Genomic DNA, 72,089 nt, shown 5'->3' with positions numbered 1-72,089 from the left:
TAACTACAAAGTTGAATTGACTATGCTTTGACAGATTTAAAAATATGGTACATCCATGAAACACAAGCAAGACATAGGAAAAGAAATACAGAACAAAAAATCCCTCAAATAGTTAACTAAAATATCTGCAATAAATGCTTCAACAAATTTGAGGAAATCTAAAACAAAAAGTTAAAAGACACTGCGATTGGAAAATATAAAGGATAAAAAATTTAAAGACATGAAATTATCAATGAAATGATAAAAGAAAATATCTAAGAACTAAAGAAATACATAAGTATTTAGAATGAAAGAGAACTGATTTCCCAACACAATAAAAAAATTCATCCCTTCATTTTAACAAAATTTTTTCTTCTAGTTAGTGACCAGCTAGATATAAAGAACTATAATGTGATACTAAGGCACAACACTCAGTTTTTGTTTCATAAAAGATGGAGTTTTTAAAATCTGGGAATAGACTGTGTTATGCAATGAACCATGAAACTATTTAAGCAAAATCTAGTTACACAAGCTTTTCTCTTTTGTTCATTAAGACATGGAACAGTTTTAATGCTTTTAATAAATCAAACTATACTCTTCATGGGAGATAAAATGATTTATAATTAAGGCCTGGGCACAAATTCAATCTGTTGCTTTTTACTTATTAGTGAAATGGAGCATATTTTCTGGAACGGCATCAGCAGAACAAAGGCAAAGGAAATGGATGTTCTTTACCATGAGAGTCAACTACCAGGAAGAGGGAGCTCAGTTGAGGATGGCATGGATGTTTCATCCCATGCACCAGCTCCAGACTATTAGCTGTGACAGTTTGGAAGGCTTTGCTGAGAAGGATCTTAAAGTCAAGTCTTGGCTCAGTGGGAAAATGTCATTATTAGTTAGCAATTCTTCCTTTGTGGCATAGAATGGGGAATCGCTGCATGTAGTGGCCACCGGTCCCTTAACCATCTTGGTATACTCTGTCCTCATAATTCCTTCCATATTCTATGTTAAGCTTATTGCTAACATCATTAGAAGCAAATATATATTGTCTCTATTTTTTTTTTTCAGAATGGATTAGATCTTTTGAGTGTAGGTTACAGGCAACATGGACCTCATCCGTTAAACAAAATGAAGCAAAAGCATAGTGAGTATGTATCTTGCACTGTGCTATGTAATAGGGACCCCAGTAGGAAAAAATACAATCCTTGTCCTCAAGGAGGTGCGTCTAGTGCGCAAGAGAGATAAATACATAAAAAGTGAGAATGCCAAATGAGAAATATTTCCAATTATGCTTCATGAAATGCTATACGGTCACAATGAAGGGCAACTAACCCTGAGGAGGGAAGGGGAAAAATTTTCCACAAGAGGGAAAACTAGGAAAGAGGCTTGAAGAATAAATCCACATTTGCCAGGTGACCAAAGATGATGGGTGGTGGAAGAAGGCATTCCGTGTAGAAACAAGATAGCACGTGTGAAAGTGCAGAGGTACTAAAGAGCACGGAATGCTCTTGTCTGGCCGTAGTGAGGGTGGTGGCCTGTTCTCTGCTAGGGAGCTGGGGCTTTCTCCGACTTTGAAATCATATGGCCCCTTCCAGTCCTAGGTCATGGGTGTTGGTTTCCATAGCAACCAAGGAGGTGCCTGCCAGTGTGGTCTTGGGTACAGGACACAGGGTGCCATCTGTGCCTTCCACTCATGTCTTACCCTTGTCCTCAGGAACCCATCACTCCAATTCATAAACTGTCCAATCATGTTTCTTTTGATAGGTGACAACATCACTAGGAGACACGTAGGGGGTTTTATTTCACTTGATCTTGAGCACCTACAGGTGACCTATTCCTTCCATAACCTCTCCCCCCAACACACCCTGCCCAAAAGAAGGATAGTTAATATCCGTTATTCCCAGGACATTTGTTCTTCAATTTCATCAAGACTTTAGTCTCTCAACACCTCTGCTACATCTACCCGATCTAGATTACATGTAATCACATCACATCAAGCACTCTTAGCAATATTCATGTCTTTCTTGTCCCTTTTTTCCTTCTGTACCATTCACTGAGCCAAACCACAACTGTGGCCCAACTCAAGAACTCTCCTCCTGTTCCTACCCGATGCTGGAGGAAAACGCACCGCAGATGCTGCGTAATGACAGGGTGGGGTCTGATCATTCTTTTCCTGAGAGTCAATGTTCAATATCCAGGAATGTTTTGAGCTACCATGGGTAGCTTGACTTCAGCCGCATTGGGAGTGTTTGCACCAAGAGAATTGGCAAGCACAACAAATCAGGGCTGTTGGTTTTGTTTTTTCCAAAAGAGCTGATTTTCTAGAAGACCACTGTCATTTTTCTGTTCTCCAAACCCGCATGGGTAACACCATCCTCTTATTCTTAAAACTGATCCAGTTATCCAGTTATCTAAAACCTGAGTCAATCAGTTTTGACCATAACTTGGTCAGACATTGTTTCAGCAATGACCACATGATACATTTTAGGGCCAACGAGACACAAGAGGAGTTTTCCTGGGATTTCAGGAAAATAAACTTTCTTATTTTTCCCACCCCCACAAAAAAATTATTTTCTCTTGTAGTCTGTGTAAGATTAAAGCCTAAACATGTAGCATTTTGCTATCATGGAGACAGCCAGTATTAGGATCAGTCTAACCCATGGAAGGCAGAGAAGAGAGATAAAAAGAACAATTTTCTTTCTTTTTTTTTTTTTTTTTTTGAGACAGTGTCTCACTCTGGCTAGAGTTCAGTGGCCTTAACATATAATAGCTCACTGCAACCTCAAACTCCTGGGCTCAAGTGATCCTCCTGCCTTGGCCTCCTGAGTAGCTGGGACTACAGGTGTGCACCACCACGCCTGGCTAAGTTTTCTATTTTTTGCAGACACAGGGTCTCGCTCTTGCTCAGGCTGGTCTTGAACTCCTGACCTCCAACAATCCTCCCACCTCAACCTCCCAGAGTGCTAGCATTATAGGCGTGAGCCACCGTGCCCAGACAAACGATTTCCTTTATATACAAGAATGAGCTGCCGGATCAAACCGGAAGCTTTGCCTTCCATAGGCTTTCCACTATAATTGAACTGCCCCTTATTCCAGTCCCCATCTGCCCCATTTTCCATTACTTATATCTGAAAGCCATTAATTATAAGTGTGAAAATACGACACACAGTCCAGATCCCAAGATTTCTATTGAATTTATTCCTGCGCATGTTCTGGCTATGAAGCTACTGTTTCTGAGCAGTATTGTAAGTCACTTGTAGTAAATATACTCAGATACTAGATAGAGGTTGTTCAGTGGAATTACCCAAACTTCAGTACTTTTGGCATCAGGTAAAAACTCAACATGGTTTGAACGATCAGGTATTCTTTTATAAGGTAGCTGTAGAAGAAGAAGAAATCAAAGAGGAAAGAAAGTAATACTCCATGCATCTTGAGAAGGAGATTGTAATGGAATAGCCAGCCTTGTGGGCAGAATGTTCCCTTCTATAAAAAAAAATTCTGTGTAATTCGTAGACTCGAGCAGAAAAATTCAAGAATAACTGCAACATCGCTGCACGATGATTAGAAGCCAAATCTTTTTAAGGCAGAATTCAAACATCACTACTTCAGAGTGACCTATCAGCAAGCACATGAGTTTTAGCAAACTCCTCATACAACTTGAGGTCAAAGAAAATACATTTTCAAGTATTCTGAGACGTTTGAGCACATAGGCTCATGCTTTTTTGGAAAATGTAACCCAGCAGCAGCATTCAGAAACAAATCCCAGCACTGCAACCTGCATAAAAAGAAGGGAAAAAACTGAATCTCATTATTTCTGCTCCTTCTTTCTTCCCAAATCCAGGTAAGTGAAAAGAATTAAATTAATTTTAACTCTAACAGATAATTCATTTATTTTAATAAATTTCCAGAACATTCTGTATGTAATTATTTTAGAATATTAGTGTCTGGCAGTTACTCTACCCCTAATCAAGTTGCTAGGAGGAGTGGGCCGAGGGGACTTTCTGGAGAAAGACGTGAGTCGTGTGTTGAAATTGACCAGACTGATGGAGGTCACAGTGGGGTTTGCAGGTGAGGGCAGGGATGAAGAGCTGTCCCTGGAGCGGAGACAGGACTGACAAATGCCGGAAGTTAAAAGACAGACAGCACAGGGCAGGTCAGCATGGCCAGAGAAGGGCCAGGAGAAGAAATGATCACACTTGTGAATGTGTCTTGGAGCAAAATGATGAGCTGGAAACAAGGGAAATTATTTTCCAGGCCCCTCATCAATGTGGGAAAACTCTGCAGCCTCTTTCCAAAAAGTTGGCCATGGTCTACGTTACTCCGGGAAAATCCTGGTCTATGCACATGGGCCAGCAGTGGCATTTGTTTGATGATAGGATTAATGCTGTGTTCTTGGTTAAGGATTTAAAATGGAATAATAATAAAAACACTAGGATGAGATCACCTCAGGCTGTTGAGAATAGGAAATAATAAGTACTCAGTAAGTATTTTACCATTTATTTTATTAATGTTATTACTTATCTGCATATAGCACTGCTTTGTTCAGAATATTCCCACATACACACACAAAAAATCTAATGAAAAATACACAGTTTCATCAAATCATGAGGCTGTCTGAACTGTGTTGCTCATGTTCTTAAACAAGAGGCAGAAGGGTGCTCAGAAGTCTCTCCAGAGCCTGAGGGAATCAGCTCTCCGGGAGCTTCTGTGGCCCCACAGCGGGTGAGTGAGCTGCACCGAGGAGGCAGAGCTTGGTGAAGGTGTGCAGGTGCAGACGCCTCTCCGCTGCCCGCTGCAGAGCACCTGGAAGGCGCTGTATGCATGCTCCACCAGCGGATTTTGTATACTATATTTAAAATTATTTCCTTCAGATGAGGGCAAGAAAAGACATTTAAAGGAGTCTCAAGATATAAATGAGCCAGACCTTCTCTGTGGTGTTTTCTTCTCTGTCTTCAATTTGTACTTTCAAGCCCTGAATTTTATGATGATACTTAGTGGATATAGGAGACGAGGGAGGTGTAGCATGGTTTAAGAAAAATGCACTGACGTGACAGTTAGGAGATGTGGGTCTCTCGACACTTTATAAATAGCATGATTGACATTGTGTTGCCGTAGATAAGTCACGTGAATTGATTGGCAGACATCCCAACAACCTCACCAGGCTGTCCTGGGAATAAAAATAATGAATTCATGTGAAAGTGCTTTAAAAAGTGAGATGAGTAATGAAAATATCTTTGGGTGTGATGTTTGCATTTTATGCTCCCAAATTTTAAGTATCTACATTTTAAAACATCTTAAAGTTTCTGTTTGCTCTTTTGAAAGAAAGAGAAGGACGGCAGGAGCAGGACTGTCCACAGGAAGGTGAAGGAAACTCACCCTCTTTGAGTCCTTCCCCAACCTCCTCCTCAGAAGCCGGCCACCTTGTGTGCCAACGGTGCCCAGCCCCGGCCAGCCTCCCTCCTCTCCACAAGACCAAAGTCTTCATAATTTTAATAACTATATTTTCTCCCGTATTTAAAAAAGAAAAAATAATCCAAAACCCTTCTTTGTTTTCATTTTTCCTTTCAACTACAAACTTGTTATTTTTTTTTCTTGTTTGTAGCCAAATATCATTTCAAAGTTGCTTATACACATGGTCTGTGTTTCTCCTCCCGTCAAGTTGTCAACCCATCCAACCTGCAAAGTCTGTCCCCAGGTCTACTGACACCAAGCCCCAGAACACCGAGGGCATTTCCCAGTCCTCAGCCTCCTGTCCTTGATGCTTCACTCGACAGATTTGCTGACTCTTTCCCCGGGGAGCGTGTGCGTCCCTTGGCCCCCACTGGCTTTGCTCCTACCTCTCAGCTCTTCCCTGTATCACATCCTCTGGTCTTGATCATTAATTTTTGGAATTTTGCAAGGTTCTTTCCTTACCCTGATTCTCTTTTTATTATATAATCTTTCCCACATGGATGGCATTGGTGCCTACAATGCCAGGACCTCTGTGGCAGATTTCTCATGGACCCCCACAGTTGGTTTCTTCTCTCTCAGTAGCCTGTATGTTCCTTCCATAATACTACTTGTTGCAGTTTGCAATTGTATATTGCAGCCATCTGTTGATGAACAACTGTGCTCCCCACCCTATTATTCTAAGATGAGTGTGAGAAGGGACATATCTCTTTTACACACTCTTAAATTCCCAAGACCTAGCACAGTGCCTGGCACCTAATAGGCACTCAGTAAAAATGGATAACTGAGTGACTAAAAGACTGAACACAGCACTGAATGAATGGTAAAACTTTCAAAGGTAATAAGCTAGGGGGAAAGCCAAGCTCTAAATTTTTCTGATTATAAAAACAGTGCATGCTTTCTCAATTTACTTAGGTCTCTATTTCTATGTCACCTTTTGGAGAAGGCTTTGTTGATTGCCTTGCTTAAAAAAAGTACTCCTTCCCATTTTCTGTGGTCTCCTTAGACCCTTCTTTGCTTTTCTGTAGAACTGAGCACTCTCTGACATAGTTGTGTGTATGCATGTGTGCGTGTGTGTGTGTGTGTGTGTGTGTGTTTTCTATATCCCCAGATTAACCAAGGGTAGGGGGTGATTGGAACAGTACCAGGGGAGTACTTTTCCAAGGGGAAAGAGAATTTTATCATTGACATTATTTAGAATTGAGTAACATTAAAAAGATGACTGGCTTTTGGAAGGTTTTATTATTTTTTTAATTCTCTACAGACGAAGTGCCTTTTATTGCCTGCATTCACGGGAGACTGTTCCCGCAGCTGTGGTGTGCCAGTGCAAGCCCGATGGGAACAGGCTTTTTCTGTTTTGTTCATAGCTTGTTCCCATATTAAATAAAGGCCATTATCAGCATTTTAAAAAATATATATGAACATATAAAAAATAGGAAAAAATACACACCCATAATCCCTTCACTCAAAGGTTTTAATATATTTTTCCTAACATTTTAACATGTGTTCTTCCTCCCTTTCAATATATTTTTTGACAAAACTAATGACATGTAAGTGTTCACATATCTGCAGTTCAAGTTTCCCCTTAACGCTTTCCAAGTAGCTGAGAGGACATCATCTGTGAGCAGACTGTCGTAGCTCCGATCCCTGATCAGCCACTTTGCTATCTTGTGAGCTTTTGAGCCAGATACTTAACATCTTTGAGCCCCAGCTTTCTCATTTTGAAAAGAGGATAATCTTGTTAGCTGACTCCCTGGGTTGTTATGAAGATCAAGCGAGATCATCTGTGTGCTGTCTTGTGGTGCATGTTAGTTTTGGGGTGTGCAGCCTCTGAAATGGCCCCCCGTGATCCTTACCTCCCAATAGTCACATCCTTGTGTAATCACTGCCCTTTGAGTGTGGGCTGGACCTAGTGACTCTCTGGCAGGAAACAGAATATGGCAAAAGTAATAGGAATGTCACTTGTGAGACTGGTCAAAAACCAGTGGTGGCTTCTGTCCTGTGTACCGTCTCCTGCACTCTTGACTACTCACTCTGAGGGAAGCTGGCTGCCATGTTGTGAGCCGTCCTGTGAAAAGGCCCACATGGCAAGGAGCTGAGAAAGGTCTTGGGCCAACAGCCAGCAAGAAACTTAATTCTGCCCACAACAACCTGGGTGAGCTTGGAAATAAATTCCCCCCCATCAAGCCTTCGGATGAGACCACAGCCCCAGCCCAAACCTGATTGCAACCTTGTAAGGGACCTTGAGGACGTTGCGCTCAGCTAAGCCATGCCCAGATTCCTGACCAACAGAAACTGAGAGATAATAAATGTGCGTTGATGTAAAATCACTTCTACTTGTTGGGGTAAGTTGTTATGTAGTTTTTATTAAATATTGAAGTGCCTGTGGAGTCCTTTAAAATTTAATGCTTTTCTTTCCCACCAAGTTTTTGAAAAATAGATGTAAAACAAGACAGAGAGATAGGAAATCAATATACCACTGTTACTGACAAAGGCTCAGCTGGAGTGTGTGGCTTAGTGAAATAGCCACATAAGCTTCCTGCCTGAGCCTCAGAAGTAGGCAGCCTTAGCCCTTGTCTCGGGCAGCACCACATGAGTGGAAAGAACATTCTTCTGGAGAAAGATTCTATCACTGCAGAGAAGCAGAGAACAGAAGCTCCCTGCAAGCAGCTAAATTCCTAAAAGAGACAGGATAGAGCAGATCATTTCCAGTAGTACATCCCAAATTTATCAGTCATAATACCAGGGCCTCGTGGATGGTGACAGGTACAGCCAGTGGCCACACCCACGGACTTGCCTGCACCTAGAGGAAACTTAGGCAGTGCTGGTTAAGTAGTCTAACCTCGAGTCAGGTCAAAACTTATCAATACCAATGCTTATCGATAACACTACTTGTCAATATCACTGTAATGTTTGTCCAGTACCCACCATGTGGTTATACTCTCATTTATAGAACTAATCACGTATTGTTAGAGAATTAGATTATTTCAAATTTTAAGTGCTATAAATATTACTGCTACAAATGTCTTTCTTTTTATTTCCTTAGCATAATTCTCTATAAAGAAAGTTACTGACTCAAAGGTCTTGACATGTATGTTTTCTCCATATATTGCTAAATTGCTTTCAAAAGATTTGACTAATTTCCACTCCCATCAACTGTGTATACTAATTTGCTTCTGACCCTTGACACCTTAGGTTTTAGCCTTCATTTTATAATCTTAAGTAATTTGATAGGTGAACCAAGTCTTATCCTTATCTTAATTTGCAATTCCTTGATTATCAGTGAGGTTGAAAACTTTTCATCGTTAATTGGCCTTCTGTGATTCTTTTTCTCTGAATTGTCTGCTGTGTCCAGTGCCCACGAGTCTGCTGGCATTTTCCACCCTCTCCACAGGCCAAGTGCTCAGTTGCCCTCTTGTCTGGAGCAGCGTAATCCCACGGAGAAAAGGCCCTGGAGAAAATGCTACTGATGTCTCAGGTTATTTTTAATATTTCTATGTAATTCCTCATTTTGAATTTAATCTTTCTGGAGCATTTCAGACTATGTAGCTCATAGTAACACCTAACGCAGCACGGTGGATGTTCACCATGTGCCAGGCATCCTTCTAAGGTCTTTGTGTTGTGAACGCATTGGGTCCCCACTACAACCCTATCAGGTAGCTAGTACCTTTTTTTTTTTTTTTTTTTTTTTTTTTTTAATTTTAGAAACAGGATCTTGCTCTGTCATTCAGGCTGGAGCACAGTGGCATGATCGTAATTCACTGTAGCCTTGAATTCCTAGCTTCCAGGGATGGTCCCAGCTCAGCCTCCCTAGTATCTGGGAGGGAGGGACTACAGGCATGCACCAACACACCCGGCTAATGTTTTTTGTTTTTGTTTTTGTTTTTTCATAGAGATGGAGTCTCACTCTGCTGCCCAGGCTTTTCTTGAACTCCTGGCCTCAAGTGATCCTCCCACCTCTGCCTCCCAAAGTACTGGGATTACAGGCGTGAGCCACCACAACCACCAGTATTTTTTATCACCATTTGCAGAAGAGGAAACAGAGGAGGAAAGGCTTGAAGTAATTTGCTCAAGGCAAAACAGATGAGGAGGCTGAGCTGGGATCTGAAGGAAGCACTCCCACACCAGGGGCTACGAGCTCATCCCAACCCGCCCAGGGCAATACCCTGCTTAACCCTGGAGGTTCATGGATGGAGTTTTTCCAAACACATCGTCCTTCAAGAATCATGTGTCTGCCACAGTAAACAGGGTAAGGATCCTCCCTCATTGTGATGAGTTTTTAATAATAAAATGATTGTTTTCAGAATGAGACAGCTTTATTTTTTTCTGTTTATAAATGATACGTATATTTTGATGTTTTAAAAAGTTCAGAGAGTACAAAACACAGAAAACAAAGATGATATCATCTCATCCGCCAAACGTAGGAAAAGCACAGCATAAGGAAATGAAAGTAAGCTGAAATACCATTTTCATTTTGTCACAACTAAATCTGACGGGGTGAAGGGGGGATTCAAAGCATAAAATTCTACTTCCTTGAAAAGACTTTTGTACGACACTTTGACTGTATATATTACATTGTAACATTTAGATGTTACTGAAGAAACATATATATTGGGGGAAATTTAATTATTCAGGCACAACCATTTTAACTTAATTATAGACAGGAGATTTAACTTAATTAAAGAGAAGAAACAAAGCATTTAAAAACAGCCCAGATAATCTGGGATATCTGCGTTCCTTCCTCTACTCTGTTTCTCCTTCTATTTAGAACACTAATTTGTTCCATTTATATTAACAAGAAAGAGCTTACCACGCATTCAAGTTAATCAAATTTATGCGGTAAATCATGGGTGAATACAATTTAGGAGTACACTGCATCTCCAATGCTGTGCTATTAAAAACAGATGATCTCCATTTTACTGAATGCTCTTAAAATTATGGCAAGTATTTGAAATCAATTAAGATTTTTGGTTAATGGAGCCATTCAAAAAATTATACAATCTAAAAACTAAAAAGAAAATCATATTGTTTTGAATATCATATTTATTTAATTTAAAAAATTTAGACAACAGTAATTTTAAAGCATAAAATAGTCTTTATTTGAAAACCTTTTAAACTAAACATTGATTATTCTTCTATAGTCATTAATTATCTCTATGCCATAATTGTCAGTGTTGCAAAGTGAGCATTGATTCCAAATATATATTTTCTATTCTTAAATTAATACTTATTTCACCTGTTTCAAAAAGCTGTGAAAAATTATACTTTACAACGTAGGGACATAATATCAATATAGTCCAGTAAAGGGAGGCTGCATGTCTTTACCCTCACGTGTAACAGGGTACCTGGTTCATAGTAGACATGCAACTGATCATTATGGCAAAAGTAGGGTTTTTTTTGTTTTGTTTAAAGATAAGTAAATTAAAAAGGGAATATTTTCTTTTTCATGCCAGTGTATCACTATACTTCTCTTTCCCTAAGTGTTTAAAGTGCACAGCATTAAGAAAAACAAAAAATATGATCAATAATTTTGATGACAATCAAATGGCTCATTTGTTTTGACCCCTTTTGCCCCATTTGATTAAAAGTCAAAATTAGTTATTTGATTTAATTCAAATTATAGTCTTTTTTTTCTTTTTCTGTTTTCATTCTCCCTCTTCTCCACCCAATGTGGTAAACACTGAGCTATAGAAAATTGCATGATATAGAGAACAGGATAAGGTCTTGGAAAGGGGCAGAACTAAGTGACAACTGAACTTCATCTCTTACTAACATGTAACTTCAGGCAAATTACCCATTTGCAAAATAATAGGACCCAATATTGTTACCTCATAACACTACCTAACAAAATCACCACATTTTCTAACATAATAATGTTAATAACCACCACAGTCCTTGTCTGTCCTTAGGTACTCTGTACTTTCTTTTCAACATTATTTTTATTTCTAATTATTCAAGGTAATCAAAGACGTGCTTTTCAGAAATAGACTTCCACAAAAAAGTAGTGGAGACAATTTTAAAAGTTTTGATTAAAAAAACCTAAAAAAGATAAACATTTTGGCAAAGGCTGAAAAAGAGTTGAAATGTTCCATAATAGATGACACAAGGATGCAATATCACGTGACATTGAGCAAGTCCTATCTTTTCTATTTCTTGTTTTGTTTGGACCCAACCAGGAAATATAAGGGAATCAACAACTAATGTGCTCTCATGTGTCCTAGCTCTGTTCCTGGGTCTAATGGTTCTTTAATACATTCCTTGCTCCTTAGAGAAGCTGTGTCCTAGACAACAGTCTGCCGGCCTGTAACGTGGTGTGGGAGGGGCTGATTCTCGCCCTGGAGTGCTCTGAGTTGTCAGTCTGAGAACTGTCTCCGCTGAAGCCTGAGCCATGGTGCACAGACTGCAGCCCTGCCCAGCCTGTCTTGCGCAGTAATGAGAGACAAGGATGTGTGCACTCGGCTTTGTCTCTGTGCTTTTCACCCATTTCCCTCTGTTATATCTACACCCTATTTTGCTTCCTGGTGCTGTTGAAATCAGGTAGTGCAAGCCCTAAGAATAGTTGATTTTTAAAAAGTGGCTATGTGCATTGAAACAAATCACAATATTTTACTGTATGAAAAATAAAGTCTGCTCAAGATGTATGTTTCACCAATTTTTAAGCTAAATTATTGTTCATTTCTAAAAACATATACTCATAAAATAGTTCAAACAGACGTAAGACTATAGTCTTAATAGTTCTAAAGCTATTAGAGTCAGTATCAAGATAGTCTTCAAAATGCAGCCAAACTAAACCTATATTGCATTTGCTCAAAGCCCCTAGATAATAACCCAGTGATAGTAGACTAGGAAGAGCTTTGTGAAGACGGTGGGCTGCAGTTTTAAGTGAGCAGCTCCAGATTTCCACGTCTCATTTGTTCTCCTCGTGACACTGAGGCTCGCACCTGCAGGGAAGGTTCTGCTCCCGCAAAGGGGAATTGTGCCACCTGCTCTGCTCAGCCCCTCCGAGCTCAGACTGAACCCATCAGTGTCCGGTGGGACCGATCTCTTCTCCATGAAGTCTTCCATGATTTTCCTAATTGGAATTCTCTCTCCTATCTGGGAATTTATCAGACCATCTTATCAACAGCGTTTGTGAAACACTTTATAATAATTATATTAAAACAACATTAAAAACAGTAAATTAACAATCCCTGAATCCCTTCTAAGATCAGAGTTTGGCTAAAAATACCTGAACGTCATACCAGTAGTCAACTTTCTTGAAACAAGAGTTTTCCCACCACAAAACAGTGATTCAGGAAGGAGGCAGTTGCTGGTATTTCTCCTGACGTTGCCTTCTCAACCACCAGATAGATGGAGCATTCGCAAGCATCAGGGTCCCATGCGGTAGCATACAAAGGCATGAAGCAGGAAATGACATGGAATCTTCTTGCCCCTTTTTCTCTTTGTAGGGAGGCAAAACTTTGCAGAAGCCCCTAGAAGACTTCATCTTCTACTCCATTGCCCAGTGAAGGTCATGCCTACCTCTAGAACATACCTGTAGAACAGGTGCTGGGACCGCTTACCTTGAGATTGAAGTACCTGGACCAAATCAGAGTTCCCACAGGAGAGAAGATCATCAGAGGTAAGATCCTTTGGGGTCAGCCGTATACTGTAGCTGTATACTATATGTTGTAACTTTGGTTAACTTCTGTAGCGCTCACAACAAACCCACCAGGTAGGTGGGGATTTTAACCTTTGGACAAAGAAAACACTCAAACACAGTAAGGTTTGAACACAAGTAACTTGCCCGGAACTAGTTAGGAATGGAACAAGATTAAAATCCAAGTTTCTCCCACTCTACATAGTTTCATTCTTAATACTAAGTTCATGTATTATTTTCCATTTTGACTGCTAAATAATTCAGCTGAAGTGGGTATGTTTGTTTCACCTTCGTATGTGTACATATTTATTGTATAAATTAAAAAAAAAAAGCTCCCTCAACTCTATTCAGGGAGATATTATTTTCCATAATGATATTGAAAGGCTTAAGTAGAATTTATAGTAGAAAGAGTAAAAGAACATCAAAAAAATAGTAGAATTGCATATGGAGTGGATAGGGAGCAGTGGGACTTATTATATTTTAAAATACAAGGCTAGGCAGTAGTTATATGGCAAGAAAATTATTACTATTAATAATTCATGACCGTAACACACAACAGCAGTTACTGCAGTTCCCACAAATAGTCTTTTTCTTTAGCTTAATGATGTAGGAAACAAGATACTGTTGATTCTAGCTTTGCTATTGACTACCACACTTTACCAGCAATGTGTCTACGAGGTTTTATGATCACCTGTGATAACAGAAGACACCAAAATATCCCTAAAGCAATAGGCAACTCAGAGACTTTTTACAATTGAATGTTTTTAAGTTAGATTTGCTTATACTAATGTTGAAATGGGTTTGCTTTCTTTGAGCACTCTCCAGCTACTCTAAATATAGAAGAGAGTCCCCAAAGGAAGCCAATATTAATTTTTTTCCCAGAAAAGCCACAGATGTGATCATCTCCTTATGGAAAATTGACTTTCCTTTGCATAGTTTTAAATTTTCACACTGACTGTTTGATTTTGCAGTTTTACTCTCTGTTTGGCCAGGGCAAGTAATTCTGTGCACTAAAATATTATGTTCAAAATTGGGACTGCTATTAATAACGGCAGGCATTTACCCAATAATTATTTGTGCTGTGATTTATATTTTTAAATCAGATCAGTCTGTTGAATGAGCACTTGTGACTTAGACTTCCAACGTTAGAATTAATTAAACATCAAGAGAAACCAGGGTGCATTCACAAAGAATCAGTGTTTTATTTTTGACTTACATCAAGTCTCATGTTCAAAGCCAAGATTTACGTAAAAAATCTCATTTAGCAATATATCTATAATCACTGTTTTTCTATCTTCAAACTGAGCATAAGTCTGCAGACTGTGCTATCTTATATCCACATATCACAGCTGCCGTAGTTCCTCCAACTCTTTTTTCTTCTCTTCTTACCTTTAATTAAAATGCATTAAAGAAAGAAAAAAGAAGCAAATGGTTGTATAAAGTAGCACTTAAATGGAAACGATTGCTCTAAATGTTGCCGTTTAGGAAATCTATGGGGTGGTATGTAGCTTTGCAAGGCGTCAAAGAGTACACACGAGATAACATAAGTATTACTTATTACGACATTGAGCGGAGTGAAAAGGGCCGCTCCTGTGATCCGACTTCCAGATGGAACTTCTCAGACTATGAGCTCAACCGCTCCTGAATTTTTCAGTTTTTGAAGTTTTTTTGTGTTTTCATAAAATTTAAAAACACAAATAGCATTGCATTGGTTTTTTATTGCTGCTGTAAAAAACTACCACAAAATTGGTGGTTTCAACAATATATTATCTTACAGTTCTAGAGTTCAGAGCTCTGAGACGGGTCACACTAGGCTAACATGAAGGTGTCGGCAGGGTTTCAGTCCTTCCTGGGCCAGTGCAGTTTCTTGCCCCCTCCAGCTCCTAGGGGCTGCCCCTACTCCTTGGCTCATGGCCTCCATCCATCTTCAAAGCCAGCGATGACAGTCATACCTTTCTCACATCATGTCATTCTGATGCTGATTCTTCTGCCTTCCTCTCCCTCATTCAAGGAACTTTCAACCACTTTGGGCCCATCTAGATAATCTGGGATAATCTCCCTATTTTAAAATAAGCAGATTAGCAAATTTAACTTCATCTGCTGCCTTAATTCCCATTTGCCTTGCAATTTAACATATTCACAGGTTGCAGGGATTAGGACGTGGACACTTTTAGGAGACTATTGTTCCACCAACCACAAAAATACGTAAATACACCCTACTTCCATGCAACTGTAAAGTGGAAAGCTTCAGTAGCCAAACATTTTCACTCACAGATGAGACGTTTAAAGATCTGTAAATGATACATATTTGAGCACCCATATGACCTATGGTATGCAAATGAACATCCCTTTTTACAACAGATGTACAGGGATACTGAGCCCTAAGGAAACAAGTCACGTGTTCTGTGCACACCTGGGCTGCCTCCCTGCCCCAGCTGTTGCCTTACTTCCTGTGAGGGGTTGACCAGCCACCTCTTTTTCAAAAAGCAGAGACATGCTATCACATTTGCGTACACACAAACCCACTTACAGACACACACACACCCCTAATCAGGTTTCTGAATCAGTTCTGTCTGAGGAGGAGAAAGCTTTTTCATCCTGATCTCTAGAGATTTCCTTTTCAGTTGCTGCTGCTAAATCCACTCCCATGTTGTTTCCCAGGCTGAACCCCTTCTAATCCCAACGATGCCTAATTCTGATAAGGTTATGGCCAGACCTGCATTTCAAGGTCTGAGGACCCTTCCTCCCTGCCACATGTGCATGCACCATGCATCCCCGTTCATGCCCCATTGTTGGCTCTCACCCTAAGAAACTCGTGCTTCCAATAGCCTGTGCATAGCAGGATCTGATGGGCTCTTCTGGGCTGGTCCCCTCTTCTTTCTGGGCACGAGATTAAGCACTCCTGAAACTAAGCTCCAGCAATGGGGGTCCTCCTCCCCATGGATACAATTCCCTATTGTTAATGCCTGGTTGGAACTATGAAATATCACGAACTAAACACCCCGTCACTTTTCCTGTCCTTTCTGCTGAGGACCATCAGTCAGAATTTCTACTTTTGAGGGGCTTGGAAATGACAGAGTGAACAAAAAAGTGTTTAGAGACCTGCTTTGATGCTGCATTGTCTAACAAGCACATTGTAGTTATGTAGATTATTTGGAGTGGCTCAAGAAAGAGGCCAAAGCCCTCAGACAGCACCTGCCACACCATCTCTGGCTCCTTATACCATCATAAACCCCAGGTGCCAACGACTAGCTAAACTCCTTTTTGTCTTTTTGGTCCATCAAAAAGTCATGATGAGCACCTTATCTTAACAGTCAGACTTCAGGGCATTCTAATAATGATGGGAATCATGATTACAACAGCAATAGTGATAGTTTATGATATAATAACAGTTCTATATACATTTGCTAAGAAGTTACCCTAACATTTGATCTATGATATCTTGCCCAATCCTCACAAAATTCTGTGAGATATGTACTCTTTTTGTCTTTATATTACATATGAGTAAAATGAGATTAGAGAAATTAATTTTCCCAAATTGCTCAATGAATTTGCCCAACTAGAAAATGATAAAGTTAGTATTTAAGGACTGATCATCAGATTTCAGAACACAAGTTCTCTTTTTTTTTTTTTTTTTGAGACAGAGTCTCACTCTGTTGCCCAGGCTAGAGTGCTGTGGCGTCAGCCTAGCTCACAGCAACCTCAAACTCCTGGGCCCAAGCAATCCTACTTCCTCAGCCTCCCAAGTAGCTGGGACTACAGGCATGTGCCACCATGCCCGGCTAATTTTTTCTACATATTTTTAGTTGTCCAGCTAATTTCTTTCTATTTTTTTAGTAGAGACAAGGTCTCACTCTTGCTCAGGCTGGTCTCGAACTCCTGAGTTCAAACGATCCACCCGCCTCGGCCTCCCAGAGTGCTAGGATTATAGGCATGAGCCACCACGCCTGGCCCAGAACACAAGTTCTAAAATTGTCACACAGTGTGGCTTTTAGCACCATCTAAATTAGAGTCCCATTGCAAATAATCAGCCAAACTCCCATGAGTCATAGTAGGTGACAGTATCTGGATTATTCAAAGAAACACAATATGTTTGGGAAGGAGCCTTAAAAGAGTGCGTCTCCAGCCCAGGCATGAGCACTTGCTCCTGCTGGTGTGCCTGGGAACCATGATTTCACCTCTCTGGGCACCCCTTTGGGGGAAGGCAGATTGACCATCCTAAAATTCTCTTTAGTATTATGAATAAAAGTTCTCTGAAAAGGAATTTGGAGGAAAGAGACTTTATTTATTCTAGTAAACAGTTTGCAAACCAGCGAGATGCAGCCGTGGGGTAAAACAAAGTCTTGTGTTCCAGAGAACAAAGAGAGGATTCATTTTGTATCACAAAAGCTCCCACCCATGTTCCCAATCAGGTCCATTTATGCAAATGAATGATTGAAACTTAGTTTCTATTGAAACTAAGAAGCTGAGTTCTGATTGATTGGTTCAGGTGAACTCTGAAAATCCCAAAGTTTAACAGAGGTGTGTGGGTTTGGGGGAATTCAGAGTAAATATGTGACCTCTAGTCAGCAAATGACCATTTTGCTCTATTTTAAATGTAGGCCCAGTTAGCCACTCAGGATCCATCTTGAAGGATTGGCTTTTTCAGATTCACATTTGTTCACAGTATTCACATTTTGTAATATAATAAATGCTCTTGATTAACAAATAACGATTTCTTGATTTCTCCCTCTCATCAATTTAGAGTTTATTTTTTGAGAACATAGGCTTTAAGGGAGACTCTCCTGTGCCCCTAAATGGGTTAGCCAATCATGAATTGTTAAGCCTCTGGTCTCCCCAGGATGGTGGTGTGTGTGTTCTCGTAGCTACCACAGACCCTTGGTAGAACTAACCACACTATGGATACCTGTATTTATGTGTGTGTGGGAGATGAGACTGATTTCTTTTCTGGCTCAAGGACATTTGTTTGAAAATCTCACATCCATACTTCATATTTTAACTCTTGGAGGATTCTAGAGGTCTTACTACATTTTTAGTCCATTGGTTTTAGAATGTAAGATCTTGCATACACAAGTGAGTTTCTAGCATGACTATTGAAAAGAAAAATCATATTTATTACCCAGTGAGTTTTGTTCTATTGGTAACAAAAAAGGAGTTGCACTGGCAGAATTCACTGTCTTAAATAACATGCTCACTTAAAACAGCTGAAGAATATCAAACTTCTTAGGCAGCTAAGTGTAAAATTTTTGTTCTTCTGAGAATTTAAGTCACTGCAATAAATATTTACTAAACATAAACTATACACCAGGCTTAGCTCTAGGCACATGAGATCCATGAATGTACAAAAGGGAAAAATGATCCCTGTCTAATAGGTTACATATTTCAGGACAGAGCAAGGCATTTAGGCAGCCTCAGATAAAGGGCTTTGCTGTAAGCATGCATTGTGCAGGAAGGAAGCAGTAGCAGATTGCCTTTAGCATGACCTTGCTCTTCCTGACATGTGCTTCTCCCTTGACTTCCATTATATTTCATAATTTACCCTTTTTGTGTGGTTGTTTATTATCCATCACCCCTCAACTAGAATGTAAGCTCTAGGAAGGCAGGTAATTTTATCTGTGGTGGTCACTGATGCATCATCATGGCCTAGAACAGTAACTGGTGCATAGTAGATGCTCAAGAATTATTTGTCGGAGAAATGAATAAGTGAACTTTGCCTCTTTATCCACTACTGGCTACTCTCCTCCTTGGTTCTTGTGTCCTGCCTCTGCCATCCTCTATGGCCTAAGTCTTCACTGGTAGGTGCTCGATGAAGGGAAACGATTAGCTTTTTGTACTTGAGCTCTCATAGCCTTTATTTCTTCATCTGTAAAATGAGGGTAATCAAAGTTTGTATTAGCTATCTACTACCGTGTAACAAATGGCCCCAAAAGATACTGGATTAAAACAATAAATATGTATTATTTCATACAGTTTCTACGGGTCAAGAGCCTAAGAGTGGCTTAACTGGGTAGTGCTGGTTCAACTAGACCCAGGGTCTATGGTTAGGGTTCCTCTGTGATATTGCAGTGAGGAAATTGGCAAGAGCTGAAGTCACCTAAGGCTTAGCTGGGGCTGGAGGATTTGCTTCCAGGTGGCTCACTCACATGCTTGGCAAGTTAGTGCAGGTTGTTGACAGGAGGCCCTGATTCCTCAACATATGTTCCTCTTCATGGCACTGCTTGAGTGTGCTAATGACATGGCAACTGGCTTCCCTCTGGGAGGGTTATCTAAGGGAAAACAAGGTGAAAGCCATCATGGCTTTTATGACCTAGCCTTGGAAGGAACACTCAATCATTTCTGCAGGACCCTGCAAGTTACACAAGTCAGCACTGTTCACTGTGAACGGAGACTACACAAAGGCACAAATGCCAGCAGGGAGGGGATCACTAGGAGCCACTGTCACCTGCCCACCATAAGATATTAATACTAAGCAGGATGGGTGTCCGAATTTAAATAGTGTATGCAAAGGATCTGGCATGATGCCAGGCACACAACAGGCAATTAGGACATGTCAGCTCGTCTTAGTTACTCAGACTTTGTTGAGTTTTTTTTTTTTTTTAATGGTAAAATAGTATCTCTCAGTACTATCTGTAGATCTACATTTATCTATAGAATGGATATAGCATTCTCATTCATTTATTCATTCAACAAGTCTGTTTTTCTCAGATACTGAGGAACTATGACAACCTTATCCACCTATATAAATTCATGGCACTAAGCGCATGGTGCAATAATGACCTTCAAATTTCTGGCCTACCCTTGTTGTGTCAGAGTGCCCTATTTCTTCACACCTGTGCACTGATCTTATCTTGTCTTCCCAGAGTAAATCTGGGGTGTGTCAATGGTTTTTAAATAAGTTGGCCACCTTCTCCACCCCACACTGACAACTTTGACTCTTTCGCCATTACCTTCTATGCCTCCAACTTTTCTACAAACAGAGAGAAATCTATCATTCCTTTAGCCTGACTGTAGTGAGAGCAATGTGCTGGAGAACACATAGGTGGCAGCTCCGGGTGTGACTAACACAGACCTGTGCAGAAATAAAAGGGATGAAGAGGATGAGAATAGCTTTCTAACAGAGGACTGAAGACCAACTTTGGACAGAGGGGAAAAAAAAAAACCTAAAAGGAATTTTTCACTGAACCTGAAATCAATTAGTAGCAAAAAAAGAAATTTTGTAAACCTCATTCCTCTTGTTTTTTCACATTTTAGGCATGTTAAAAGACTATTTCCTTTAAGCATTATTTTGCATATTTGAAGAAACTAATCATAAGCTTCCCCCAAAGCCAGCACCTGTTCCATTCTGTATTGCCAGCAAGCAGTGCCACGGGAGTAAAGGTCTCACTCCAGGGAGTTAGCAGGAGATTACGCTTCAGCTGCAGTGTTGGGAGAAGCTGGTATGCTGAGTCAATACCGAGTACCAGGTTTAATTTGGTGTTTTCTACGCACGATCAAAATTGTGGTTTTTTTTCCTAACTGTAGAGCTATTGCCTCCTCAGCTTTCTTTTATGGGTTCCCTGTGGAGCGTATGTTATGCTCTGATATTTGAAATTGATCGTGCAGCTTCTATCTCAAGGGTGATAATAAACCTGGTGCAAAAGTTGGAGTTGGCAAGGGGACAATTAACCTTTCTTCTAATATGGTCAATTTACTTTGCCTTGTGGCACTAACTGATTCCCAGTATGATCTGCTGATAACTTTGATTTAAATAGAGCTATAGATGAAAAATATAAACGTGGAAGAGAAATTGTCTGAATTCTTGTGAGGAGATATCCCTCAATATGTCCAAATTATTAATACAATTTTTCCCATTAAATAGTGTATAGGTAGATAAATAAACACCTTTATCATCTGCCATTTAGGGATTAACACATACGCAATATCACACTTCTCATTTACTTATGACAATAAACATCAACATGCTAAGAAATCTGAAGCAATTTTAAGATCGAAATGATTCTTGCCATGGTATTCATATGATAAAAAGAATTTAAGTTTTGGAATTAGATAAACCAGATTTACTGCTCTGTCTTAGGCAAGAAATTTTGCTTCAGCCTTGGTTTCTCTATTGGCAAAGAGATATAAGGGTTCCTGCTGGGTTTTTTTTGTCTAGTTTAAATGAATTAACATCCACAGCACCTAGATGAATGTTGAGTAAAATGAGTTCTCTTCTCTCTTTCCCTGTTCTTAAAACCTACTTATGGTCTTGTTGTTGTTTATTTTTAATTTTTTGAATTCTGGTCTAAAGAAGCCAAGGTTTTATTCTCATTTACCACAACAGATTTCCTTCAAATGATGCATTGGCAAGGTGACAGGTGAATGATCTGGTTGGGAAATATGTCTCTGAACTTCTTATTGTCATCTTCAAATGTGGATGTCACTTGGAATACAACTGGTGTGGCATTGATAAAAATATGTACAACAATTATAACTGTGGTTTATGTCAGTTTTTACTGGGTACCGCATAACCTGTGTACTACCTCAAGTGGAAGTCCACGTAAATTCCATTATTGTAGTAAATGATTCTTTCCTTCCAGAATGGTTGGTTAGCCATCAAAACTACAAATTACTGAGCACAAGATTTTGGAAAGAAGATTTGGTGATTCCTATAAATTCCCCAATGCAATGAAAAAAATGACATTTATGTGATGTAACAATAGCATCTTGATAAGTATTACCCATTCTCAGTCATTATATGCCTGGTTTTAATTCTCCAAAATTAGGATTAGAAGTGTACCCAACAGGGACCAAATGAGAACATGAGGCACCAGAGCAGCTTGTCCTTGGAGTCATGTAGCTGTCACTCTCTGAAGGGGACGTTGGTTTTCCTGGATGCAGAGCACGTGTGCATCTAGACAGTGTGGAACAACACTCCAAAGGTGGACAGATGCTGTCACCAGTCCTTCAGCTCCAAGTGGAAGTCAAACCTTTTATTTCTTCATACTATGCTCCTTGGGAAAGGGGACAAAGCAATTCATTTAAGGATTAAAAAACAAGGTTGGAAACAACGCAAAGCTCCAGGAACCTCAGAGTGTGCTGATAATGCTTCCTCTAGAACGAGGGAGCAAAAGCATTATCTCTTACCCAAAACCACTGAGGCAGATAACAATTGTAAAAAGACCTAAGCTTTGGAATACATAATTAGCTTAAAAATTTGAAAGACAGCCCCAGTGAGGTTTTTATTGAACAATCTTTCCACGTGAAAGACAAAAACACGTATTCCGGGCTATAGCATATGTGTGATGAGTTTGGAAATATCCTGATGTGTTTAACGCAAATTCCTAAAGTAATGGGTTCAAAGCATTATATGTATGTCATGCATGGCACATATTTCGATCAAGCAGTAAAAACAAAGGTCTGAAACAGAAATGAGACATATTTTTAAAAATAAATGGATGAGTAAAAATTGCTGATGAACTCAACTCAGTAAAATGTCCTTTTACACTAATCCTTGCCAGTCGGTCTCCGTGACTGTCATGTGCTTATGTTCGAACGCTCAGAAGGGCCTGGAAAGCCCGACCTTCCTCACCACTGTGTCGGAGGACCACAGCCAGGCATGGGCAGCTGGCACCGCTTTGATTTCTACCCGATCCCCTTGCTCAGCTGAGTCTGATTCTAATATTTCTTTCTCCCTAGATTTTGTCTTGCCTCTGAAACATTTTTTCTCTAAATATATAAAATTTTATGGCTAAAAAACCTGAAAGTACAAAGATAGTGCTTTTGTTAAAGGAATGGCTTAGGGCGCTGCTGGCAGATTTAGCGAAATGTTGATATAAACTGAAAAAAACAGTTTCTTATTAGAAACTAGTTTGACATCTCAAAAGTCCAGGTGTGTTGTAGGCAGGTTTTATAAACATAGAGTTGGAACTTCGAGAGAGGAGAATGTTACTGCCTTGGCTTTGGTTCTAGTAAGAATATCCTTAGGTTTTTTTCAGTGCATGGAAATTTCATAATTCTCTATGAGTTAAGAACTTAGAATCATTGATTTTAGGGAGCCAGACATGACTCTGACTCCTGGTTCTGCCACTTAGTGTGTGGACTTGGACACCTTCCCTCTCTGAGCTTTAGTTTTCTCATCTGGAAAACAAAGTTGTAATATAGTTCCCATTCCTCATGTTGCGAAGACTAGGTTAGGTTTCTTGTACAGTACAAATCACCAGTGATTGGTAAATACTAAGTATGCAAGACTTCTTAGCTCTTTTACTGTTTGTCTTAGTCCATTGTAGTCTAACAAAATACCTTAGACTGGGTCATTTATAAACAACAGAAATTTATTGCTCACAGTTCTGGAGCCTGGGGAGTCCAAGATCAAAGTGCCAGCAGATCTGGTGTGTGGCAGGGCCCAGTCCTCATTGATGGCACCTTATATGTGTCCTTACATGGTAAAGGGCGCAAACAAGCTCCCTCAGCCCTCTTTTATAAGGGCACCAATACCATTTATGAGGGCTCCACCCTCATGACCTAATCACCTCCCAAAGGACCCACCTCTTAATACCATCACATTGGGGGATGAAATTTCAGCATAGAATTTTGAAGTGACACAAACATTCAGACTGTGGCATTATTATTCTCAGTAGATGTTGGTTTTATTCAGTTGTTTCCTGAAGAACTCTGAGAAGTATTCTTGCTTCTCCTCAACATCTTTGCTCTGTGCAAACTGCTCTTCCAGATGCTTCTAGAAATTCAACAAATCAGATCTAGGGCTTCCTAGAGCGCCCTTGCTAGTGGGAGTGGATAGGCACAAAGATAACTTCAAAACAACAACGTGGATGAGAACTGTTGGAGCAGAGTTATAAAATTGTTAACTTTAGGAGTACTGGAGAAGGACTGGCTGTATCATTTGTGGGGTTCAAGTTTCAAGACGGCAATAGCATAGCAGCGAGCCAAGCCTGGGGTGGGCTCTTCTAAGCACGAGGTCCTGTGTGACGGCATCAGTCCCACGCCCACGCAGCTGGTGCTGACTGGTGGGACGGGCATGTTAATTTCATGAGAGAAAATTAGAGAAGAGTTACTGCTGGAAGATGTAGGAACTGAACTAGACCTTGAAGGGTGGAAAGAACTTTGAAAGAATAGGTAGAGCAGCCTAGACAAACGATAAAATTTGTGCCAAGCTCCCATAGAATTTAAAAATAAAATTTAAGTGAGATTGTTGGGAGAAAATGATTTGAAAATCAGGAAGGAAAGGGAGATAGAAAGATTGTAGTACTGAATTGACATTATCTATTAGCGAGAAGCAGTCCAAAAGATTTTAAGAATAGGAACAACACTAAATCAATTTAGGAAGACGTCTGTGGTGGCAGAAAGACAGACAGACTGGACTGATTCTTGCGATGGTGTCACCGGCAGCTGGAGCTATTGTGGATGAAAGCAGTGCGTTCCTTAAGTGGAGAGTAGCAATGATCTTCTTTTGCTATTTCTCTGTAGTCTATGTATGCTTTTTCCCCCATATGTTTCTTTTTCAAAGACATTTTCAATTATACAATGCAGGCCAAAAAAAAAAAAAAAAAGAATGAAAGAAACTCATCATAATGGAATTTTAACCAGATCGCTTTATTCTCTGTAGGTAGCTTTTCAGGAACGTCTCCCCTCTGGATATAGAGGGAGACCTTGAAGGCACCCAAATGTTCATTAAAAACCTATCACCTTTTCTTGGCCTTTCAAATGGAATTGTATTCCAGAAAAACCATGTCATTTTGCATTCCCCAGAAAAACCATGTCATTTTGCATTCCGGGCAATGCTTTGAAGACATCATGGGTGAAACACTGGCCCTGTTCATCCCTGAATAGAAGTGCAAGTCCGCACACGTTCCGTGTGTCTGTCTCTCATCCTGACAAACTGTCTTCAACAATGGGAAATTAAAACCTTTTTTCCTTCCTTTTCTGTTTTTCTTATAATAACTCAGCCTTGAGTCAGAGGTACATGTTCAGCCTCCCAAAAGTGCTGCTGTCATGTAGAGGGAGTTCCTTTTGTTCCCTAATTTATCATGTCTTAAAGAAAGATAAAAAGTTCAGGATGACAAGGATAAAATCAGCCGTCCCCTTACGGTGGAGAGCGCACCCAGAGGACTGGCTTTCAATACCTGTATGACACAGAGACAGAATTTTATCCATGTTACAGATTCTGACAAAACAGGAAAAAAGGGTGAATATATTTTAATGTCAACAGAAAGCATAAAAACTCATTGAAATTTTTAAGTTACTTTCCTTAAGGTGAAAATTCAGAACTTCTTTTCTGCTCCACTATTAAACTTTTATAATCTATGTTAAACTACGTAAATGACCTAAACCTTTCCAAGCCTCAGATTCCTTACCTGTGACAAGAAAAGATGCTCGCTAAGATCCCCTGCACGTTAGGGCATCAGCGTTAGCATTGTGGCTGGGTGAATCTTTGTCTCAGATGTCCATACAGAGGGGAAGATGGGAGCATCCACATTCCTGCCCAATTATGTGCTCACAAAACCCCATACCTTTGAGTGTGGCACTTACTTCTCTAAATGTCTGTATTTCTCAAACCAGCTTAGTTATCCTTGTTATTTTCTCCAGGATACTGAGCAGATTACAGCCGGTAATTAACGTTCCTATAACCATACGTAACCAGCAGAGGACTGAGTCAGCGGCGTCCAGGTCAAGGAAAATCAGAGGGGAGAGGGCATGTTCAGAGACGTCATGAAATGCGTGCATTTCCAGGGCTCCACGCATGGGCCTGAGCAGCCCTTTAGAAATTTCCTCTGTGGGTCTATTTAATAAGTCCAACCAGATTTTAATATTCTTTTCTCATTTTAGTTGCTTTTTTAAAAAAAATATGACCATTCACTTCTTACATTTCTCATGTGCTACACAGACATACACCCCTCCCCCACCAAAACCTATATTTGCACTGAAATGATTTTTCCTTTTGGAATACACATGGCAAAGAAACCAAGTAGGGTGGCCCCTAGGAAACCTCTGTTATCTGGGGTCTGAATTGTGGGAAATCAAAGTCTCATGTTGTGCCAGACAAAGGAGTGAATGAGGAGCAAGCACGCTTAGGTGGTGCAGGAAGCTAAGCCTGCTCAGCGACCACAGGCCGAGCAGGTGCAGGTGTGAGAGTGGTCGGCATGGTGCTGCTTGCTGGCGAAGCGTTATGGGATGAAGATGAGCGTTTTCCTGATAGCACCTCCCACCCGGTGACTTCGGGGGAATTACCTGGGAGAAGGCGCCAAGAATAACCCCCGACTTCTGTCACTGAGCGACCGGAAAGGAGCAGGAACTTGCATTGTTAAGGGGCAAGAATGCTATACCTGGTTGTTTGAAGATGTTAATAACCATGGGCCAGTGATTTATTTTCTGAAGGTTTTCTGGTGACTGCAATATGAGAGTTCAGGCATCTATTGACAAACAATAATACAGAACAGCAGTAAGTGATGTGCCTCGCAGTCTACGTACTTCCCTCGTCTTCAATGCATGTAGAAAACAAGGCTCAAAGAGATCACTGAGATAGAAACAGGTGGATCTAATAGATCCCACCGCTTAGTCTAGAATAGTCCTGCTCTTTCCTTTACTTCTCAGGTAAGTGTGGCTTTCTTAGAGCAGCTGTCCCCAACCTTTTTGGCACCAGGGACTGTTTTCATGGAAGATAATTTTTCCATGGACTGGGAAGGAGGAGATGGTTCGGGGATGATTCAAGCACATTATATTTATCGTGCACTTTATTTCTATTATTATTGCATTGTAATATATAATGAAATAATTATACGACTCACCATAGGTTCAGGACCCCTGAGAAGACACACTTTTCCATTTTCTTCAAGCCACTCATTGTTGTTTCTGTGTTATTCTTCTTTAAATTAGTTTTGGTAGGGCACAGTGGCTCACGCCTGTAATCCTAGCACTTTGGGAGGCTGAGGAGGGAGGATCACTTGAGCCCAGGAGCTTGAGGTTGCCGTGAGCTATGATGACAACACTGCACTCTAGCCTGGGCGACAGAGTGAGACTCTGTCTCAAAAAAAAAAAAAAAAGTAACATTTTAATGTCAGTTTTAATTAGAATACTGCACACAAATACGGAGAGAAATTTCTCTCTTGCCTCTTCTCTTTGGAATTTCCCTTGAAGATAATTATACATTTGGATTTGTAACTATTTTTGTTTCCTTTCGTTTTGCCTCTTATTATTTCTGGTATGGCTATGTAAAGAAAGAAGGAAAGAAAGAGACAGAGAGAGAAAAGAGGGAGGGTTAGAGAGAGAGAAGGGGGAAGGAAGGAAGAAAGGGAAATATAAGAATTTTTCTAACTCAATAATTTGTAGCAGACGGGATAAAAGAGTTGAATCCATAGAGTCACTAATATTTGGTGAACTACACAAATGCACAAAACGCTAATCATGAGTTTTCATTTCAACTCCATGATCAATTCAATATGGCAATCGTATTTTTACTAGAGTGATTGTGTAAATTTAAATTGAAGAACCATCAATTTCTTAAGTTTTATTTGTGTTATGAACTGCCTTAGCATACTTCTCTTCTTTTTATCTTTACTGTCTTGCTTTAGAGGATCATGCTTCCTACAGTGTCTCTCTCTTTCTCAAGATTTGCTTCCCAGTGAGTGGCAGGACTGAGCCAAGCTCCCTGTGTCTGACAAAGCCCTGAGAGTGTGATAGGCTGCAGATACCAGCAGAGGCGAAAAGCACTGGACTCCTCTTTATTGGCATGCGTCAGCTAAGAGATGCTCCTTGGATTTCTTGCTCCTTTTCTGATACGGCACTTTATAATCCTTTCAGTTTCATGACCTGCTTGGGCTCTTTCAGTCTTGATGTGGAGAGAGCATAGAGACAGATAGATACATCTGTGGTCAAGTCCAGGAAGAAAGCTTTAGAAAAACTGTTCTGAGTCACTGTTTCTTTTGTGGTCCCTGTGGCTCTGCTACATCAAAGAGACAATAACTGTTTAAATGATAGATAAATTTCAAACACGCAGAAGAGTTTCAATGATACGGAAAGAGCTCCCTCAGTCCTGGGTCTACTATTTGCTAACACTGTGATGAAGACCAAATACCACAACCTGAGTCACAGTTTTCCCTTATGTAAAATGGAGAGCGACAAGAATTTCCTAGCAAGATTATATAATAATTTTATAAAATGGCACATAAAATTTGCAGTACATATGAAAGCATTGGGATATTACTGAAGTATCAGGATATGAGTATCAGGATTTTTTTAAATATCCACATTAAGACTTTTTAACTTTAAATATGGTAGCTTTGATATCATTTGGACACTTTCAAAATAGCATCATAAGAAAAGGCATGTTATATAAAAATGAAGTTATTGGCAGACTAGTTTTATAAATGCCATTTCTGTTCCTCTTAAATGATTTTTTTCTGTATTGCATAAATAATTTTGTTTAATCTTTTGATGACACATATGAAATCAAGGTTAATTTTTTGTCTAATTAAAATATACAGAACCAAAAATATATAAAAGTGTACAGTGGTGATCATTTTACTATATATATATATATAAAATCATCACGTTGTACACTTTAATATATATAATTTTAATTATACTTAAAGCTTTAAAAAGAATTCAAAAAGGAAAAAATTATTAAATAAAATATACAAAACTAGTGTAGAATAATACCCATTTTCTTGGTCAGTCAGGCGTGTTTAAAAAAACAGTCTGAGGTTTTGTTTGTTTTTCTTTTTAAGTTTTTGTTTTCAGTTATTATGGGTACATAATAGTTGTATATCTTTATTGGGTACATGTGATGTTTTGATATAGGCATACAGTGTGAATTAATCAAATTAGAGTATTGGGGTCTCCATCATCTCAGGCATTTATCATTTCTTTGTGTTAGGAATGTGCCAATTCCTCTCTTTTAGTTATTTCAAAGTTACCTCAACTTATCATTGATTATAGTCGCTTTGTTGTACTATCAAATATTGTTCATTCTATCTACTTATCGAGCTATATTTTTACTTCCATTAACCATCCCCACTTTGTCCCCCCACTCCCCACTCCCTTCCCCAGACCCTAGCAACCATAATTCTACTCTCTTTCTCCATAATATCAATTGTTTTTACTATTTAGCTCCCACATATGGGTGAGAACGTTGGAGATTTGTCTTTCTGTACTTGGCTTATTTCACTTAACATAATAGAACAGTCTTAGTTTTTGATCCCTGTTGTTACCAGAAAACTCCTAACAAAAATACAGCCCCAGGGGTAGGTATTCACAATTTGATCTGTTTGGGAGCTCCCATTAGTGGTCTGAAGTGTATAAAATGTGTATTAAAAGTTGCTCTCTGCCCTGCTTCATGACCGTTACCCAAGCAGTGGACAGCAGCTGGCTGCCCGAGGCCCGAGCCGTGGAGCTGCACGTTTGAGAGGGAGAAGGAGCTTGTGGAACTCGCGCTTCCGTGGTCTGCTCCCTTAGGCCAAGACCGCGGTATTCAGGAGGTAGGAAGAGTACATCCTCCCTTTCTCCTTGAGTCTACAGGCACCAGTGCTGATAATAAGAACCGCTTTTCTATCACCAGAAAAGCTAGCGTGGATCCAGAGACGTCAGAAGTCACCAAGATCAGACTGGGTACCGGGATAGTCCCATGTGCCCCAGGGACCGTCCTCTGCTTTCACCGGGCGTTGTCTTGTGTTTCCTTCTCCATATTGACCGGGTCTGAGTGAGGACAAATAGGACGAAGAGTCAGACGAAGCAGACAAAAGGTTTATTTTACTACTGTGGCCTGTTACTAATTGGTGCAAAAGAGCTATTGAAACCATCGCCCTGATGTGCAAGGAAAAAAACCCCAAACCGAGCAAATAGGCTTATACTGTGTATTAAAGTGATGTTTTCCACCCACACACATGCGAATAGAATTGATTAGTCTTTATTTTCACGCATTTTGAATGTTCAGAATGGCCTTTGTCAACTTAAAAGTTCAATTTATTTTCAAGTGCAACATTTGGAAATTTGTATTCTGTATACAGCCAGGAGAATTTGCTTCCCTCTCCTGTGAATATTAAAATAAAGAAACAGAAAAGGAAGAGAGGGAAAAGGGGAAAGAGGGTGGGAGGGGCAGGTAAGAAGGGAAAAAGAGAGAGGCATTCTCCAAACAGATAAAGTCCTTAATGTCCAGCAGAGTAAATTTACTTTGGGGAAGTCCCAGGTGGGAGGAGGGTAGGGAGTACACCAAAACAAGAGGGAAAATAGGAACCATAGGGATGTTAGACTGTGATTTTTCAATCTAAGTAAAACATAATATTTAAAAGCCAATGTATATTATCATACGATGCCACAGTCAAAATCTTTATAAAGAACTCCATATTTCTGTATCCCCAAACGCACTAAACTTTAGAGTACAGTTGACCCTTGATTAATGTGGGGGCCAGGGGTGCCAACCCCCATTCAGTCAAAAATCCATGTATAATTTTTGACTCCCTGAAATCTTAACTACTTACAGCCTACTGTTGACTGGAAGCCTATAACATAAGCAATCAATGAACACATTTTTTAACGTTATATGTGTAATATGACATACCCTATTCTTGTAATAAAGTAAGCTGGAGAAAGGAAAATGTTACTAGGAAAATTATAAGAAAAAATATATTTACTATTCATTAAGCAGAAGTGGATCATGATAAAGGTCTTCATCATTGTGGTCTTCACATTGAGTCGAATGAGGAGGAGGAGGAGGAAGTGTTGGTTTTGTTGTCTCCGGGTGGCAGAGGCAGAATATAATTAGCGTATAAGTAGACCCATGCAGTTCAAACCCGTGCTGTTCAAGGATCAACTATATAGAGAAAAGTAATATAGAAGTAGGAGGGTGTTGACTAAAAACTATCTTCCTTATCAAAACTTTGGAGAGTTTTACATGACAAAAAAATATACAAACATCTGGAATTGGGTGATTAGATGAATACTAAAATATATTTATTTTAATCCAAATAAACAGCTTCATGTAGTCATCTACAAGTGTCTATCAGTGAAAGCAGCACAGAAAGTATATTTCCTCTTTGGAAGGTATGTCACCCTGTTCTTTATTTTTAGAGGCCCAGGCTGCAGAACTTGTTTATGATCATGACTTGCAAAGGCTCATCAAAATGATAACAGCCTTGTTACTATACCCAGGTCTGGCACAAAGCTCAACATTAAGACTATACCCTGAGAATAGTAAGAGTTGCTCAGCATTGTGGGACTAAAACCTGGAGAGACCACAATATTGGGTATATCCCTGGGGCCTGGCATGATGACAGCTCTTCAGGTTGGATCTAGGGTGACTGGTGAGGACCTGGGGCAGAGCTGAGCAGGACCTGGAAGAGTTTTCTTTGAGCCATGTAAAACACACTAGCACAGAGTGGGCATGGGATTCTCCCAGAAATTTTAAACATGTGTCTTCCTAAGTGCCTAATTTACTACTGAGGAATGATTTGGCTTCTGGAAATAGTTCAATAGCAAGGGGACGATCATCAGGACAAAGACAGTATGTAATTTGGGGTTAGACTCCATGACCCAACATATGAATTTCTCAGTAGTTTATCATTTTTGCTTTCAATCTTGAACTGGACAGAGTGTGAGTGTAAGAAAACAAATAATCTTTTTTTTCCTTCTAACATTCTAAATACTTCAACTGGATTTGGGTAAATTTTTGAATTTTCATTGTGTTAGGAAAGGTAATATCTTAAATTACTTTTCTGTCTCTAGCCCTAGTCATCAGACTGACACAAAAGGTCTCTAAGTTTTCAAATCATTCTAACATGTGCATGTATATATGTATACAAACAAGTTACTCATATTTATTTAGCGGTCATATTGACTATTGTAATATATTGAAAGTTAAAAAATTATATTTGGGCAATATCACATTAAGTATAAAAAATATATATATCCTCAGTGAATAGTGGTTCATTTATTGCTAAAGAGAATGTGGAAACATTCAAGTGAATCTTTAATAGGTATAATAGTGTTTTATTTATGAACACAGAAGGACTTCATAAAATCAACCAGGGTTTAGAGAGCAAAAAGTTGTGTTACTGCTGTTCATATTGTTATCTAACACATTGAAAACTTCGTATCATAATATTAAGTAGCCATACCATTGTAAAGCAGCAAATCTTTAGAAAATGCTAGATTTCAGAATAATCATCATCCAAGAAATTATGTATTGTTTTAGGTTTAGACTTGAAATAAAATGTACAATTTGTAACAGCCACCTGCAAATTTGCCAAGCCACCACACAATCATAAAATGTGATTAACAATCTGAAAAGAAGTATTTCAAAGGGTAAAGAAAAAACTAAACTAGGTATACTCTACTTCAAAAAAACTAAAGACAATTTTATGTATTTTTATTGTAAAATCATATTGACCTCTTATGTTTGATAGAGTATGAGTGGCCTGCAGAGGTTAATAATCCCTATCCTCTAACTCTCAAACACACACACACACACACACAGAGTTATTCCTGGAGAAATGCATGGAGCTGTAAGGATTCTTCTTAAATGATGTGGAGAGGCTAAAACACCTAGAATCCACATTCTCTCTTCATTCACTTATAAACCTTTACATTTTGTGAAGTTAGCACTTTTGTTGATCAAGTCATCAGTGTAATGAAACAGTTGCTTTATTGAGCACTTTCAGTAATGAAACCATCATTAACTGTACCAGGGAAGGAAAACATAGATTACAAACTTTCATTACTGCATATGTTTGAGAAAAAAACAGTTTTTTTTAAGCTATATTTTTTCATGATATAGATGGTACCACATGCAATCATAAAAGTATTAATATGGTATATTATTATGGTATTGGAAAGAAACACAAAATTCATAAAAGTTATGCTCTTTATTTTAAAAATAACTGTCTAACCAAGATAATTTCTACAAATTTTTAATGAAAGAAGCTTAGCATTTTCCTTGATAATTATCCCTAAAGTTTAACCATAGCTCAATTCAAGAGCTCTTGTTATATGTAATAAAAAAAAAAGCCCAATTTTTACCAGTTTCTCCTGGAAGAGAAATAATTGATTCCCATTCTTTGAATGACTTAAAAGGCTTTCAATTAGATGTTTCTGCCTTATAAATGTGAGGATAGTCCGAAACCATGGCCTGGTCTCCAAGCAGGGACTCAGTTCAAATGGGTCATGTTTGTTGGTTTATTCTGGTGAGGAAGAGGGAAGAATCTCATATAAATTATAGGTACCATGAAACAATTGGAGAGACAAAAAAAAATAATGGATTGTGATAAGCCTAGTTATTTTGACTCTATAATTACATCAATTATATTATGCAATTATAATTGCATTGATGTATATAGAACTATAACCAAGTATAGTTCTATATACTTGGCTCCCTTGATAGGGGAGCATTTAAAGCTACACAGAGTGGCTTCACAGTAAGATGTTATTTTGTCCAAAGTGCTAAGGGACACCTGAATCTTCTCTTGGCACAGCTACCCTTCTCTGATGGAATACCTAAGGGATACATACGAAAGGTAAATCCAGCTGCCATTTACTTACTAACTCGGCTAGATCACAAATCCCAGTTATTTGGCAAAACAAACTGGAAAAGTTTGCTTAGACTAGACCCAAGAATCTATTTCTTCTCCCAAGAATGAATCTTACCACCAGATTTCAGAAATGAAAGCAGCCAACATTCACATGTGAAGAAAAGAAGAGAGCAAAGATAGATATCTGCTTTCTTTTCTGTCTCCATGAAGTAGGAAAACAATGAGAACTCACTTACTTAGTAAGTAAATGCAGCCAACCTTGTGCTGAATATGAGCCAATCAGGTCAGTATTCCATCTACTTGGAGGAAAAAAAAAGAAAGAAAGAAAGTAGTGGGTAGAGGAGCAAGAATCTTACCTCCTCCCTGGCAGGGCTGTTGAGTGTTGGGAAATTCAGGCTTGTTCTCTTACCCCGTGTATGGAAGACTCTGCAAAAGCAGCTGGAGGCAGCAGCTCCCCTCTGGGATATCCTGCCAAAGCTTTGCACAGCAACTAAAGAAAGATCAGGAAACCTCCAGACAAGGAGCCCCAGCCATCTGGGGATGAGCTCCGACAAAGAAATTCCAGGGCAATGATCTAGAGTTGGAATCCTTTGCTCTGAAGACAAAAGTCCTACTAAAGAAAAACAGTTTCAACACAATTTCCTATTTCAGTCTATTCGACTGCATATTCCTTGGAAAGATCTATTCTTCTGATAGCTGGATGCCTGGCAATAAAGGTTTGATGAATGAGCGGAGCAGTCAGAGTAGATACACAATTAATTTTCACAGTAAGGGTCATGGAGAACAGAGACATTTGAAGAAAGTTACACAGCCAAGCACATTAAATGTAACAATTATTCATTCTGATTTGTAAGCTGAAAGATAATGACACAAAATATTTGCATATTTTATTAATTACGCAGACATGGCTGTTATTCCACTCCATGTTATGAGGTAATAGGAGAAGATGCAAAAGAGGAGCATTCATCAAGTAAAATTCCAAGGGGTTCTGAATATTATTAAGGGTTTTTTTTTTTTTAGCTTCCAAACCAGAGAATGTATCTAGATAATTAAAGGAATATTTTTAAGAGGAGACATTGAAGCTTCTGTCTTTAACATGGATGGATGCTACAGATGGTCACTCTGTCATTCAACAAAGTGTAATGAGTACCGTGTGCCAGGCATTGTGCTAGACATCCAGGGTTCAGAGATAAAGCAGTGTCCCATGCCAGCCAGATACACAAACATTCCCATATGTAAATCTGTGGGAATGTGGGAAAGGAAGATTTCTCATATGCATCTAGATAAGTAGCTAGAGAAACCATTTTCATAAGTTTTGGAGGATGACTAGACTATTTCTCCATGAGAATTTTGAGTGGGGGAGAGGTATACAAGGCCAAAGTAAGGTGCTATGGTCTGATTGTTGGTGTCCCCCCAAAATCCATATGTTGTAACCTAATACTCAATGCAATTGTATTAAGAGGTGGAGGCCAGGCGCAGTGGCCTGTGATCCTAGTACTTTAGGAGGCTGAGAAGGGAGGATCACTTGAGGTCAGAAGTTCGAGACCAGACTGAACAAGAGCAAGACCCCATCTCTACAAAAAATAGAAAAATTAGCCAGATGTGGTGGCACATGCATGTAGTCCCAGCTACTTGGAAGTCTGAGGCAAGAGGATCACTGGAGCCCAAGAGTCTGAGGTTGCAGTGAGCTATGGTGATGACACTGCACTCCAGCCAGGGCAACAGACTGAGACCCTGTCTGAAAAAAAAAAAATGTGAGGACTTCAGATATGATTCAGTCATGAGGGACTCTAGCCTCATGAATGGGATTAGTTCCCTTATAAAGGAGGATCAAAGGAGCTTCCCTGCCTCTTCCACCATGTGAGGATGCCTCAAGAAGTTGCCATTTCTGAGGATCAGGCCTTCAGAAGACACTGAATCTGCTGGCACTTTGATCTTGGCCTTCCCAGCCACCAGCACTGTGAGCAATAAGGGTCTGTTGTTTATAAATTCCCCAGTCTCATGAAGCTGGAGAGTAGAATAGTGGTTACCAGAGGCCAGGAAGGGTCATGAAGAGAGGGGGATGAAGAGACGTTGGTTAATAGGTACAAAAATACAGGTAGATAGAAGGAATAAGTTCTAGTATTCTATAGTACAGTAGGGAAATTGTAGTTAACAATGATTTATTGTATATTTCAAAACAGCTGGAAGAGAAAAATTATAATGCTTCCAACACAAAGAAAAGATAAATGTTTGAGGTGATGGGTTTCCCAATTACCTTGATTTGATCATTACATGTTGTAAACGTGTATCAAAATACCACATATATCCCCCAAATATGTGCTATTATACCAATTAAAAAATAAATAAATAAAAAGTATTCTTAGAAATATCTAGATCACAGCTGTGACTGTATGTGAAAAATAATAATAAACAAGTATTTTCAGGAAGTCTTGCTTATGATGAACAGGAATCTTCCTTGGCATTTTTTGAGACATCTCAGCAAAGATTCACAACTAGTTTATAAGTGCGTTTTGGTGTGGGATTGGCATTTCTTTGACTATGATCCCACACTGAGAGCGTGCCGGCCTGAACCGCACAGCGGATTCTGATTCTTTATAACGATTGTCTTGTCATCGTATCGAACAGCCAGGGTAATCTTTTAGGAGAGATTTAATAATACAATTTCTAATTTATCGCTCCAATAGATAAAGTTGTATGGGACACCACTATGCCTGTTCCTTTATACATTTGCCTATGGCTGCTTTCACACTATAGCTGCAGAACCGAGTAGTCATCGCAGAGACCACATAGGCCACAAAGCCTAAAATGTCTGCTCTCTGGTCCTTTACAGAAAAATGTGCCTACCTCTGATTTAGGCCATAAATCTAATCACGTTCCTTCTCTCTAAATCTCTCCTACCTCTCCATTCTCATCTTCCCCACTCTTCTTCAAGCTAGCTCATTGTTCCACAGCCTCCTGGGCCTGCTTTCTGCTTCTTATGCAACAAGTGCCTTTCTACCGTGGTGCCTTTGCCCTGGCTGCTCGTTGGGCTGAGGACACTCCTGCCCTAGACTTTCCTGAGGCTGGCTTGTCTCACCATTCAAGCTTCAGTGTCTACAGTTCCTCCCAGAGAACAGATCTCTGGCACTGTACCCCACACTGTCCCATGGAGCACTTACCACTATTGTATACTTACTTGTTTATTTGTAGGTTTATTGGCCGCTTCTCTCCCTAAGAATGTAAGCTCTGTTGGGATGGCGCCCATGTCTACCTTCTCTTCATGATCGTAGCCCCAGAACCTAAAGCCTGGCACAGAGAAGGTGGTCAGCGAATTCTTATTGAATGAATAAAAGCAAGTGGAGGGTTTAAAAGGGCCAAGCACTACAGAATATTACATATTTTTCTTCATGATACTCCTTTGAGGTCCATGCTTTAAAGAGTTTGCAATCTAGTTGAACACACAGAGAAACGCCCTTGAATATAATGAATGCAATGGCCCACGTTTACAAAGCAGCCTACAGGATTAATGGTACAGGCAGACTGCAGCCCATTCAAATGCTTGACATGTGCTCTGGAAGTATATCTTGGAGAATGATTTCCATGGTTTGGATTGCACTTCATGAATCACTGGGGTTTACCTAGACAACGTAGAACACTAATAATAAATGCACATGTGAAGAGAGAAGAGAATTGGATCAATTATCCAAACACTATAATTCATTCAAAATTGGATTTATTTCTAAAGAATAAAAAGAGTTTTCACATAACTTAAGCTTGAGCTTAAGTGTGACTGTTCGTTACATTCACTAGGTACATGTCTTGCTGCTTACTTTGGCTTTTAGAATGAGAACCAATTTTTTATTTACTTTACATTTTTACCAGTGGCTTGGAGAAAGAATATGTGATTCAGAATCAGGAGTCTCAGTTTAATTTCCAGAACTGTTATTTCAATGAAATCTTTATCTGATTTATTTAATAATTTTTCAAGTTTTAATTTTTTCTAAGTTATTGTCTCATCCCTAAAAATATTCTTGCACAATTTGGGAGAGAATAAATTATCGTTATTTATACAAAAAGTTTTTGTAATATGCATTGCATTTTAGAAAGATAGTCATCATTATTATTATTAATGAATGACAAATGCCTAAAAATAATTTTGATCACTATTGATATTACAAATGTTAGCTATTATATTATCAATAGCAAACTATCATCTTGTCAACTCCATAGAGGAGATATAAAAACTGTCTCTGGCAGTATTTTGAATCAGTTGGCGATGATTTTTGCTTTCTTACTGTTAATGATAGATTTCTGTGCAATCGGTCCTAGGTTACGTGGGGATAATGTGGCTCGGAGCTAAAGAACCAGGCTTTGGAGTCAAACAGAGCCATGTGTTAGTTTCGACTACAGCAGATAGTCATGGTATTAACCGTTTATGTTTGGGCAAGTTACTTAACTTCTCTACGCCTCAGTTTTCTTCTGAATGGGAATTGAAACTAGAACCTACTGCATTAGAATATCAGGATTAAATGACATAAGTGAAACAAAATCATTTGTCACCAGACCTGACTCAGAGTGAGAGCTCAGTGGGGTGATGTGTGTTTAAACTAGGCGATCCTCTTTGGTTTGCATATAAGAAAGAAAGAGAAAGAAAAAGAAAAGGAAAGGGGAAAAAATGAATTGACTACAGGAGATAGCAGGCAGGCAGCCTTGGAGTCAGGTACTCATGCCACAATGCTGCCTCTCTCTAGGCTCATGTTAGCGTCATTCTCTCAGACAAGCCTCCTCAAGCTGGCAGGAAACAGCCTTGACAGCAACTGTGAGCAACGTCTCTCCCCTTGCACATTAGGAAAACACGTCATCTTTTCCTCCAGGTTCTGTTTGAAAAATTCCAGGAGGCAGCTCCTGTTGGCCTGGAGTGTGTCCCGTGCCCCACTACGGCCCCACGATTGCGATTGCATTGTGGTCGCCCCAATGCAGCGCCTGCTGCCCAGTGCGCGGACTCCGGAGCCCTGCCTGGTGCAGGATGTGTGGTCTTCAGTCTGTTCATTTGGAATTTGGCGGGACACCTGCGCTATCCCAAAGCCTACTGTTCTGAGGAGGAAGCAAGGAGTGCTGGGAAAACAAAAGACAGGCTCAAGTTCTTAAAGAAAAAAGGACGAATCAGGAGAGGGGTGGTTACAAAAGCTCCTCATGGAGAATTCTCAATGGCTTACAGAAATCACATCGGTTACTGGTTGGCTGTACATGGTTGAACAGTAGGGTGTATGGCATTTTATGACTATCTTGGCCTCAGTGAGTCTAGAGCTCGTGGGGCAAGTGTCAAGAGGTAATCATTTAGCTCAAGGGGGATTGAGATGTGACTGCTGTGACATTTCAATGCCTCTCTGGGCCTGGTCCTTTAAAGGGGCTCACATTCCTCAGATAAAAAATTTCTTTTCTTCTTCCCCCCATAATGTATTGTATGCTTAAAATTTGCTAACAGAGTAGCTCTTAACTGTTTTCCCCACACCAAAAAGGATAACTATGTGAGGTGATGGATAAGTTCTTTGGCTTGATTGTGTAATCATTGTATAACATACACATATATCAAAACATCGAGTTGTACACCTTAAATTTATACAATTTTTATTTGTAATACCTCCATAAAGCTGCAATATACATACATAGTATGAGCTCTAAAAAAAAAGGTCTAATAATGAGAGTTGTATATATATATATATATGAATATCTTTTAAATTGACATCATCTTTAATTTGTGATGAGGGTGGTGATGATGATGAATAGTGTTAGTATGTGGATTAGTTTCATGAGGTTTACTCTCTTTTAATGAAAATGAGAATAACATTGATTTTAAAAGTATAGTGAAGTTTATTGTTACCACTTCCTGGCTCTTGGTTATTTTGTTTCTCTGAAACTGGGATAAAAAAATAGTAAACCCTTCTTGGATTGTATATATCACTTCTGTGTCAGAGACGCCAATCATCTCAGGCCCAGATAATTTATGGACTGTCACACTTGGCTTGACAACCACCCATCCCCAGTGGAATACACAGATTATTTTTCCTTTGGGAAAACCAAACCAAATCTAAACAAAAACAAAACCCACACTTTCTAATTTTGCAACCAGGACTCATCAAAGGAGAATAAGGCCCTCTTCTTAGAAGAAGAAGAAAAAAAGATCAAAGGTACATATCTGTAGTACGGGATTCCCAGAACCCTGAATTTCCACAGTTTTCACCATCTCTCAATGTCCTGCAAGGGCCCTTGGCAGTTCCCAGGCTCTTCAAACAGAGACCCGTTCCGGGGCCCTCCAGGAGATAGATTGCAATAGCACTTTAGGTAACTCAGGAAACCCAGCCCGCTGGGGAAAGCCCTGACTCCTGGGCATTGCTAAAGGAAAGGGCGTTCTGGGTCTTTTCGTGGTCTGATTGGCTTCCACTGCTCCTTACTGAGAGCAGATAACACCCTCCAGAAACGTCCCCTTGCTGTTTCCATTCCTCTCTCCTCTCCTCTTTCTCTGTTATTTTCCTCTCCGTTTTTTGCAGTTTCCTTCCTTCCTACATTTATTCTCCCCCCTTTCATTCATGCAGCAGAAAATAAGAGGATATGATTTAGAGGCGGTAAATATGAATTAGCTAAGAATAACCATTCAAATGCCTTTCTTTTTTCTGCCCTCTGACCAGATCATCTCTCTTGAGAAGGGACTGGTAGACATTCCACAGAAGGTATGTGGGGAATGCATTGCATTGATGGGAAAGTTTCCTCTCCAATCAAGTTGATATCACAGTTTGAGGAATTTATAAAATAAGAGGTTTATCTCCTATTAGTAACTTCCCTAAGGAAAAACCACAGTTTACCTAACATGGTAAGATTAGGACTAACAAAAACAAATTATACCTTTTATATTTAAGCTATACGGGCTAATTTGTGAAGGCCAAAGTTTGGATTAACCAATGGTCTCTATGTTGGAATGTGATAATTCAGGAGCAGAGAGGTATCACAAAAGAAATCATTTAGAATACAGGAAGAATATATTTTATTTTACAATTTTTACTTTCTGTTTTTATATATGTTTAATAATGCAGGGGTAAAATGTATACATATATGTATAAATTGAAATATGCAACTAAAGTTTTTGAAGACCACAAGGCAAGAGTACCTTCTGTACTAAAAACATTATTTTTAGCCATATTAAATAAGCTCTTCTCTAATGTTCTCTTTTCAAGATTTTTTAATGGTAACTAACAATTGGGAGTAGTTTTGGCAATTTAGGGGCTTATCATCATTAATACTTGTGTTTGATCAGGGTCACCCTTCCAAAGCTATTGATGGATCACCATGGATGACTATTATCGATTATAGTGAGACTAATAGTCTAACTACAAAATAGATGGTATTTTCGTTTGTTTTAATTTAAGTTCACACCATTCCCCTCAGAGCTGGTTATCCATGTGCGTGGTACCTACAACTTACTATCTGTGGGATTTCGGGGGGCCACAGCACTACCCAAAGGCACTTACTGAACAATACTTGTGTGGGAGTCCAGAGAAGATCCCCTCCAGGTGTGCAGTGGGAACCACAGGGGAAAGATTATAAAGGATAAGGGTTTATTTGCGTGTGTTTGTGTGAGTAGCAAGATTTAGATCTTCCTTACTTTAACTTCTTGGTGAGATGTTTGATAAAAGATTGTGGATCTTCACAATTCTCTTTGTACAAAGAATAACTACTGACCCCAAAATCATTTCAGCCGTGCCCTTATGACTCTTAATTGGTCAATCAATTTTAACACAACAATTGTGACATCCAAGGCCAATATTAGGAAAGACTACTATAAGTTTGGCATCTTTAATGTAAAAAACCAAAATTTGAAATGATCCAAAATCCCAGACTTTTTGGGCACTGACATCATTCCACAAGCAGAAAATAAGAGAGTATGATTTAGAGGTGGTAAATATGAATTAGCTAAGAATAATCATTCAAATGCCTTTCTTTTTTCACTTGACCTCATGTGACAGGTGGTAGTCAAAAGGCAGGTGCACAACACACAGTTTATGCAGCATCCCCAAGGGGGCTAATGTATGGTGTACAGTAACCTTTTTATCAAAACACGGCTTCGTAGCTGGAGACTGAAGCTGCCATTGTCAGCTGTTGCTGTTGTCTAACAACACCTGATGTAGGTGGTCCTATGATGCCGCTGAGCTTAGTTACCCTGCACACATTATTTTTTCACTCTATTAACGGTATGTCATATTTTTTATTGTTAAGTACTTTTATGTGTGAATAAGTATAAAAAATGATTACTTATCAGTAGCATATAAATTAGGAGTCAGGAATGATGGTGATGCTGAACAACCACAGAATGTCCCTGGGAGTGGCTGAGACAGGGACACCTGTGCTTTCTGAGGGGTCAGTATGCACAAACTTTGTTTCAGACACAAAATTATTTAAAATATTGTATAAAATTACTTTCAGTCTATGGGTATAAGAAACATAAAATTTTGTATTTAAACCTGGATCCTATTTCTGGGATATCTTATAATATATATGAAAATATTTAGAAATCAAAAAAAACCCAAAATCTGAAATACTTCTGGTCCCACACATTTTGGATAAGGCATACTCAACTTGTACATATAACTAATGCCAAGACAATAGAAAAATGTTAACCAGGGATGGGCAAGTTTTACAATACTCATTTAACACTGCCACTTACTAGCTGTAAGACCTTGGGTAAATTTCTTAACCATGCCAACTGTATTTTTCTCATTTGAAAAACTTGGATAATCATAAGCTACCCAGCAAGGCTTCTGTGTGGATGAAAGCCTAGGATGTATTTCACAGTGACTAATGTGTAGTTGCCATTGTTACCGTTATCTTTATTATTATGTTGGCAATGTAGATATTTAACCAAAATGGCGAGCCATCCCCTACCTTGTTAGAATGGTTTAAATGTACACACAGATTCTTACAACAGTTTTAACTTAAATTTCAAGTGTTTTATTTGTCCTGAAAATGTTCACTAATATTGTTATAAAAAGAAAGAGTTTTGGTTTCCATAGACTCTGCAAAGTCTAGAGGAAATTAAGGCAAGTGAGTTTGAATATCTCCCATCTCCCATGCCAAAGTAAACATAGGAAAATTATTTGGCATCATACGACAAGCAATAACTGGGAAGAAATTCTGATGAGACGACCAAAGTGAAACAATTCAGGATAAATAATGTGTTGCCTTTTCACAAGGACTGTGGGCTCTAGAACCAGACCAAACCAGACTGTGGGGTTGAGAACCAGACTAAGGTTGAATCTCAGTTGACCCACTTAGATATGGGATGCTGAGGAAGAAACATCAACAAGCCTGTTTTCTTCCTGCACAACACACCTCCTCACATCCACTCCTGAGGAGCAAACAGGAGGGCCACATGTGATTACCTCCGTGAGTGTGCCCAGCACAGGGCTCAACACACTCGGCAGCTGTTTCATGTTGGTTAGCTTTTCTCTTTTTCCCCCAGAAATGTTTGTGAACTACGGTGCAAATTCATAAATAATACATTTCCCAAACAAGCGGGGTAAACATACAGAGAGGGAAAGTAGGCAATTGGACCTCGGGGATATGCCCATTTAGCAAAAGACTCCTCAATAATTAGGGAGGAAATTAAAATTCCATATTTAGCTAACAGACATTAAAGGAAGATAAAGGTATTGAACAGCCCTCAAAAACGTGTTGTCTCTTCCTCATTTCCTAGTCAAACTAATTGCTAAGGACAACAGAACTGTTTTGTTAATTCACACTAATGATGAGAAACCCCAGTGCAAATTACTGAGCATCCCAGATTAGTCACTAAATAAATAAGTACCATAAAAAAAAAAAGCAGCATAACAGTGCTGAGATATAGGCAGCAATGTGTTCATTCTATAATTGCAACTGAATTTTAATTATTTTGAACAATCCTTTTTTCCATATGTGTGGATGTTCTTCAACATGTTTGAGTAATATCAGATGGTTCAATGTTTCCATTATCTGGCTGGAGTCATTATCTAAATACCAAACAAGTCAAAGAAGGGATTTGGATGAACAATTTATAGTAACATATGCCAAATGCATATTTTAACTATTATCTTTTCACTTTTCATTTAAGTTTTGATTACTTCTCAAACACCATAATGCCACAATTACCAGTGAGTGAGGTCAAGTGAGTTCAGCAAGCACTGTGGTAGCCACAACATTACTAGTCAGTTCCCGTGGACTAAACTTTCAATCAGTAGCAATCACAATAGCTGAGGTGACCATGTGCAAACATGCATGTCTGTTAAAATGGCTGTGCTCAGAGGTTCAGCTGTCCTCAGACTGTCCAGTTTTATGTGACAAGACACTCACTATCCAGCAGACCAAGGGTGTTCAAATGAGATACTCAGAAATGAAAGCCAGTGTACACACACAAAACAAACCATTATTCTAGAACTCAGAGCACTCTAATCCACCTAACAAGGTTATAATGGTAATGCCTTATCCATGTCCGATCCACTAACGTGATCTTGTTTGATAACAAATAACTTATTCTTGAAGAGAGAGCCCCAAATTCAATTTATATCTCACAGTCCAAGTAAATAAGAAAAGGCTGACAAATCTCCCTCCATAAATCCCCACAATTTCCTGTTCCCTTTGGTCATGTCAGGAAAAAGGCAGAGCAGAAAATGAGGTTTCACACTGCTAATAGGTTATAGAAACAGAAAGTTTGTTTGTGAAGTACACCAGGAGATCAACTATGTCAAGGAGACAGGTGTGTCAGAAAAAAAAAATATTTGCAGAAAATTAAAGGGAATTAAAGGGAAAAGAGAGTAGATTTCATAAAACTATTTTCAACTGAAAAATTATTACCTAGTCATTAATAGCACATGAACTAAGGGTTCCTGTTTCAAGGTTATTTGGGTTTAAAGAAAGTAAAAACTGTCCTTCTCGGGGTCTATATGCTTCAGGAGGTAAAGGAAAACTGAAGCTATTCATTTCTGAACACCTTGTATAGTCATTTCCCAGTTCAGGGTAAAATGAGCAGTTGCAAGGAAGAGAATTCACAACAACTGAAATTACAGAAGCTCTAGCTTTGGCAGGCGTCCGTGGGCCCACTGTAGTTCAACGACAGGTCATTCCCGGTTGTTGGTGTTGGCTGGAGCAACTGCTGCAGGAGGGCACGACTCACCTTTCCCCCACTTTCTAAAACTACTCCCAGTGTGGTACCTCATCTAGATCGGAGGTGCGAGGCAAGCATCAAATATTGCACTTAATTTTAATAAAAGAATCTCCATTCTACACCTGCCCTGCTGATTTTTAAAAAATTTATGGACCTCTTTTCAAATTGCAACACAAAGTATCTTTACTTTTGGTACTTGCATTTGATTACAATCTTGACGTTTTTGCTCACCAATTCTTATTAAGAATAGGGCTAGAATTCTTCCATTTATCCATATTATCTGCATATTCTAAATTACGTAATTTTCTCATTTTGTACCCTCTTGTAAAAGCACAAATAAAGCTTCAGCCTTCTGCCATTGACTTATTATTGAGAGATGTTATTAACATATATTGAGATTGTGGTGGTATTAAAGACATCACTAGTCCATCACCAGGGATTGCTTTAAAAGGACTAATGGGAAACATTCCTTCCAGCTTCAAAATGAAAAAAGCTATGATTTTCCTAAACAATGCAGTTGTACCTATCTACAGACACACTGTTTCTTGTGAATGGTGGCGTCTCTCTAGAGAGAGCCAAACTGAGACAAGATTTTGACTTGCTTCTAGCAATTGTGCATCAACCAAACAATACCAGTATATGTTCGGATGTATTCATTTTATTTCTGACTCTGTTAGTTATCTATTGCTGCATAGCAAAGTACTCAAAACATGGGGGCTTAAAAGCAACAGACATTTATTATGTCACAGTTTCTGTGGGTGCAGCTTCGCTGGGTGCCTCTGCCTCAAGGACTCCCACAAGGTTGCAATCAAATTTCGCTCAGGTCTGTGCTCTCATCTCAAGGCTTGACAAAGAGAAGATCGCTTCCCAGCTCGTTCTCGTGGTTGCTGACAGGATTCAGTGTTTCACGAGGTGTTGGGCGGGGGTCCTGAGTTTCTGGTTGTTGGTTAGAGGTCTCCCCCAGTTCCTTGCCAAATGGGTCTTTTCCTAGGGCAGCTCACAACATAGCAGACTGAGCAAGCAAGTGAAAAGCTATGGAGAGTGAGCGGAGGCTGGGCATCGTGGCTCACACCTGTAATCCCAGCACTTTGAGAGGCCCAGGTGGGAGCGTCGCTTGAGGCCAGAAGTTTGAGACCAGCCTGGGCAACATAACAAGACCCTGTTTCTACAAAAAATGAAATAAAAAATTAGCTGGGCACGGTGGCATGCACCTGCAGTCCCAGCTACTCAGGAGACTGAGACAGGAAGACCACTTGAGCCCAGGAGTTTGAGGTTGTAGCGAGCTGTGGTCACATCACTGTACTCTAGCCTGGGAGACAGAGCAAGAGCTTGTCTCTAGAAAAACATATATAATAAAATAAATATATAAATACATAAATAAAAAGAGAGTGAGAGGGATGCAAATTACTGTCTGTTTGTAGTCTGATTTTGGAGTGACATCCCAATACTTTGAGAGTTTTTTATTCTTTAGAAGGAGATCACTAGGTCCAGCTGATGTGGAAGGTGAGGAAACTGCACAATGGCACAGACACCAAGAGATAGGGCCCTTGGGGCCACCACAGAGGCTGTCTGTTTTATTTCCTTATGCACACTTGCTTTTTGCCTAAGTCCTCAATTATTTTAATTCTTTGCATTGTACATATGTTCCTAACTTTACCTACAATGCATACATCCGTCATATGATAACATGTGATGTGGGTTTAATAAGTGTCTTTTGTGTTAGATGGAACAGCCGTTGTTATTCACTTTAACAACTACACTATTAACTATAATAATGACTTTATTAACACATTCACTCCAGGTGTAGATCTGTTTTGAGCACCACAATTTAAAAATAGAAAAAATGTCTTGCCCTGAGGAGTGGGTAAGGGAAGTCAGTATAGAGTGTAAGATTCTAATGATCAGCCTTTCAGTCCTTTAAAAATCACTGATTCGACGGCCACTCTTGGTCAGCAACTTCTCTAGCCATGAGCTGTTTTGATCCTGAGGGATAGAGATGGCTCAGGGAGAGATTGGAGCTCAGGTTGTAAGTGAAAATCAGAGATCAAAGGAGGCTATCTGTTGCATACAGAAATTAGTCATATTTTTAAATGAAATGGTTAACGGTGTATTATTTTGTACCACAAAATTAGGGTGAGTTTCAAAATATGCCCTTCATCAAAAAGCACTATCTAAATGACCCTACTGTCAAAACACACATGTCCAGGTAGGCACAACAGAATGGCCACGGCAAAATGTCCAGTGCGCAGAACAGAATGCCTTCCAGTTCCTCTTGGACCCCAGGTCATGATTGTTAGAGGCTTAAATTGTTGCAGCTATATTTTGTTAGATCACTGATGACACACAATTTATCAAAATGATAGAAGATCTTTTATTTGGCAGATTCATTAAAGTACAAGCACAAAACCATGCATCTGTTGTTAAACGTAAACACTTGTATTTCTCTAACCTAGAAAAACTCAAAACTCTAAGGAGGCAAAAGGAATTATAAAGGTCATATGATCCTACTTCTTCACTTTGTGTTTTAGAAAGCTGTGATGTAAATAAGTCTAAAGGTCGCTTAGCTTGTTAACAGCAGTGTAAGGGCTGCAATTGGTATCTCACGGCCCATGGCAGGGCCACACAACTATATCACACCACATTATTCTAAAGGAAAAATTAAGCATATAGAATTTATCTTGAGAAACCCTTATACATTCTGTTTCATAGCAAATATGTATTTAGGTAATTCTTAGGGATAAGTTTAGCAATAGTTCAGTGTTCAAGTAAATCTTGAAAAAATACAAGTTGAACAAATTTAAATAGGTTTTGTGTAGCAAGATTTCTCTATAGGAACCTCTGATATGCTAATGCTCAATGTTAATTTTATTTACTGGCTAAATATTTATTAATGTGAATTACATTTATTTTTTCAATGTTAAATCATCTTTGCATACCTAGGTAAACCCAATTTTGTCTTGGTGTATTCTCTTTTTGAATACACGTTAGATTTGATTTTCTAGATGTTTTTCTTCAAGGATTTTTGCATGAGTGAAGTCGAACTATAATTTTTTCCCTTTTACACATCATTTTTGGCTTTTTATATAGGGTTATGTTCTCCTGTAGAATGTGCTGGATGTTCCCTCTTCTCTGACCATTAAAAGAGTTTGTAAAAAAAAAAAAAAAAAAAAAGAAGAAGAAGAAGAATACTCTGTATTTTGAATATTTGATAGAATTTACCTATAAACCGTCTGGTTCTGGTGCTTATTTAATGGAAGATTGGAACCACCAATTTAACTTCTTTAATAGTTATAGGACAATTTGAGCTTTTTGTTTCTCTTTAAATCATTTCTACAGGTTATATTTTCCCGGGAGTTTGTTTATTTCATCAACATATTTATTGGTAGTGTTCTTATTAGCTTTTCAATTTCTATGTGTAGTATGGGCCCCTCTTCATTCATAATGTTATAAGCTTATGTCTTCCTTCTTTTCTTGATCAAAACTGTCAGGGGTCCGTTTATTTCCCGGAATTTTTACTTTTATGGGTTTCAGTTCCGGATTCTCGCATCACTCCACTGACTAGTGTGTCTCTACGGCAGCTGCCTACGCGTGGGCAGGCCCGTCTCTTGCACTGTGAGCTCCGGCGTCCTGCACGGCCTCAGCCTCACTTTCTCCCTGGGTCTGGATTCTCGCTATTGTAGTATTGCGCACTACAGAAACCCTCCCCTCTCCTTGCGCTGAGAAGGTTTGGATGAAATGTGATTATGGTATAGTAGAATCTTGTCTACCCTAGTTCTGGCCCTTGCAGCCAATCCTACCTCAGTCTCTGAGTCCTGGAGCTGCATCCGTGTCCTCCGACCCCTGTGCAGCTCAGACCCGAAGGCTGCCCGGGTCCCGGATGCCACCGCTCCCGCTGGCCAATGTTCAGACCCTGCCATGGCCTCTCTCATCCCACATCTAGGCTGGGCCAACCCTGACGCCATCCACCCTAAAAATAATCCACTCATTGGCTTCTTCTGTTTTGCTTCCCCAGCTATTTGTGTCTTTGGGGGTAAGAGCCATTGAGAGAGGCAGAGGACAGACAGGTCCAGAGAGAAAGGGGGAAATGGATGCCTGGAACGAGTTCTGACCCAAAGTGAAAGTCCAGTGCTGAGGGTCGGGATTGACTATTCTCACCCTTAGTGTCAATTACCCTTGGAAGATTTAGCAGCTATCGGGTCTGTGCCTCGCACTCTGTTGAACAATTTCAGTACAAAAAATATTAATCTATCTCTTAAATTAAGCTTCTTTAAAGTTTTTATTTAACATATTTTAAGCTGATTTATTTTTCTGCACCATGTACATTCTACCTCATCTGTGACATGTTTCTCACTTACCACCTTAGAAACACGTGCCACGCACAGCCTGAGGACTAGATGAACTGCACCGTGTCTCTGTTTGCCCAACATTCCCTACAATTTTCCAACGCCTGCACTTCATCCTGATACGGCTTAGTACCCGGGTGACAACAGAAGTCAGGCTGTTTATTTCCTTGCCCTTGATAATATTTTGTCAAACGCTGCTAGCAGACCTAAACAGGAAAATCCCATAACTAAAGTGACTAGGAGAGCTTATTCTATAATTTTTCCATTTTTTATTACTTGGCAAAGAATCTCATCAGTCCAAGCCTAGGAGAGAAAATTTTCTAATTCTTTTAAATGGTTTAACAAAGGCTGTGTCGTTTTTAATCTCTTACGTGGGGATCGATGCTGAAAGGAATATACAGACACTCTCCCTGAAGGTGATTGATATCAAATGAACCTAAAAAGTCATCTTTGGTTTGGTATCAATCATTTGCTTAATTGTCCCCATTTTTAGCACTCTTTTGAGTTTTCCTGAGACAAGATCACCATGCCAGAGGATACAGAAGGCGGTCTTTGTTCCCTGAATGAAGGGCTCTTCCGCTGCCTCTGTCTCCCCCTCTCATTTGTTACATGTAACAATCTGAAAGTGAACATGCGTCATAGGCTTTGTCTGTGAAGAGCTTCATTTGTTTCTTGTGAGGGGAGTTACAGCCTTGGAATCGTCCCCTCATGCACTCCACCTTCTGACAGCACTGAACCTTTATTTATGAAAGAAGTTTAATTAATGCCCTTGGATAAACAGTTAACCTTTGAAATGGTTTCCTGATGCATGGAGGCTGTTCTCTTCTGCCAAGAATTGATTTTGGAAATGGCCCTGCCTCCTCGTAACTTATGATTCCAAGAGAGGAAGAGACCGTGCAAACCAGAGCATGGACAGCCTGTGAAGGAGATTGACGAAAGGTTTGCATCGGTACCCGGGAATAGAGATCAATGCAAATGTACGGAATCAACTTCAAAGAAAGATGATGATTTTACCTAAAGATTATGGCATTGTTTCACTGGAACAGGAACCATAACACTGAGAGCATAAGGCAGTTTTCAAATAAACTGACACAAGGCTCTCAAATTTCTAGCCAGAAAATAAAGACGAAAATGAAGAATGGCACGGACCATGGATACACAGAAAGTGGAAGAAAAGACCCAATTTTTAGGCTAGTAAATTTTATTATATTTTCCTGGCATGGATCCCAGAGACCTTTTCAGAGAAAAGGGTGCCAAAGAGTTGTTCTTCAGAGCCTTGGCTCTTATTAATGCAGATATTGTTCAATGTAAAGTTGTTTACTGGGACAGATTTTTTTTTTAAATTCAGTGTTATTTTAGAAAAGTGATTTTTCCAAAACAGAACAATGTTTGGGGGCAAAAGGTATGAGGGCTATGATGCAGAGGCTTCATCAAGTTTGCGTTTACCTGGCCCAGTGGTAACTTTTGATAAAATCAAATGAGGGTGGCCCCAATCTGTTACCAAGCTAGTGCTGTTGATGGAGACCCCATGATTTTGTCATTTCAATCATGGGCCTCAGAGAAAGAACATAATGGTTTGTTTACACAGAAGTTACAGAAAATATCTGACGTGGAAAAACATAAAACTATGTTCTCAGTTTGGTTATTAACACTTTGGTTTTTATATCTTTACTTATAAAGCCTATTTGTCTTCTGTCCTAGTGATACAGATTGCTTATTAAATTAAGAAGGGCCCAGCAATAAAGATCTGAGTAGAATAACAATTTGGAGCCCGTTGGACTATAAAATAGCTCCATTTTTCTCAATCAAATTGTGAGTGTTAAGTTGCTCGTCACCTAATGAGAAATAACACAGCATTTCCCCTCGACAAGCCTGGCATTTTTAAATTAGTGCCATGTGGGTGTGCTTGAGGCAGTGTTATCAGCCCTTATGCTTTTAGCCACCGTGGCGTAGCTGGTTGAAAAGCTCACCCTGCGGAGCCTGCTGGGAATTGGCTAGCAGGGAAAGAGCAGTGTTTTGGCCCCAGTGGCACCACGCCTCCCTAATCAGGAACCACAACAGAGGGTTCTAGCAATCGGGTCACTCCACCATGGCGGAAACTCCACCCAGCCGGGCGGCTTGCCTGGCCCCTGCCCTCTCAGCAAGCTCTGTTCACAGGAGGACAGCCCAAGAGGTGTGACCTGACCAGAGGCTGCAGAGCTGGGAAGTCCCGCGGACAGGGCAAGTCACGAGTCACGAGACCATCCAGAGGGAGACTGGAAGGAGAATGGTACAAGCACTTGGGGGATGGGGAACGGTTTCTGGAGGCATCTTCGTATTTTAAAAGGATGAAAATAGATAATGTCAGCAATTAAAAAGTCAAGTAATGAGCTAATCAGCATATTATTTAGCAATATGGAGGTTTACCACCAGTGACATGAGCTAAAGGAAGAGAAGGTATTTGATCCTGGACAGAAAACTAGAGGGTGGGGAGAGGTGGAGAGGAGGGAATGTGGACATTTGCAACTACATACGCTTTAGGTTTTATTACTGAAGTTTTTACTATATGCGTGTATTAAGTGCAAATAAAAATCTATTTTAAAAGACAAATGGTAAAACTTAACTTACACTTTTGAGAAACAAACAAAAGAACATCTGACTACTACTTAGATATTCATAATTAATAATAGAAAATGCTGACAGCTCACTCCATCCTTTCCCACAGGGTTGACGACTACCTTGTTTCCCGGCCCTGCCTCCCACGCCTCGGCAATAAAACTGACAGAATACATAGATCATTTTTATTACATCAAAAATCCATTTTATGGAATGATTTTAATCCTAAATCTGCAGACATTCCTATGAAAGATATTTAACAAATGCTGCATCGTGTTACTTAGCAGACAGAGTGGCAAAGTCATTAGGAGAGAGCACAGTTTGAAAGCTAGACAAGCCCAGGCTTGAACCCTGTTGCTGCTAATTACCAGCCATGGGACCTTAGAAATGTCTTTTAACCTGCAAGCCTCACCTGTAAAACGAGGATAATAACGATGGCCACCTGAGTGGCCACTGTTGAGCACATTCCACAAGACAAATCGTGTGAAATACTTAGTTGAGTACTTGGCTCCACCTGGAAAGTAGTAAGTAAATTATAAGCCATAAAATTAATAGCAATAGGCATAGTAATACTCATTAATACTAAGGAAAGATGGCCAATAATAATGTGGATAAAATTACATTAATAAGTAAAGGAGTCCTCAAATTTAATTTTAGTCCTCATTACAGTTTTTGCCTCCCTAAAAAATTTTCAATCAATGAATGGCAATTAAGATTGACTGAGTTGGTTTTAACATCTTTATTTTTAGAATTGCCTATTTGGTTACTGTAGCAGCACTAGATAAAAGTCAGAGAAAGAACAAAGTGGCCAGATATTTTTCAAAATTAGGCACTGTAAGTCCATTAATCAGGAGTTTATGTGTGTCCCTTCATTCCCTATGAACAAACAGCTATAGAAGAAAAGGCTCATTTCCTGAGTTGTTCTCAAGGGGTGAAGACTATGGCTGTAAGAACATGTGAGAGCCAGGTGGGTTAGAAATAAACTCTTGTTTCTCTTGGCATGACTTATTGAATACTAATGTCCTAGATGATAGATATTATGGATAAAACTGGCTATCAGCAAAAATAAGATGTTATTGTTCCCTAAGTGTTCCCAAGTTTTGTTTCTACTAAGGACTAGAGAGTAGGTCTTTTAAACAGGTAGGTTGACACTCTAGGACTTGATCCTCTCAGACAGTCAGCAAATCCTTTGCTCAATGACTTTTTAGCAGCATGGCACTCATCCAGTTAAGGTGTGACGTTGAATGACAGGAGATGGAGCTGTCCCTCGGGCTCGCCACATAGGAAGGGAGTTTTTCATTGTCACTGTTATCATTTGTTAATAGTACAGGCTGGCTTCAATATGAACACAGAATTCATTATAGAAATCGAAAAATAAATGCCTTACAAGACACTGGGGATAAAAATATTACGCTCTTTTTAACTGACAAGTGAAATGAAGCCAAGAAAGATGAAACACAGCCCCTTTGACCACGCGGTGAGCAGCAGAAACATGTCTCAAAAGTGTGATCTTGAAGCACCTATCAGCATTCACCCTCCACACCGATGCCACTTCTTGTCTCGGCTTCCATGTTGAGCTCATTCGCCTCCTCTGAGAAGGAATTTCTGTAAAGATGGGAGAACTAGTGAGTCCTCAGAGGATGTTCTCTTTCAAAAGTCATTTAATTTAAAAATAAGAGAAACACCTATGAAAGCCCGAAAGAAAATGAAACATGATTAATTAAGCATGCAAACTAACCAAAGAGATGTATAGCGATGTTAATACTGTAATAACCATCACAACTAATTTGTGAAACTTCAGAATTTACATCACAGAATTACAAATGAGACAAGAAGTACCCCTTTTTGAAGTGACTGTGGTGTTTTGAAGACAAGTAAATTCCAAATATGCTAGAGCATAATTTAGAGTTTTATCTAACATCTTGCATATTCAGAAGGCCTCAAAAATGCTTTTTAAAAGAGTAATTAAATAGACATGGAAAATGATCATTTTCTTTAGAAGGAATAATGTTTATATGTTGCAAAGATATTTCCAGATAGTCTAGCTATTCTAACATTGTTCAGATAACAAGCTTATTTTTGTATATATACTACGGATTCTCTATTTAAATGTACTGAAATTAGAGACAGAACTGGATCTCCACAAAAATAGCCACTTCACTATATAAAGCTGGCATATTTCTAGGGATAGGGTCTCATTTGTGATGTATTTGATTCTGTCTAACAAAATTCTACCTGTAGAATTAGCCTGGAACACTCAATTTCCCAACCCACTAATACCTACAGGAATGGCCTTTCTCTCTACATCTAATTCCACATTTCCTTCTATTGGCTTTTTGCCTAAATATTATGTAGAATAAGGAATTGTTGACAAGAAGCAAAAAGAAGCCATTTTAGGCCCAGATGAGGAGAAGAGGTATTGAATCAATAGGACACACTTTGTCTACAAACTATTAGGGGGGCTCAGTGCTGTGTGTTCAGCTCTAGAGTAATAAGCTACATCAGGAAATGCCTCATAAAGAAGCCATGCAGGAAGAGCAGAACAATGGAGTGCCAAGTGGCCTCATATTTTCCCCTGTCATTGGGAAAGTGACAACATGACTGAAAGATCCAGACATAATCAACCAGCTGGTAACTTTGGAAATTTCTGTACAAGAATGAAAACTTACCAAAAAAGCTATACATAGAACATCCCTCTAAATATTTATTTTAGTGGTTCACAGCACCAAATTATAGTCACGTACAAGAAATGCCACAAAGCTCCTAAAGGTCAGAACTCGAGAACAGCCATGACATATAATGTATCAAAAGAGTGCGATTCTCCCTTCCTATGGTCTGTGTCAGTCCCCTCCTGTTCTCGCTGACTCCTGTGCACACTCTTGCACCTCCCTTCCTTCCCTGTCTGTGCCCCAGCCCACCCCGAAGACATACAGACAGGCACTTCCCTTCCCGATTCCCTGATTCTATCTCATTTCTCTGGGGTGGAGGAGAAGAGAAGAAATGGAAAATGGAAGGTGAGAGGGACAAAGATATGGCAATATGCAGTAGAGTGGCCACATCTAATTTAACATTCTTTATATTGAAATGGTCACCCACATACACAACTGCAAATTTTCATTTTACTTATGCCGCGTGATTAGAAAACCATTTTTGCCTGTGGCTGAGGTTAATTCCAACGCTGTGGGCTTATTTAATCTGAAAATCTCTTAATTTTACTGCTGAAACTGATAACATATATTTATTTTATTATTTGATGTTTAGATGAAGCCAAGTTCTGTGGATATTTAAGTTGTTAAATCTCCTGGCCCTTAACAAATAGATTTCTATTTTCCTGAATGCTCCAGCTTTGAGCGTGTGGACTCCCTTCACAACAGAAGTGTCCTCTATCCTGGCGGGCTGGCATACTCTTTTTTCCTGAAATATGTTTTGTTCTGTATGATTTTCAGAATTCTAGCTCCTAGTGGTAAGCAAAGGGAATTCTGTATGACTACACACTTTGAACCTGGGCATTGTGCTATTACAACGTCTCCTGAGATTTACTTGTGCACAACCATTAACTATCAAGGAAGGTCAGGAAGGGAGGACAGATTGTTGGAAGAAGAAAAGATTTATTATTCTATTAGTTTAGCTCTAGCTATACATATATGCTTTTTAATGTGCAAATAACATTACTCCCGTGATTTCAAAAACTAACAAGTGGTAAATAATATATTAGAAGCACTTGAGAAATTAAAAAGATTCAACTAGATAATAATTCTTTGAAAGTTCAATTGAATGCCTCTAGAGCATTTACTGTTGGGTTAATCAGATAGTTTTAATCAGTACTTTAATATATGTTGTTTATTAACACATATTTCCCGAGGATGAATGTCTTCACTTTCCAGTTCACACAGACAACATCGGCTACATCCTCTGCTATCATTTTTATGAATAACCTTTCGTTATAGCCCAGTGTCCGAGGGCTCACTCTGGTATCAATACAAATTAGATAGAGATTAGAAACCAGAAAGAGATGGGTCACTATCCTTGCATGTTTAGCACAGCCCTTACACATTTTACTGAAATTATACATTTACACACTCTGCATTATAAAAGTGTAAATTACAAATTCACATATTTTTTTCCTCATAACATATTGGCTGATAAGCTCCTCAGAGGCAGTACTCTTTTTTAACCGACACAAAAACTATGGCCCAGCACTCATGCCTGTGGTTCCACCCACTCTGGAGGCTGAGGCAGGAGGATCATTTGAGCCCAGAAATTTGAGGTTGCTGTGAACTATGATCCCACCATTGCACTGTAGCTGGAGCAACGGAGTGAGACCCTGTCTCTAAAACAAAACCAAGCAAAAACTAATGCTGTGTCTGGTGTGTAGTAAGAAAGCAATAGTGTTTTTGTTGAACTCACTTAAACTGATCGTCAGAGGTTATTTACCAATATTCTTACGTAGAAGTGGTCCAATATATAATAAACACTGTTCAGCTAAATTGGCTTTTAATAATGGCTAAATTACGTGAACTAAAACACTGAAGGACTCTTATCTGACACCTAAGAACTAAAACCAAATATATTTCAATGTCAGTATAAAAAACATCAACATAGTGTTTCAAGAAGCTTATGAAATCGAAACGGAGCAACAGCTATGTTATGAGTAGAAACAGGCATGATATTTCCAGAAAAGGAATTTTTAATAAGTAAATATCTAGCAGTAGAAGTTTGAAGTTATACACTTTAGAAATTTATTATTTTAAATCTCAAATAGTAATTATTTTTAATGATTTAATAAAAGATGCCTTCACTTTCCTTTCACTAAACCATCAAAATATTTCAACTTTAAATTTGGATTCCATTAGTTTTGCATTTATTCTACCAAACATGAATGAAGATAAAAGAATTCAATGGCAAAATTTTCAGACAGCTACACACGAGCATTCCACATGAACATTTTTCTCTTCCCATAAGTCAAAGCGTTCTTTTTTCCACTTCAGTGCTAATAGTACCTACAAGGTATGTATGAGTGTTTTAGGGGAGAAGAAAGGGTAGAGAAAGGAAAGTGGTCCAAGTAAGTTACCTGCCCAAAGCCTGCTTGTATTGCGTATAACACAGATTTGGCTAATTCATCCCTGCTGGGGAACCCACCAAAAATTGTCACCAGAGTCCAAATTTCTTCTCAGTGGCCTTGCATACGAAGAAGCAGGTAAATGGTCCATTATTATGTAATCAACCCTGCAGAAATAATTTTAAGCAGAAACTTGTAGCATTGCAAAAAGATATTTAAAGGCAAATTAGGGAAACTACAGGTTGAGTTATATACATAATTGAAGAAAACCAGTACTTTAAAGTTGAACTTTGCAGACAGACTAAAAAGGTTCTGTAATTCACTTTAGCAATCATGATACAAGAATCTCACCATTTAAATGAAGACTAGCATAGGACATAAATAAGAGAACAATCTCACATATAATCAACAGAAAGAACCAGAAGCGCATTTCCCCTAGTTACACTAGCTTAGGTTTCCAACAAAACGTTAGAGAGGTGACAGAGACATAAATAGTATGTCTCGGTCACCAGCTATCCATCTATGTGTGCATGTGTCTCCAGGACGTTGAATATACACTCCCTAACTATAACACTCGGTGAATCAGGGGATGTTTTTCAATATTGTTTTTTCCTAAAGGCATATTCTAGTACCTATAACAGTGCCTGGCATATAGCTGGTGTTTAATACATACATGCTGAAATGAATGAATGACAGAAGCAGTTTTACTTGTGCTTCCCACTGTTCCATAAACCAGTTCAGTTCTTGTAGTCCGTGTAGTTCACTCCTGTGCCATGGGCAGTGTCTCTCCTGGAGCTCGTTGCTTCTAATCCCACCTCGGCTTCTGATCCTGGGATCCTTTTGGCCTCTTACTCTGGGGGTCCCTTTACCTGGAAGGAAATCCCCTTGGGCAAGATTCATTATTAGATGGTATCAGTGTGTTTATCTCTGCCCCCTGTGTTTAAACCCCTATTGACTAACATGGGTAGGAATGCATTTTCTTCCATGAACAAGAGCATGTATGACAGTTAAATTATACACATAGGTAATATTTTTAAATTAATTTTATATACATGAATTAACTATTTAATAACCAAAATATTGTTTAGTATGCAATTGTATAAGTTCAATTATTTTCAATTAATTTTTTATCTTTATAAGAGTAATTTATAAAACTATAAGGCAATATAATTCCTTGAAGCACTATTAAATTCAACTCAAATGACAATTATGACCATTTTAACATTCCTTTCAAAGACATGCCTAAACAGGACCAATGACTGGCTAAGTTGACATACAAAATATGCTTTTAAGTAAAGCTCCTCTGAGTTTTCAGAATATTTGAGTATGTTAATATAATATCATCTACAAAGGAAAATGACAGATGAACAGAGATATATAAATTGATAACTCTGTGGCCCTAGGTATTTATTAATTGATAATGCTCATTCCTCTTCTATTTGCTGGTATTAAATTAACAAGTTTAATGGTCATCGAAAGTAATTGATGGTATAGATCTAAAGATACCTTAAGAACACTATGCCTGTATAAATATAAATGTAGTTACATTGTAAGAGATGAGGGAATAAGAAAGAAGCTCAGTTTTAATAAATTTAATAAAAATGTTAATTAAATCAGTATTCCTGGAGAGACAGCATTAGTTTTTCAATCTCTTGTATAGAATAAGATGGAAAAGGTTTTAGAAAGTGTCTACAGAGAAGGTGCCTTCACATGATGATTAAACATTTTGGACATTTATTTGAGGAATTTCTCCTCAGAATATCACCAGTGTGGGAATTTAGAAGATATCTGGATATTGGACTAATTTGTTTTTCATTCGAGTATTTAATTTAATGAAGACTTACCTTATGGTGGGGGTTTCAGATATAGATTGACAATGGACTTAGGTAACAGTAAGCAGTCACAGAGGGAAGAGTATGCAGTAGAGACCACACAAATCTATTGGTTTTAGGTGATGGTAAACAGATGTCAAGCACTTTATCAATGGTTTACAAATATATCAAAGGAAAAGAAAGCTAGTTTGGAAAATAGGATCTGAGGATCCATGCAATAGCAAATGTTTGACTTCAGACAAAGTTATTTCAGCTCTCTGAAGTCTGGTTTTTATATATGTAACAAGAGTGGGTTAAACTTAGTAATTACTAAGACATTTTCAGAAAGTGCAAATCTTATAAAGGAAATTCTAGCTAACAGAGCCCCTATTCAAGGAAAAAAAATGGAATGCAATGGCAAATATATATGCTTAGCTACACTGAATTTTAAATTGTTGCTTGTGGGCAAGTGGAAAGAAACATGCTAACCCCCAACAACAGAATCACCACTAGCTGTTAAGTACCTGCAGCATTTACAAGGCAGACGAGTTGAAGTAATGTGAATGACAAGGGACAAATCTTTCCTATTAATGTTCAAGGGGCACTTCTTCTAATAGCTTGCAGTTGCGTCATTTGTATAGATGAAAAATATCTCATTTTAATAATGAGAGCAATGTGTTAATTCTGAACGTGGCAGAAATACAGTCTCAGTAATGTTAATTTTTCAATGTAGCAAACCTTACAACTACAGTCGTGATAACAAATCCCCAGAAATGAGCATGGGGTTTAATTCAATTTTAAAGAAGATTAACATTATTATTTGACTGTGGTCAATGGAACACCAGAAGAAAATATTTTCAAAGACTACTTTCAAAACTAGGAGAAGAAACAAGGTCTTTGGTCTGAATATATCCTAAAACCTCCTAAACAGGCAAGATGGGCATTCTTGACATGGATTTGTGCTATTTACTTAAGCATACTTAGGCAAACATACTGTACGATTCACAAACATCAACTCAGTACCTATTCTGAGCATCTACCTTGTACTAAGGCTGTGCTAGGCTCTGGGAGCTGATACAGAAATAGAGAGACACACTCATCCTTGGAATCTTATAATCCATCAGTTCCTGCCTACACATGCTCTGACCAGTACTAGCGATCCTTGATCTGAGAATCTAGCCTAACCAAACACCTGGAAGAATCCTAACGGACAATCAACCCCAGGACTACCTGCAGAGGAGAATGGGATGTATTTTTCTGCCCTAGATTCAGTGTCTATACTCCAGTGTACTCTTAGGCTTAGACTAAGGCCTGGCCACACTCTCTCTTTGTCCTGAGGACTGGCCTTTTCCTTGTATTCCCAAGAGAACCTACATTTAGCCTATTTGCCTGGAACCTGAACTCATTAAGAATTTACAGTCTCAGTGGTGGATCTAGTGCCCCCCCCCCCCCCCACCAAACTGCCACTGGGGCCTTACAAGCAGGATGCCCTGAAATCAAGGAGACAGCAACCCCTAACTCATCTTTTTCCCTGTCCAGTAACTTTCTGCTTCGTTCAACAGCTCAGACCTCTAAGGCAGCAACTTTACTGTGGTGGCCCCAGGTTTACCCCTGCTCCCTGGGCACTGTTACAGGAAACACCAGCTTCCCCCATGGGGAGACCAGCTGTCCGTCAGCTCGGATTCTGTCTGTACCCATTTTTCCTCTCCCTCTCTGTTGAGGCCCTCACATGTTTCACAACAGAAGAAACAATATTTCTATACATAAAACAATTAGAACATAAACCAAACATTAGATAATAAAGGATTGGATTAAATATATTCAAGGGCTAGTTCATATGTTATGGCCCATATATGTCACTGGAGAATATCAAAGGAAATATATTAAATATACATAGTTAATTGCATAACTCTACTACACTAATCTGTTCAAGATTTTCGATTGGGATGATACACAATGAATCCTCTTCTATGGCCTGTATAGAATAATATTACTTCTGAGAAGAAGCTTCTTTGGATTACCATTTAAATAATTTAGATACAGTATTGGAAAATTTTCACATTATAATTCTTCCTCTCAAAATGCAAAATACTTTCCATTAAGCTTCGTGATGAACATAATAAAACTTTTAAAAAACCGAAAAGTAACATTATTCAAAACTCCAAGTTGAAGTTGTTTGTGAAATGCACTTCTGTATGGCTCATTTGAGTTCTCTGCTGCCACTTGGTCGAGATGAATGAGCACAGAGAGCAGGCGCGAGCTCACAGATTTGTTGCTATTATTCAACTAAAGACAGTTTCCCAGAAGGCTAGATTAACAGAGCACAACCTGTCAGGTTCTTCTTTGAAGGTTGAATCTTCACAATGAAAAGAAGGAAACATCAGAGGGAAATATGCAAGACTGGTTTACTCAAAATTGCAGAATCCAAAAGCGTACTATTACTTTAAGTTTAAAGACCAGCCTCTCTCCACCTATGCCATCTCTTCTTTCCTCTAACATAACACTCTTTTCTTTAGAAAATGTTTCTAAAAGAACTTTAGTATTCACAATTTTTCTCCCCCTTATCTTTCTTATGAACCTCTAAATAAAATATTTATGATTTTTTTATTTTTTAATATCTTCTAAAATACGTAATATTTCTCTAAACCTGAAATGAACAATCTTGTCATACCCCAAGCGGACATTGTTCCCGTGAGAAAAGCAGCTTGGATGAGGACTTGGAGAAGATTTGCTCAATGTCACCTTTTTCATTTTTTAATCACAGCCTTACTAGTCATGACTTAGATGGTTTTTGTTTCCTTTAAAATATATGTTTTTCATATATTAAAATATATAATATTTTTAATGAAACAAGTTGCAGCATAGTAGATCTGATTCTTCTGAAAGTTTTCAAAATCAATGACCAGACAAAGCATTTATAAACATTATAAGGGACAAATCACAATAATTAGGGCTGGAGAAGTAATCAGATCAGCAAAGTTCATATTGGCTATTTCACTGATTGTTGTCCAACCATATATGGGTTCCTGTGAACATCTTTATTTCAAGTGAAACTTTAAAAAGTAGACAGAAAAAAATAAAAACAATCTAACATGACTCATCCAAACAGAGTTCAACACAAAATTATTAGAGGACTTACAGAGGAGCAGTTAAGCAGAGAGACTGCACAGTGAAAGTGTGATGTTTGACTCCTTGGATCTGTCACCCGCTGTGTGACTCTCAGCAAGTTATTAAACCACTCTGTGTCTCAAAATAATCTTCCCTCTTCTTTCCTATGGCCTGCAAGAGCCTGATGAGCTGAACCTGGTCTGGGCCACCTCTTATCTGGTCCTGTGGAGGTGTGTGACTAGTGCCACTCTTCAGAATCCTTGGGCTCTTGTCACCAATGCATCTGATATTTGGGGCCTCAGATGTATAAAATTAGAAAAATTATCTTGACTATAATTACCATGCATTTCTGTAGCACTGTATACACACTACTATCCCACTTACTATTTTTTCTATTCTAATTTGAAAAGTTTCAAACTTTCAGAAAAATTGTTTTATGATAAAGGAATACCCATATACTACTTTCGCCAGTTGTAAACATTTATTACATTTGTTTTCTCTTTCTCTCTCTCCTTCTCTCTCTCTCTCTCTCTCTCTCACACACACACACACACACACATACATTTTTTCAAGTGAAACTTTAAAAAGTAGACAGAAAAAAATAAAAACAATCTAACATGACTCATCCAAACAGAGTTCAACACAAAATTATTAGAGGACTTACAGAGGAGCAGTTAAGCAGAGAGACTGCACAGTGAAAGTGTGATGTTTGACTCCTTGGATCTGTCACCCGCTGTGTGACTCTCAGCAAGTTATTAAACCACTCTGTGTCTCAAAATAATCTTCCCTCTTCTTTCCTATGGCCTTGGCTGAATCATTTGAGAGTAAGTTGCAGATACCGTGACCACATTTTATCATATCTCTTAAAATCAAGGATATTCGCCTAAAAACCACAATACAATTATCATACTCAGTAAATTTAACATTAATACAATACAATTTTTCCAGCCATGTTCTTTATGGCAATATTTTCTCTGATTCAGCATCAAATCTAGGATCTTGCATTACATTTAGTTGTATTATGACACTTACGCTAACATTGCTTTAGCAATTTCATCATTAGTCAGTCTCCCTGGATTAGGCCAGATTATAAAGTCTTGATGACACATGCTGTATTAATGAATTAATTAATCTCTGTACTTTTTGTATAAACACAGTTCTCAGCACATAAAAGGGCCATGGTAACCATTTGATGAAAGGCTGTTTGGAGATTATTAGTTCTTAAGTACCAATCACAAAATTTGACACAGTGGTATTTCATATTTTAAAAACTGGAAGGGACTCAGAATTTTTTTTTGTTTTGTCCAAATCCTTCCTTCTTAGATGAGATCCCAAAAAGTAACTGGCAAATTTCACAAAGCCAGGAAGTGCCAGAGCAGGACCAGAACCAAATGCTCAACTCCCAGGGCATCACAACCTTCCCTACACTGCGCTGGCTTTGGCAGCCACCCTCAGAACCCATTATAAATATGTAAAATGTAATTTCCTTGCTCAGCATCCATTAATTTGGGCAACCTCACTAATGAAAAGAATAAGCATAATTTAAAATCTTCCACCGCCCTTCTCTGGTCTGAGCTGTTCACATTTAGAGAAACAATCATGGCACTGAAACAACCTTTCATAATTGAGATAGATGTGGATCTGTTATCACAGTGCATCAAACAACAAGCTATTTTCCACCATCACATGGTACATTGTGCAATGTTTAACTGGAGTGTTGGAACATGAATATCACAATCAATTTAACAATTAGCATTTTCCTAGACAATAGACACATTATTGGTTGGAACAGTAGCACACACTTTAAACAGAGAACCATTGAACCACTACTTAATGGCTGCTTTAGTCCTTTTTATGTAGGCTTAATGAACAAGATGGACATTAGGAAAAATTTATTTGGAAATTCATAAAAAAACATATTTTATTCAAGCAATATAATTTTCCATGTCTCTTCCAAAACTACCCATTTTAAAAAATATGGATTTTAAGGATTAACTCCCTTAGTGATTTTCACTGGCATGGATATAAATTCTCTGACATTAGCATAACATTATTATATAAATTAATACATGTTACCCTTTTACCAGAGTGAAAAGATAATTTATGCATTAAGAAGAACCCAATTCACATTGCATTTCATAATTTTACCCAAATAAAATTATCCATTTCATACATAAATTCTTAAACTGCAGTTTTCCCTGGGACAGGAAGGGGAGAGCAAGGTTTCTTTCAGAGTTAAAAATCAAAGAGATAAATTCCGTTTTATTTCTAGAGTCATCAGGCCCATAAAGTCTCTAGAGGACTGGTCACTTGACTCAGACACTGCCTTTCTCTGGTAACATTTACAGCTATCAATGAAAAAAAGGCCACATGTCACCTAGTCTGTAAAAGAATCATATTAGGGGAAAAGAATGTGTTGGGGGGAGTACCATTGCTGATCAAGAGGCTAATCAAATTGTGATCATCAGAGTGGCAGAGGTAGAACACCAAACTGGTGATGGGCAAGTAGTTTCAGCAGGGTTTTTTGTTCTCTGTGTCTTTCCTCTTCTATGAAAATGTTAGCAACTTGACGGCAGAAACTGTCCTTTTTACCTCCACTCCCCAGTGTTTCAGTAAGTGTCTTGAGTGTGGAACATGCTCAAGATAAAAGTATGTAGGGAGGGAGGAAAAAGGGAAGAAGAAAGAGAAAGGGAAGATGGAGGGAGGGAGGGATGGAGTGTGTTGCACCAATAAACCTCCCAGTGGAAAATAAAATTCTCTCCACCTCCTCCTGTCGTATAACTTCCCTTAAATTCTTTGGTTGGAGCACATTTGTTTCTTGCACTCCTTTATCCTCTGCCGGGCATCACAGGGAATCTCAGCTCTCATAAAATGCAGCCATAAGATTTCCTCTTCCAGAAAGCTTTTTACCACTTATCCTATTCTTGTGCAATGTTTTGATTGACATCTGAGAACCTTATGGTATTAGATCTATAAGAGGATTTAAGGTAATTTAGTCCGACTCCCTCATTAAGAGATGAAGAAATAGAGACATAAAGAGATGAAGGGATTTGTCCTCCCTCAAATAGCCGCTCGTAGCAGAGCCAACTCCAGAAAACAGATTTTTCAGATTCCTGATATTTTTTTTCTTTTCTCTTTTGAGATGCTTTCAAGCTTTCAAAAACAGTTTTGCTGTCTTAATGCCCCATTCCCCCCAAATATTTTAGAATGTATTTCTTACAAACAAAATCTTTTACAAAGCCCCAATGCAATAATTGAAATAAAGAATTTAGTATTAATACATCACTACTCTCTGATTCACATTCACCATTAAAGTTTCACCAATTGGTCAAAAATATGCATTTCAGCAAAGGGTTCAATCTAGGACCCTACTAGGTGACTATGTCTCTTTAATCTCCTTCAATCTGCAACAGTGCCTCGGGGTTTCCTTGGCTTTCATGACATTGACACTTTGAAGATACAGGCTAGTTACTTTGAAGATTTCCTTCACTCTAGCTTTGTCTGATGTTTCCTCATGATTGCATTCAGGTTATATGTTTTTGGCAGAAATATCACTCATGCGATGCTGTGTTCTCATGGCACCAAGCAGGTGTTACATTACCACAATTTTGATTCGTCCCATTTGGTAACGTTTACCTTGGTCACTTGATTAAGTTGGCGTCTGTAAGATTTCTTCACTGTAAAGTTATTCTTTGTCCCTTTGTGGAGATACTTTAAGACAATAATATCCCATGCTTCATCAAATTCTACCACTAGTTTTAGCATTCATTGATGTTTTTTGTCTGAATTATTATTGTAATGCCTGACACATGGTTTTCTCCTTTCTTTTACATTAATCGGTTGATATACTACTGTATAGGAAAAGGTTTACTCTCATTTGTTTTGATGCTAAAATTGTCCCCAATTTGGCTACCTGGTTTCTGTGCTTTTGAAATGTCCTCATCATTCTGTGAGTACTTCCTAATTTTTAGCATAATGAGATGCCTCATATTTATTTTGCAACATTCCTGATCCATTCCCAGCACCAGACGTTTCTCCTAGGAGTCCTGGTTCTTTAGTGGAGCGTGGATTTTAGACACCAATATCTGGATGCTAGATGGACTCAGTGGTCCTCAGTGTCACTGCTCTCAGGGCTTCTCACTGGACAGAGCGAGGGGATATATGCATGGAAATGCATGCACACACTGTACACATGTATGTACCCACACATGCAGTCTAGCAGTATCTACTTTCATATGTATGTATCTGTCTATGTCTATTTATTAAAGGCCACAAGTTTAAACCAATACTTACAATTCCAATCTAACACCATAGGGTTCATTCCAGTTTTCTCCCTTTCCCTATTTCCAACAGTGAGAAACCTGTCTCTTTTATCTTCATAATGCTTATCTGTGCACTCAGCACCCCCACCCCACCTCCACCCCCGGGCAACCCATGCTGCTCCCACTCTTCACCCAGATGCTCTCCTAAATTCTTGCCCCTCCATCGTGCTCCCAACACAGGGGCTGTCCTCACACTGCATGAGCTCTAATACTCATGCATGGGTGTTGCTGCCAAGATGTCCTCCTAGCCCCATTCTCAGGTTCATGGCTGAACCCACCAGCAGCCCTCACCCAGGCAACCTTGTCCCCCCTCTTGGGCTCCAGTACTCCGGCCAGGCCATGCACAAGCCCTTTGCACCCATTGGAGCTACGACTCCCGGCATTGAGGCCAAGGCACAGTCATCTGCCTCAACCTATGGACTTTTTCCCTCTCCCAAGTCTGCCTTCCACATGCATTATTGGGCCACCAGAGCCTCGCCTCCTTGCAAGGAGAACCTCTTCACCCGCTTGGACTCAACCTCCATCATTGGGACTTCTATGAGCACCTCACCTACCTGCTCCCTATGCAGAAGCCCTGCTTGTTCCTGAAGAGCCTGGAGCAACTGCACCTGCACTGTGTCTCTGCCCTCTCTCTTGCAGGTTCCTGTCCCACTCAGCCCACCTAGTGGCGTTCAGATTGAGCAGGAAGAGAGGAAAGGAGAGAAGAACACAGTCTGAACTTAAAGGAACATCCAACGTTCTACCTAGTTACTGTTTGTATCTTTAAGTGTCTGTATTGATCCCATCTTATCAGTAGGGCTCTTAAAAATCTAAGACAGACAAATAGTCTATCTCTTCACTGCATCACATATATCCCTTTAAAAAGACACCAAACACACAGGACAAATAATGTGTCTTTGAGCTTCTCAACAAATATTCATTGGCTGAAAAAAAAATATTAAGTATTTTTGTTACCATGTACATGGTTGTTCAATTGAAATTGAACTTCGCATAATATTTTGTGAGAGCCGTAAATTGTGTGTTGTGATTTATAATTAATGAATTAGATACATATAAAGAATTGAATGAATACATTTAATACAAGTCTTTTTGGCAATTGTTCACACACCACCTTTTGGTTTTCTAGACATAAATACCAAAGAAATTTCTTTTCTCTTAGTAGATACTTTTAATAAAAAATCCATAGTGAATAATGTTTTATTTTGAACTAGATCATTTCAATGGGCAGGATGACAGAATTGTGGCTGAAATCTATGCCATCAAATTGACAATAAATGTCTATTTTTAAAATAATTTGATTTGAAACAGCCATAACCTTCTATCATAATACTGGCCACTTAAAGTGTATTTCTCCTTCCATCTCAGCATTTGCAAAACTGAAGGAAAATCTATTCTTACAATAAACCCATACCAATGGAATAAAACTTTAAAATAGTCAATGCCAAGTATTAGAGGCCTGAATCAATACAAGTATACCATTTTTATTTAATGTATAATTGAGTATCTGCTAAAAATTTTGGTTACTATTTGTTTTAATAGAAAATATTTGTTATGGTTTCTGTTGGTTTATGAATATCTAAGTATTATTAAAACCTCATAAACAATGCACTGTATATACACATAGAAAATGACAAAGACAGATTACCTGTTTTAACATTCAGCCTTTGGGGCAATTGGAAATTTTACAAACCAGGAAATGGGGAATAGCTAAGAACTAGTGGAAAGAAAACGCAAAGTTTCCATCTATCTAGACTCATAAGCTAAAATTAGTTTTGTACTAACTTAGACCAAGGACCTCAGCATTGGAAAGGCTTTACATGATAATTTAATGATGTGATTTGTACTGCATTGAGTTTAATGAAACAGCATTTCTTTTAATACACGAGAGACTTGGATATCCTTGTGTATACATCTGAAATGAACACTACTTTCATTGTGTAGGTCAGGATGGAGAAAGGACAATCTTTCTGCTCTGCAGACTTCCGTATGTTTGAAACTTGGAGAGGCTGAGGACAGACTGGCTAACATCTCCCTGTGCTAGTGAAAACAATGAGGTTAGATTCAGCTCCCTCCTCCTAGAAAGGCTGCTCTTCTCAGTTCAAGGAGGCCCCCTGATTTTCATGGTGTGTGTCAGGCATGATCCCCGCTGAACAATTTGGCGATCTGACAGCTCCAGGTGTGTCTGCCATTCGCAACCATCTTCTTCTTTGAAACAGGTCCCCACATCTTTCCAGCCTCAGTCTGGTGAGTCTCTGTTATCAAGTAGCCCTATGACAATGCATGTTGTGATTCCAATCAGATTAGCAGGCTTTAATCACTGTCTTTATTTCTGTGGCTTATTTTACACTAATTAAAACTAGTAAAATTTCCACTGCTAATTTAATTAACGAAGCCACTCATCCTTGTCAGGCATCGTCTTTCTTGCTTTATCCACAAATTTAAACAGAACCTGAAGTTTGCAAGCAACTCACTTAAATCAACGTTCTAGAAGGCAGCAACAATGCCTACCTCTGACCAAGGACGACCTCACGTTTTCTCCGAAGCTCCCTTTATAAAATGGCAGCCAAGACGAGCATCACTAAGACACTAGTGTCTCACTCGGTGCCTGAAATGGTTTGGATTTGCCATAACTCAAAGTCATCAGGCCCAATTCCGTATCTGCAGTCCCAACATAATGCACCAAAATAATAATTTCCACTCACGAACTTACCAGATCAAGGAGAAAAACAAGAAGCCTTGTTGCACTGTCTACACGAAATTGAATTAATTGGTTAGTTTGGCTAAAAAGTATATCATAGTTTTCATATAAATCCAGCTTTTATCTATATATTCTGAAATAATATAATGCAGACTAATTCCAACTTACAAATGGATTGTATTTATAAAACTATTTGCTTAGTTGTTTTCTTTTTCCCCAGTATATTTGTAAGTGGTGACTGGTGTTCCTGGTTGGTCTGAAGAGTATATTTAATCTGTAAATACAGGTCCAACGAACTGGAACTACTCATCGAAGTGTTACATCTCAGGAGCAAGTCAACTCTACTGACAGGGCTGAGCCCAGAATACTCAGAGCAGAGCTGCCCAGGAGCCTGGCTGCTGACCACAGACATGTGACAGGCTGGGAGAAGAACTGCCCCATCCAAGCTAAGCACATCCCAAATTGCTGACCCATACTGTTGTGAGCTAAATAAATGGTTCTTCTTTTAAACCACTAGCTTTGAGGCGTTTTGTTATGTAGCACAAGCTAACTAGCACAAGCTAGTCTCTCACTCAGTGCCTGAAATGGTTTGGATTTGCCATAACTTAAATTTGTCAGGTCCAATTCCATTTCCACAAGCCCAGATAGGATCCCCTTTTTCATAATTTTTTTCAGGAGTAGAAATTGAACCATTGCCTATAATGGAAGGAGTAGTACCAGGGTAATGATGTGGCTCTACTTACAAAAGAATAATTACATAGTCATTACCAAACTTCAAAACTTACTATGAAGCTACCATCATCATGGCAGTATGATGCTCATAAAGATAGACGTATAGATCAATGGCACTGAATAGAAAGTCCAGAAATAAACTCTTATATTTACAATCAATTGATTTTTGACAAAGAGCCAAAAAACAAAAATTATAGATCCTTATGCCATCTCACATCACAAATCAACTCAAAGCAGATCATTCTATTTTATTGACCTAAATGTGACAACTAAAACTATAAAAACTCTAGTGGAAATGTGAGAAAAAATATCTGTGACATTGGGTTAAGTCAAAGATTTCTTAGATGTGACCCTAAAATCATGATCTATAAAAGAAAAACTGATAAATTTTAGATTTAATCAAAATTGAAAAACTTTTGCTTTTCAAGAGGCATCATTAAAATTAAAAGACAAACCACAGACTGATAACAAATATTTTCAAATATATACCTCATAAAAGACTTGTATCTAGAATATGTTAAGAACTTCTACAACTCAATAATTAAAAAAAAATTAAAAATGGGCAAAGAACACTGATTGACCTTTATTTATTATATGAATGTATCAAAATATCATATGTACCCCAAAATATGTATATCTATCATGTATCAATAAATGAAAAAGAATAAAAACAATAAAAATAAGAATAAAAATGAAAATGAGTAAAGAATTTGAATAGACATTTCTCCAAAGATGATATACAAATGCATAAGTGCATGAAAAGATAATCAACATCCAAAGTCATTAAGTAATTTTGTAAATCAAAACCACTCTGAGATACCACTTCATCCCCTCTAGGGTAATGATAATCAAAAGTCAGACAATAATAAGTGTTGACAAGGATGTGGAGAAATTGGAACTCTTCTACATTGCTAAAGAGAATGTAAAAAAAATACAGTAATTTTGGAAAACACTGTCTATGTCTTTAAAAAAGTTAAACATAAACACTTGTCATAGGCTCTTGAGTAGATAGATATCTAAGAAGAGAAATGAGAATTCTTGTTTACTCAAAGACTTGTATGTGAATATTCATAGGAAGTATATTTATCATAGCCATAAACTGGAAACAACCCAAATGTCTGTCAACTGGAGAATTCGTTTTTTAAAAAAGTAGTATACTCATATTGGAATACTACTCAGCAATGAAAAGACACAAACTACTGATACACGCTACAACACAGATGAACCTCAAAAACATTATGCTAAGTGAGAGATGCATTTGAAGAAGACCTCATATTGCATGATTTGATTTATGTAAAATTTTTAGTAAAAGCAAATCCATAGAGTAGAAAGCAGTTAGTGCTTGCCTGGGACTGGGAGTACGGGAGGGGGGTGGACTGCAAATGGGGCCAGGCAACATATTGTCATGACGGAAACATTCTAAAACTGGATTGTAGTGATGGTTACACAACTTCATAAACTCACTAAAAAACATTGCATTGAACCTATATAATAAGTGCATTTTTAGGTAAATAAATAATACCTCAATAAAGCTATTTAAAACAAACTTTGGAATCCTTCCTGAAAGAGAGAAAAAAGAATTGTCATATGCCTGAAGAAATATGATTTTGAATTTGACTATAGCTGAAATATAGTTTTTAAAAAGTGATCTGGCCAGGAGCAGTGCCTTCTGCCTGTAATCCTAGCACTCTGGGAGGCGGAAGTGGGAGGATCACTTGAGGTCAGGAGTTCGAGACCAGCCTGAGCAAGAGCGAGACCCCCGTCTCTACTAAAAATAGAAAAAATTAGCCAGGCATGGTGGCACGTGTTTATAGTCCCAGCTACTCAGGAGGCTGAGGCAGGAGGATCGCTTGAGCCCAAAAGTGTGAGGTTGCAGTAAGTTAGGCTGACTCCACTGCACTCTAGCCCAGGCAACAGAGCGAGACTGTCTAAAAAATAAATAAATAAAAATAAAAAGTGATCTATTGTTATGCCTCTGTGTGTGTGTGTACCCATGCATGTGTGTGTATGTGCGCGTGCACAAAGGCATGCATGTGTGTGTTAATGATTGATGTGCTGAAACAATAACACTATTCTTTTCTTTGGCATTTCTTAGGAAAGTGAAAACTTTTGTAATGTATCACTCCAAGAAGGGGGCATTGGACAGCAGGGAGCTTGTGGCTGCTGTGGCATGTCTGGGAGGAGGACAGAATGATGCATGCACAATGGGGACCAGGCCAACACAGGGTGTAACCAGACCTGCAAAATCATTTCGTCGCCCACTCCCACTACAGGTCCCCTCAGCTCCCACCAGCGCACCTTGGCCTGCCCGGCTGCCTCTGTCTTTCCAGCCCAGCTTCAGATTCACAAGATTGACATGAAGGTGGTCCTCACAGAACATATGGTTCTGTTTTGCTGGTTTGGTCCACTCCTTTGAAAAGATATTGTCTGAAATAGCATGCTATTTATCACATTTCACTATCTTTTAGTAGAAATCTGAGGAAAGGGAAAACATCATACATGTTCCTGGTTTAATTTTACTTTCTCGAATTTGAGAAATAAACTGTTTTATTACTTTACAATGGAAAAGAAGATTGCACCCGATTTTTGTTTTACTATATCCATAAAAACATGTATGGTTATGATAAATTAAATCTGGCAAGGATTAAGGGAAAATTCTCCACCTAAGTGAT

Source organism: Eulemur rufifrons, chromosome 18 (assembly GCF_041146395.1).
Source record: "Eulemur rufifrons isolate Redbay chromosome 18, OSU_ERuf_1, whole genome shotgun sequence".
In the NCBI taxonomy this organism is placed as follows: Eukaryota; Metazoa; Chordata; class Mammalia; order Primates; family Lemuridae; genus Eulemur; species Eulemur rufifrons.
Note: the sequence above shows the minus strand (reverse complement) of the source record.